A 72,089-nucleotide genomic window follows, 5' to 3' on the forward strand; every position below is an offset into this window, starting at 1 on the left:
CTAGACTATCGACTCAAGAATTCATTTTAATTTGTCATCCATTTTATTGATAAAAGTCTTACTAAAAATATTCAATAAACTTGTGCTGAATAAATCAATGAATGAATGGCTAAACATATAATAACTAATCAAAGTGTTTAGCATAAAAAAGAATGTATATATATATATATATACACATCTGAATCATTTTGCTGTACAGCAGAAATTAACACAACATTGTAAACTGACTATATCTCAATAAAAATGTTTTAATTAAAGAACTAACAGTTTTTAAAAATTAAATAAATTGAAAAGATTTATAATGTGTGTGCATACTCAGTCATCAAATCCTGTTCAACTTTTTGCCACCCCACGGACTGTAGCCCGTCATGATCTTCTGTCCCTGGGATTTCCCAGGCAAAAATACTGTACTGAATTGCCATTTCCTTCTTCAGGGACTCTTCCCTATCCAGAGATCAAACCTGTGTCTCCTTCACTGACAGGTGGATTCTTTACCACTGAGCCACCTGAGAAGCATTATAAAAAGCTAAATATAATACTGTAACTTTTTAGTTTATTTTCTATTGAAGTATAGTTGAATGACAATGTTGTTTCAATTGCTGATGTACCCAAAAGTGACTCAGTTATACACATATATACATTCTTTTTCATATTCTTTTCCATTATGGTTTACCATAGATAAATATTGTTCCCTGTGCTATACAGTAGGACTTTCTTGTTAATCCTTTCCATATACAATAGCTTGCACCTGCTAAATCCAGCCTCCCAATCCAACCCTCTCCCAACCCCTTGATCCTTGGCAACCATTAGATAACACTTGATAGCTTACAAAAAACTTATGCTAAGTAAAACATAAGTATGCATCCTGCATATTGAAGATAATTTCAAATTATAAACAGAAACACACGTTTGTATAGGGGAGTCATGAAGGTATGAAATAAAATTGATATTTTATGGCAGAAATTTAAATATGAAAAATTCTTCTGTATCCTTTGCATCCCTCTCTCCTCACTGTGGGTTGTGGGTCTGCATTATACGTATCCCGGACCTCTTCCATCAATGTGAGGACATGCTCAACCATAGAGAGTCACATTTCTCCCAGCATCAATAAGATAGCTCCTTAAAAGATAAATTTCTTCTTGATCTTATAAGGGGTCACATGACTCAACATGATGACACTTAGATGTGTATTATATACACTGTCAATAGTATGTATTTTCATGTAGAGCCCTCTGTCTCCCAAACTTTCTTCCCTGTGCCTTGACTTTTAGAAGACAGAACAGCTATCAGAGTTTTCTGGGTTATAGTTCTCAAATTTGGCTCAAATACAATGTTCTATTTCTTTCTTAGATTGATTCATTTTCAACAAAGTAAAATGCACCAAATCTATTAAATGGGTTAATCGGGTTATCTTTATTTTCTGTCTTTTCCCCTTTATTTTTCAAATTATTTTGTTATCAGGAAAAACTAGTACCCATATTTGAAATCTTGATTAGTTCATAAAAGATTTTTAAAGAAAAACAAGCTTTCAAAAGTTCAGACACTTAAACACCTCCACCAAGTATAGAAATGCTCTTCACAGCCCTAGAAGCAAGACGTTCAGGTAGAAGGCATGATGGACACCTCACAGTCAATATTCTTCAGAAAATGGATACTCAGGGTGATCAATACCCCTGAAAGAGGAGGAGAATTGATTTATTAAATCTGTCTTGTTGTCATAGAGTGCATTACTCTGTTGATGCAGTCAGAATGGGCTCAAACTCAAAATCTACAAAACATTCCCTCCTTCTCCCCCAACAAGCACACATCAGGTGTCTGCTTCATATGCACACTGCACCTGCATGTCCAGTCCCAACATTCACGTGTAATAAGTACTCCATGGTGACTTATATGATATATAATTGCATACAATTTATATGGGAGCACAAGACCTAGGGCTGACTGTGGAGGTCATTTCAGACACAGGTGCAACCTTCAACCCTAAGTGATGAGAATAATCACAGTTAAGGAATACCTTGCTCTTTTTCATGTAAACATTCAACGAAAAAATGTTGAGCATACCCAAAATACAGGATGCCTCCACTGAGGAATTACTATTAAACTGAAGAAATACCACATATATCTAAATAATCATGTCTATAAATTGTGATTACTATTTTCTTATTTTATATGACAACACATTATTTATTCATTAGTCTTACTGCTGTTATCTTTACTTATGGCCTGATTTATCTTTCTAACATGGTCCTTTTCAATTCAATTCATTAAAGAGTGCATTCAGAGCAATTCCATGTGCCAAAAGTTGTGCTGTTGACATAAACCCACAAGGATGAGTAAGTCTAGGCACTCACATCATAATAAAGGAGAACACAGAACACACTTAAAAGTTTTTGAGAACAGAAAAGTAACTTTCATTTATCATTATGTTTTTTCTCAGAATCATGGTATACTTGTAAACACATGCATATGTACATATAAATATCTTCTTTAAGAGCAAGAAGGAGAGTTTTGAGATCTTTCATTTGAAACTAAATATTCATTTTATCACTAATTTGTATTTGCTTCTCTCTAAAATGTTCTCCGATATCTCTCTGGTTGATTAGCCCTCTTTCTCTTCAGTCCTGACATTCTCCTGCAGTAATTAGGCAGCTGGAATCCTAGGTTTGTGACTAAGTCAAAATCAAGGAGTTAGGGGCTCCCCAGGGGATGGACCCCTGTTGGACAAAGGCAGCACTAGATTCAGTCTGGACTCAAGAAACTAGAGACCTAGACGATCTTACCAGGGTGTGTCCTGCTAAGGACACAGCAGTCACTCTCTGGAGGGTCAGTTAAGCTCATGATCTACTAGCAATTCATTTGGTGATATTACAAGGATGAAGAAATGTGTTGTAACAGGGGGGAAAGGGATCGATTTGGATGAAATGGATGGTGTCTTGGTACCAGAAATGCCATTAGGGAGAAAAACCATCAGACACTAGGAGGAGGGGGTGCAAGCAGGCCCACTGTGGCTTACTCAGCAATAATGCTTGTTGGCCTTCGTGGGTCCCTCCTCCAAAAAACATCAGCAATATATTTACAATTGTGTTAGGATAAACATGTGGACTCCTGGGTGGCTCACTGTTAAAGAATCCACTTTCCAATGCAGGAGATGCTGAAAATGTGGGTTTGATCCCCGAGTTGGGAAGATCTCATCTCCAGATAAGAAAATGGCAACCCACTCCAGTATTCTTGCTGGGAAATCCCATGGACAGAGGAGCCTGGAGGGCTACAGTTCCTGGGCCACAAGGAGTCAGACACAACTGACCATACACATACGTTAGGATAAACATGAACGTAATCCAAGATGGATTCTTTATTACACAGTCCTTATTTATCATTTCCTCCTGATTCTACAATGATTTAAAGGTGAAATATTCATGTAGGTGCCTGAAAGAACAGTGGGCTACAGGCACTGTGCTCTCGGTGTCTGCTGGGTCCCTCAGCCCTGAGAGGAGGTACACCAGGCACAGGATTACAGGCACAACGTTGTGAATTCACCACAATGTCAAATCTGGGGATCTTACTTGATGGGCTGTCCTGAGCCCCAATCACATTTCTGTTGGTAAGAAATGGAGCCCTGGAGGAAACCTCTGGTCTGAGGTCTGCAGGAAGCCCCTGGTTTACTCCTATGCTGGAAATCAGGACATCCTCCCTAAAACTAAGTTTTAAGAAAGCTTATTCCTCTGCTGAGCTATATGCTAGAGAAAACAGTGTGTGTGTAACATATACAAGTCACTTACTGTTGAAAATCATAGTATCTTATATTACGATTGAGGCCATCGATTGCTTTCATATCTTCTGGAGTCAGTTCAAAGTCAAACACCTGGAAGGAAGGAAGAATCACATTAACCTCTTCCCCAAGGAGCTGGCCTCCCCCTGGGGACTGGAGAATTTCCAGCTGGATGGAGACAAGATGGGACAGGGGAGCCATGTCTGTCATCAGCTTCCGGGTGAACGAGCCTGGGACCCTCTGCTGAGTTCTCACCTCTCATTCCTACACCTTCTCCTTTTCTGTCCACTTTAAACAGATTATAGTGCATCAGTCTCTTGTCTTTCTAAGTGAATTATTTGAGACAGAAAATTAAAAAACACATATCTTCTTTCAAAAACAGAGGGGCAGTTGGACAATTCAGACAAAATACCTGCATTTCACCATGCATTAAACTGTTTTTCTTCTTCCCAATACCCCCTAAATATGATATAACTTTGAACTTAATAAGGATTGTAAGGAGGATCCCTCCCTCTGAAAACCTACCCAATAATCTCATATCAAACTTATTCATTATCTATGAGTAAATCTAACCAAAAAGGATTACATAAGGCCTTTAAGGAGATAAGTTGTGAAATGTGCTTAAAATATTAAAGCACACCTAAATAATTAGAAATTCATCTCATAACCATAGCATGGAAATCTCAATTTTGAAAAGAAATCAGTTTTCTCCAAAGCATTTTAGTGTTTCAATGCACCATGAACCTAAGACTTAAACATGCATTCTTTTGTGAGAGTTGGGAAAGTGATACTAAATTTATATCAAGGAACAACTAGTGAAAAGTAGCAAAGATCTCTTTAAGGAAGGAGAATATACCATTCTGAAAAGCAAGACTTATTTTCCACTATAATAAGTACAGAAAACTGAGTAGTTAAGTAGAAGAGAGGTCAGAAATGTACTTATGGACACTTGATATATTACAGAATTGACAACAAAAATCTGTAGAAAAATATGGACCTTTAGTTTTCCATTTAAATATACATAAATATATATATATATATCCCTTTCCATGTCTTATTAGAAAATCAGTTCCAGCCATATTACAGAATCAAATTTTAAAGGAAACAGTTTTTCAGGGGACAATTTCCCTTCCCCTTGACTTGACCTGAGCTGTAACCTGCCTTGGACAGTGATATTTGTGTTGGACTGTTATATTTCCCAGAAGTGGTGAGTCAGTTCTGAGTCCAGACATGAAGAGGGTTTTTCCCCACTCACTGACTGCGGATCATAGCACTGTGCTGAGATGAAGACTAGGTTAGCTGACCACAGTCTAGCCAAACATATATGAAAAACTAGATGGAAAAGCATGCAGGCTCCTGTGACAAGAGCCACATCCACCTGCTAAAGCAGAATTACCAAGCTGCTCTGCACTGAACTGCAAATGCACGAGAGAACCCAGACAAGAGGACAACAGCTGGGCTGAGTTCAGGCTGATCGTCAAACTATGGAAACAGGAGAAGCATAACTAATCTCTGCATTAAATCCTGAAGCTGGGGAGAGTTTCCTTACAGCTATGGCTAAGAGTACGATAATGGTCTCCTAAATACAAATCAAAAGACAACTCGCAAAAATGGGCACAGCCTTGAATAGGAAATTTGCAACAACAAAAACTCATGGAGATTAAATGTATAAAAATGAAGCTACATTACTATTCAGGGGAATGTAAAATAAAATCATGATAATTTAGAGGTTCAAGATCACTGCTGTAACTTGTGTGTCCCCCAGATTTACTTGTTGGAAACCTCACCCCACTGTGGTGGTGTTAGAAATGGGCCCTTGAAGAGTGATTAATTAGGTTATCATCCATGGTGGGGCCCTCATGAATGAGATTTAAACAATATCATATTCATATAAGAGACTTAGGAGAGCTCTGTTGCCCCCTCCACCAAGTTAAGATACAAGGAGAAGCCTGTGACGTGGAGGAGGACCCTCACCTGACCACATGGGCACCCTGATCTTGGATCTCCACCTCTAGAACTGCAAGACTACCAAGTTCAATTGTTTCTATGCCACACAATGTGGTTAGAGCAGCCTAAACGATCTATGAAAATCACATAACGCAATTTTGTCAATTGAGAACAAAGAAAATGAGATGTCATTTGCACAAGGTGATAGAATAAATGGTTGATGTAATGCTGAAACAAAAATCTGTTTTCTGTCCAACCTGAACCCTCTCCAGCCATACCACTTCTCCTGTTGCCACACAATACATTCATGCATTGAGAAGAATAGGTAACTTGTCTTGACTCAAGAAAAGTCTTGAGAGATGGACATAGAATGACCCTCGTGAAGGATATTCCCTAGGAGTCCTCTGCCCACAGCCCCACCCATCATCACCTGCATGTTCTCCTTGATACGCTTCTTGTTGAAACTCTTGGCCAGAACCACAACCCCACGTTGTATCTGGTAGCGAAGGGCAACCAGAGCTGGGGTTTGCTTGTGCTTTTTGGCAATGGCAGAGAGAACTGGGTCCTCCAAGAGAACAGGATTGTTTGAGTTCACCCTGGAAGGAAATTCAGAAATTCTGAGGAGCTGAGACTAAGTACTCAGTTTCTAAGGAGGCTTCTCAAACAGACTAAGTATGTTCACTCTAGATCGATGCTTCTCAAAGTGTGATCCCTGAGCCAGCAGCATCAGCAGCACCTGGGATCTTGCTAGAAATGCAAATTCCATGGCTTAACTGCAGACAAACTGAATCAGGAACTCAACTGTGGCACCTGGCAGTCTGTGTTTACAAAGCTCTCCCAGGCATTTGATGCATGCTTGTGAAACCAGTACTGCCAATCTTGTGGAATTTTTTTTTCTGTTTTCACTTCTCAGTAGTTGTTTTTCTCTTATAATCACAGCTCTAAAGTAAGTACAAGGGCATGAAAAGAAAATGACATGGAGAAGACCAGGAAAATTTTAAATTTTTGCTGTTCTCAAGTGTTGATAAAAATTGAGTTGTCCAAAAATGAGAACTATTCATTTCATTGTTGTTTGCATTATGCAATACTCCTACAAATAAATGTTTACTAAAATGATTCAGCTTGTTATTTTTTGATCATCATAGACCTGGGAGGTATTTAATATTATCCTGATTTTAGACATAAGGTAAGGAAAGCTTGAAAAGTTTATTATTCATTAGTAATGTATTCATTGGTTAATAAATAAGTAAATCATGACTTAAGTTTATGTCTTAGTTCTCAACTATGGAATTATATATAAATTTCTTTCAGACTTGCATTTTAACATTTTACAAGATACATGATATGTAAAAATTGGCTGGGTGATGGATGGGAAGACAAAAGAGAAGGGTTTCTCCCATCTCTCTTCTCTTCCCCTGCCAAATGAGAGTTATCTCCAGAGCACTGTTATATTGTGATAAAGATAGTTCTTCAAAAATTGAGTTTTAGAGAATCTCTTTGTTGTCTAGAGTGATGTTCATACCATTCTGATAATAGTTGGGATCCCAGAGCAGCATAAGCAACTAGGACAATATCATGTGACTTGCAGAACTCTAACAGTTTGCTCTGGTTGAGGTAAGGGTGACATTCCACCTGTAGAATGGAAGATAGATGAGTGTTAGTTTATATGAAAAGAATATATTAATATTACAAAGATTAAAAGTTTAAAAAACTCTAAAGAAAAAAACTGTGTCACATCAAATTACAACTTAAAACATCAACCTGAAGTCATGATATTTTTTAAAAAAGAAATTTTATTGCTGTTTCCTGAAAAGATAAAAAGAAAAATAATGACATTCTTGAGAAAAAGCAGCTCTAGGAACCAGATCTCAGTTGCTGGACACCACCAGGACACATGCCTAATTCCAGATCTGGGACAGGAGAAGAGCTCTCAGAATCGTGGACATCAGACTGTGCCAGACAGCAAGAAATTGCACAAAGACTTATGGACAAATGACTTGAAGACAAAAGAACTGGTGACATTTGGGTAGACTTGAGCATCAGAAGGAATCATGAGTGAAAACAAGTATAGTACACAGAGTAAATAAAAATCCCTGAAGCCTTAGTGATGAGACAGGTGGAAAGAACAAAAATATTTTCCTCCAGGGCTGATGATTATTACAATAAATCCTTTCTCAGAAACTGACAATTAGTGACAAGGAGTTAAGTTTTACCCTGTCTTGTAGGAATAAGTGTGGAGGCTTCCCAGGTGGTGCTAGTTGTAAAGAACCCACCTGCCAACATGAGAGATGCAGGTTTGATCCCTGGGTCAGGAAGATCCCCTGGAGGAGGGCATGGCAACCCACTCCAGTATACTTGTCTGGAGAATCCCGTGAACAGAGGAGCCTGACAGGCTACAGTCCACAGGGTCGCAAAGAGCCAGACATGGCTGAGCACATGCACATGCATACTAATTAATGTCACAAAACAATGAGAAATACAGTGTATCTGTCAAAAACTTGTCTAGATATTTTGGTAACAGAATGCTTCGATGGTCATTCTAGGTGAAAAGACCTTGAGAAACGTGGCTCAGTGTGACATGGGAACCACATAAGATATAGTCAAAAAAGTGTTATAGATCTTTATTTACTAAATATACAATACATAATAAATACATAAAATTAAATATATTTATATTCCCTGTTGTAATCTTAGCTCTTCTAATATCTTACATTTATCATAATAAAAAATATGGACAAAATTGATGTTAGAATCACATTAATATTTTAATTTCTAAAATTGAAAAATATATATAATTGATATATGTATATTTCTTGAATTTTATAAGTTACACTCAGCTTGCAAAGAATTCTGCTATAGGAGATTCTTTATCCTTGACTTCAAGTTGTACATTAAAGACATTATGGTACATTTGAAGTAAGACCATTTCACCAGGATAAAGATTACATGATATATATATCACATCTCAGTTATATATGTAGATAGGTCAAACTTAGAATTAAACATTAGAGAGATGGTCACCAGGGGTTGGGAGGAAGGAGGAATCCAGATTTGTTAATCATGCATGTGAAGTCTCAATTATACAAGATGAATAAATTCTAGATCTGATGTACACCACTGTCTGTATAGTAAACACTGTATTGTACTGAATACTTAAACATTTTTTATGAGGTTAGATCTCATGTTTTGTCACTACAATAAAGTAAAAATAGAGCCAAAAAAGGAAGAGTGCAGAAACAGACATAGAAAAGGTGTCCTTAACCAGTTTATTTTATGATGGACATTGATGGGAGAACCAGTCCAAGACTGAGTAAATGATAAGATGTACTCTAAGCTAAGTAAATGTTCCTGAGTGAATATCTATGGATAGTATCAGATTAAGCCTTTAACTTCATCCATCTGACTTGACATACCTTCATCATCTCCAGCAAACTTTTCTGTACTATGCTCCATGATGAAGACCAATGAATGTAGACAGACCAAGACTAAGTTTTCAGGCATCCTATGGACATAGACCCCACACAAACACTTAACACCTATCTCCGCTGACTTTTCCCTTTGTTATTTACTTCTCATTCCGTGTTTTCATAGTCTTCCATCCTATACACAGTTCCCTCTGAGGCACTTTCCCATCTGATTAGTGATCAGCCTTTCAACTCAGGGAAAGACCTCCTTCCTCTAAGTTCTGGAGGACTAGTCTAACCCCCTTCCCCTCACCTCCATTACCTTCCCTCAATTCCTACCACAACTTAGCGGGAGGTCCTCCACATAAGTTCCACCCAGATTTTATCAAAGATACTGTTATGGATTATATTCACACCATCCAGACAGAGGCTCAGCTGTGTAGAATCTTCTGTCCACAAAGGTCAGATGAACAGGAGGGGAGGACAGACAGACATCACGCTCCAATGCAAGAAGGAGGTTCTGAAGAGCAAGAGGGAGAGGAGCTGAGCTGCTCACCTGGTTGCAGACAGGCTTGTACTTGAGCCCCGGCTTGCTCAGGATCTTCTCCAACTGCTTGTGGTTGAAGTTGGACACCCCGATGGACTTGGTCAGCCCTGCATCCTTACACTTCTCCAGGGCCTGGGAGGGAGGGGTGGTGAACAGTCACTTGGAGTGAGTAAATCAAGAATAAATGTTGGGGAAAATCTGTAAAAAGTGTCTCATGTCAAGAATTAACATTGATTTTAAGAAAGAAAAAAGGAGAAGAGGGTCATGACACAAGAAGAATTACCATCTCCTCGTTAGAAAAACCCCAGAGAAGACATATTACAAGGAAGGAAAGAGATGCCTGTCTTCACTGTCCCATATTCTCCTCCACTGTTCTTCTCTGTGAACATTTCAGCAATGGTTCCTCCCCACAACCCCAGCATCCCAGCCCTTAAGTGCCTGAACTGCTAAGTCTGATGGTCCACAGCCCATTCCTACAGGTGGAAGAAATGAAAGAATTTCCCCCCACTTAGCTCCTCATCTGGGCTTTCTTCTCCCCAGACTCACCTCCCACGTGTGACAGAAATCCACCGAGTCAAATATCAGTTTTCCACTTTCATCTTTTGGAACAAATTCATTCCCTGGCTGGAATAGAAGCAATCATTGCAGAGCTGTTACCAAATTATGTCTCCACATTTAGCTAGGCTGCAGGGCGTGTCTAGACCAGGCACTAAACCTCTATGAGATAAGTAAAGCAATATTCTAGATACCAATATTAGAAAAGTGATTTGCAAATGGAGTTATGAGAAATGTCTTCAGGAGGCAGGCTCCCACTAATCTCTTACACCTAATATATGTTTTAATGAATATAATTTTCATACATTGTAACGGGGACTCTCAGTGACTTATGTGAATTTTTTTCTGCTCCTCATACTTTGCTCTTGCAAAATGCCTCTCATGCTGGGAATGGAAGTAAATTACAATGCTTTATTTCCAGATTAAAGATTGCAAACTTGACCTGGGCTAGATAATCAGACTTCCTTTTCCCTCTGAGCATCTGATGCACTAGAACAGGCACATGAAACAGCAAGGCTCTGTTTAGGTGGATACAGAATGTAGAAGATCCAGACATGTTCTCAAATTTCATGAGTATGAACCTTGAGTTGCCCCAAGGCTATATTTGCCACTAATGGAAAGTGTTCAGTGAAAATAAAGCAAAGCAAGAGTAATGACAGGATAACAGATTTTTTTTTAAAGGGTTACATTACTGAAGAGTATTGCAAATCCTTAAATCTATCCATGGCTGGGATGTGCCATCTACATAGTCAAATAGACTCTTCTGCATAGGATGGCTTGAGTAGATTTCTATAACTTAAAATCAAGAGTTCTACGTAATACATTTATTTTGTTGTTGCTGTTGTTTTGTTTTTGGATACAGCCTGCCAGATCTTAGTTCCCAGAACTCCTTCCCTCAACTTGACTTGCCTCAGCAGTGAAAGCATGGAATCCTAACCACTGGACTGCCAGGAAATTCCTGTTGCAGTTCTTAATGGCTAAGTACAGTCTATAATCCTCATCGTGAAGTCAGGCAACAGTAGGCAATGTCTCTCAAGTCGCTCTAAAGGCTGGGAAGTTTAGAACCACCCAGAGGGAGCACCACCAAATCTGCTCCCCTTGAAAGAGTGAAAGGGGGAACAACTCAGACTGTGCAAGTGTGAGGCAGTGTCATTGCTCACCACTCTGTACCAAACTGTCTTCATGAAATCCCCAAGAGATTCAGAAGTCATAATCAGGGATGTGTGCTAAAAAATGTCCATTTATATTTTCTCAAGTTTTTGAGCAAAGCATATGAGATTATTATTGAATGCCTTTCTCTGGGAGGCATGTAACAGAATTAAATATTCAAGGAAGCTCAGTAAAAAGGTGATCAGAAATGATTATTTGGGGGATTCTACTCTAGTGCAATAATCTCTTCAACCTACTAAGAAAATCTTAAGTCAACCATCCATCCAAGTTAATAAGCACTCTGAGGCAAGAAAAAAAAATATGATTGAATACAAAAGCAGATTGCTAACCTTCAGGGACACTGGAGAATGAATAATATAGAGATCAACATAGTCCAGTTGAAGATTTTTCAGTGACTTTTCCAAGGCTGGTCGGACAAATTCTGGTCGAAGGGAAGTGCACCAAAGCTGCAGAGGTTAAACAAAGGAAGCTGCATGAAATGAGTGCAGTAGCTAATTTTATTTGTCTCATTTCACTTAATAATTAGACATTTTTTATTGGTTAGAAATGGATGACCACTAAAAAATTGCCCCCTTTCTTCTAGAGTTCAATTTTAAGTCTAACCTACCCATGTAAACTTCATTATTTGAATTTATCATCACTCCACTATTCACAAAAGAATGAAATGAATCAAGATATAAATAACCTTATCAAATAATTACCAAGCCCATCATCTGAATTATGTTTGAAAGATATTCAGAAGACAAACAGTCTAATTTGATAAAATAGTCAATCTTCTCAGAATTAATTAGTATTACATAACCTAGGGGAAAGTGCTTTGAACATATTAACATGTGCAGAACATAATTCTACACACTTTGGCTAAATCTTGTGTAATATACAAAGTGAAGCCCTAATGCTCTCTTAATGATGGAGCTGAGGTCTGAGATTCAGAATGTGAAGAAATTGAGAAAGTCTCCCAGATGATAAGGAAACTATAATCTAATCGTACTTCTTTCTGTTTGATTCATTAGCTCATACTAAATCACACTGCTCTGGTAGGTTCAGAGAAGTAAAGTGATTTTTAAATTAAAATTAAAATTTGAACACAGCAATGATGAAATAGTTATATTCACTCTCTCTTTTAGGAGGGGGAAGAGAAGAGGATACTAGATTTAAGATGTAAATATGTGGAAAAAAACAACATTCACCTAACTACTGATCCTATTACCCGTCACCTTCACACAATCACTGCACATATGTGCACACACACACGACACACAGAACCTTTGAAGTGTAGAATATGTCTTCTCTCTTCACAGTGCCATCTGCAATCTTGCTTCGAATGGCCTGGCCAACCTGTTCTTCATTTTGATACAAGTGAGCACTGTCTATATGGCGGAACCCAATCTCTATAGCAAATCTGGTGGCCTCCAGAGCTTCACTCTTAGGAACCTACATGAGTAACAAAGGTAGAAGTTGAATATCCACATGATTAAGAGATTGCTAAGGCATGAGACTGATCATCCCAAGAACCAACTTCTCTTCATGCATTTGGTTCATTCTGCAAGTGTGTGGTGATGAACCCATGACAGTTTCTGTGAATGTTCCTGGTCAGTGTTTAAATGGACACCCAGGAACCCTTCGAACCCAGGTGACCAGTGGTTGATCTCAGGCATCAGAGGACCCAAGACCACCTCCAGTTTCAGTCATTTGCTGATACAATCCAAAGGACTCAAAATAAAGTTGTAGTCATGTATACAACTTACACTGTGAGATGTCTGGGGCAAAATCAACTAAAGTATGGGGGCATGGTAAAAGCATCAAAGGGCTTCCCTTGTGGTTCAGCTGGTAAAGATCTGCCTGCAATGCAGGAGACCTGGGTTTGATCCCTGGGTTGGTAAGATCTCCTGGAGAAGGGGAATGCTACCCACTCCAGTATTCTGGCCTAGAGAATTCCATGGACTGTACAGTGCATAGGGTCACAAAGAGTCGAACACAACTGAGAGACTTTCACTTCAATTCACTTCAAAAGCGTCAAGAAACCAGGTGAAAGCTTTTGAGACCTCTGTCTATGAGTGCAGCCACACAGAATACATCTAAAACTATCTATTCAAGCTGTAAAAAGTGATGCTCTCATATAATTGCCTATTGCAAATGATTACCACAATTAAGCTACCAGAAGATCCATAACCCCGCATACGTTACTTTTGTGTGTGGTGAGAACATTTAAGATTTACGCTCTTAGCAAATCTTGAACAGAATCTATTATTATTAACTAGAGTCACCACGCTGTATATCCGGTCTCCAGCCTTATGTATCTTATCAGTGAAGGTCTGTACCTTTGACAAACATCTTTCCATTCTTGAGAGCCTTGCCCTCAGTTTCTGAGCACTATGTCTATGCTTCTATGAGTCAAATTTTAGATTCCACCTATAAAAAGATCATGAAATATTTGTTCTCTATGCCTGGCTTATTTCATTTAATGTTCTCCAGGTTCATCTGTGTGGTTGCAAATGGTGAGATTAACTTTCCTTTTAAGGCTGACTAATATTGTATTTATGTTTCTATAATTCAGAATCTTTTATTTTCAAGGAGGTAGATGTTTGGTCTAACTTTCCTCTGTTGGGTCTCAGTCCTGGTTTTCCTTAAGATCATTTGCCTTGTGGGATGTACTAAGGAATGAACAAATGAGCTTCAGTAATGACCTGGGCCCTTCCCTCTCCTCATCACACTTTGCACTACAAGTAAACAAGCCCTGTATTCTGTCTGAAAAATGTCTCTGAATATTGTCTTCTGTTTTAGAAATTAGAAAAGTGAGACTCAAAGTTTCAGGACCAGTCCCTTGTCACAACTACATACTCTAAAGACAAGATGGACAGCAAACTTTCTGGTGTCAGGTCTAGAGATGTGTTCACTAGCACCTCTTATGCCTGAGTATTGCAGACTATAATAAAAAGACACTGAAAATCCCAATAACTCAAAATTGGATGTAAGATAGTAGCTTATCCCCTCAAATGATACTAAAGCTTCCATTAGGAGACGTTTCTAAGCAGGAACAGAAGTACAAGGCTAAATATCCTGAAATGGAGCATGCACCCCGCAGTAGAAAAGCAGTTCTTCCCATTAGTTTTCTGCCACCTCCTCTTCAGGAAATTTTACCTCAATACTTCTCTGGGTCATGTCTTTTTGGAAAGAGGAAAGAGTTCTGGAATTAATGAAATATATAGAGAAACCTGGCCATTGCAATCTCTCTCAAAGCAAAGTAGCTGACAGTCAGTGTTCTTGGCAGCCGAGTCTCACCTCTTCTGCCAAGCTGGGAAAGAGACAGAAACTGGAGGGGAACCCAGAGTAATCTGCAGGTGAGCACAGCCTCAGACCCTGATGCAGAGTGGAACCTGGATCTTCTCTCCTGGTTAGTGGAACCATGTGATCCTCCCAGGGTCACACAGGAACTCAGCGCTTGACAACCCAAGTCCCTTTCCACTCATGTCACATCCACTACTATTTATATTATATCTCAACCCCAAACCACTACTCTTACCTCCTCAGGTGCATAGGTTCCAAATCCCAGGACAGGAATGAAATGGCCATCATTAAGCTTCACCTTCTGGCTTTTGGGATCCATTGCCTGTTGCTCCTCTGAGTAAGCAGACTCTGATTTTTTTCTTCGGCCTTCAGAGGTTATAAATAACAGGAAGTTAACACACCAGCTGCACTGTCCAGTGTTAGCAGATACATTGTAGGAGGAGGAGCATGATTAAACCAATAGCTTTGGAGATAGAAGATTGAAGTCAGTTAACTTGTTTGATTTTTTTTTTATCAGTATAACCTTATGTATCATATAATGATGAGATGGGCTAACAATTATTGACCATATGTTATATGGAAACTTCCACATAATAATAATTTCATTTTTCTGATTATGAAGCCCAATCTTGATTCAACATCAACTGAAACAATTACCTTACAGTGTTAACACCCACACATATACAAATCACACATTTTCAAAGTGTTTCATATTAATAAGCATGTTTCAAAATGTAATCCCTTAATGAAGAATCAAAACATCAAATGAAAAGAAATTTTCCTTTTTATATTTCCTAACAGAAAGTTATTTTTCTTTACAGACCTGAGAAGAGTGAAACCCTGAAAAGGATACTAAAGGCAGGCATTTTTGCAAAGTCCTTACTGACGTGTGCTGTGCCTAGTTGCTAAGTCATCTCTGACTCTTTGCCAGCCCATGGACTATAGTTGGCCAGGCTCCTCTGTCCATAGGATTCTCCAAGAAAGAATACCAGAGTGGGTTGCCATTCTCTTCTCCAGAGGATCTTCCTGACCCAGGGATCAAACCAGGGTCTCCTGTGGTGCAGGCAGATTCTCTACTGTCTGAGTTACAAGGAAGTCCCCTGCAGGAAAGGCTATGTATTATAGGTATATTTACATATGGGGCCAGGGACAAAGGAGTAAGGGTGAAGACATAGACTAAACCATGTATAAGTAAAACGCTGAGTAGAACTGGGGTGTGGTTTTGGGGATAGTAAGGCATTCACAAACAGTCACAAATTCAGGAGAATCAGAAAGCTACCCATAGGCCGGGCAAGATGTTGACTCAGGAATGAACTGAGTTGCTCTTAATTTTCCTGTTGGGCTGATCCCAGGACTAGGAGCATGGGAAACCAACTAGCTAAGTTCAGTCAGGACAAGGAATCAATCTGCCAAGAGCAAGTATTTGCCTCGTATTTCAAGTAGCCAATATGAACACAAACAGACACACAAGACCATTCACACTCGGCATAGAAGAAAGGAAGGAAAGGAAGAAAGAAGGGAGGAAGAAAAACAGAAAGGGAAAAAGAAATAAAGAAAGGAAACCATGATCCAGGAAAGGAAGAAAATAAATCAGCACTGACTCTTCCTGAACAATCACAGGAGCCACACTTAGTGAACAGTGAGTGTCACACACTGTCCTGGGGAGGAGCTCCTGGTGGGCAAGAGGACGCTGAGCTCAGCTCCCCGAGGAGCTGAGGAACAGAGGCTCGGAGGTTCTCCCTGGAGAAACCCATGAACACCACGCACTGGGCACTGCAGCCCTGGGACGACCTCAGGAGGTCACAGCCCCGCAGCTGCTGTGAACCCAGGGGGACCCGCAGGAGGCCCAGGAGCCTGACTCCTCTCCTGAGACACACACCCACTCCTGCTCCTGGAACAGGCTGAGGGGGCGGCAGGACTCTTCCCAGGACTCGGCCAGTTTACTGGGCAGCCTGTGTGCCCCCTGGCCCACAGATGCCCCCTCAGCGCCTCTGGATCCAGTTCACCCCCCTGGGGCGAGGGGCCACCCATGCTGGGCAGAGTGGGCAGTGGGAGCTACAGAGCCGGCTGACACCAGCAGGATATCTGGATGCGGCAGGGCCGCCATCAGAGAGGGGCCCAAGGAGCAGGATCTGGGGCTCTGACGGTGTGCCAGGTCTGCACCACAAGCACGGCCGCCCGCACCAGGGGTTGCTTCAGCACACCTTGCTCCATCTCTGCCACCCTCTGGGGCAAAGGTGCTAGAGTGGGGGAGGGGGGTGTACACTTAGAAAGTGGAACCAAGTTAACGCCATTGTCAGGGCTTCTGCTTCAGCGCCTTGGGACACGCCTGGTCCAGTAGGATGTGGACAGCCACAGAGCACAAGAAAAGCCTCTGCTCACACTTGGCCCTGGATCTAGCCTCCCTCTCAACCTCCCACCAAATTGCCAGCTGCCAGTACACCCTGGGAAAGGCATGACCTTGGCCCACTTCTGCTCCAACTCTGTCCCAAAGCCTCCAGGCACACAGACTGCAGACTGCACAGGGACATGTCCACACAAGGACACCCCTGCAAGACTGGTATAGGTAACTTTTTCACCTAACTTCATACAGTTGGAGGAAGTTAAGCAAATTGAGGAGACAGAGGAATTTGTTCAAGTTAAAGAATAAGAAAAAAAAAAAAAAAAGCCCTGCAAAAATACTTAATAAGACAGGTAACTCACCAAAATAATTTACCATATTTCAAAGAATTAGTAATAAGAATTCTAACTTCACAAGGGAAAAGAATAGATGAATACAATGAAGAGTGTTAAGAAGTAATTAGAAAATATTAAAAACAATAACCAGTCTGAACTGAAGATTATGATAACTCAGAGAGAAAAACACACTAGGAGGAAATAATAGCAGGCTAGGGGATACAGAATTCAGAAGTGATCTGAAAGATACCATTATTAAAATCATGCAATAAAAACAGCAAAAAGAAAAGCAAATTTTAAAGAAGAGAATGGTTTAATGGGAGGGAGGCTCCAAAGGGAGGGGACCTATGTATACAAGTGGCTGATTCATTTTGTTGTACAGCAGAAACTAACACACCCTTGTAAAGCAATTATCCTCCAATTTAAAAAAAGAGAACCATTTAAGGGACCACAGGGACAACATCAGGTATACTAACATCCACATTCTAGGAGTCCCAGAAGGAGGAGAGAGAGAAAGGGGCAGAAAAGACATTGGATGAAATTATGACCCCAAATAACCAGAACCCAAAGAAGGGAAAATGTATCCAGGTGCGGAAGCACAGAGTCTCAAATAACATAAAACCAAAGCTGCCCACACCAAGATATATCGCAGTCAAAATGACAAAAGTTACAGATAAAAGAATTCTCAAGGCAGCAAGAAAAAAACAACATGTCACAGACAAGGAAAACCACATCAGATTATTGGCTGATTTTCCTGCAGAAACTATGTAGGCAGAAGACTATGCCATGATCTTTCTGAAGTACCAAAAGGAAAAAATTAAACACAAGATAACCTACAAGATTATCATTCAGAATTGAAGGAGACCTAAAAAGCTTCTCAGACAAGCAAAAACTAAAAGAATTCATCAATAATAAAATAATCAGAAAAGAAATGTTAAAGGATCTTCTCTAAGTGGAAAAAATGATGCCACCAAGAAGTAGGAGTTTATAGGAAAGGAAGAACATGACATCAAGAACACAAAATGTGCGAGAGGAGAGTAAAAAACGCAGATCCTTTAGAATGTGTTTGAACCTAAATGGTTATCAAATTAAAATGAGGACATACAGCTTGAATTTAACATATATGGACCCCACAGTAATCACCAGTCAAAAGTCTACAATCAATTCACAAAAACGAGAGAGAAATGAGCACAAGCAAACAACTAAAGAAAATCATTAAACCACAAGTATCTGTTGTTCAGTTGCTCAGTCAAGTCTGACTCTGTGACACCATGGACTGAAGCATGCCAGGCTTCCTTGACCTTCACCATCTCCTGGAGTTTGCTCAAACTCAAGTGATGTCACCCAGCCGCCTCATCCTCTGTCAGCCCCTTCTCCTCCCGCCTTCAATCTTTCCCAGCATCAGGGTCTTTTCCAATGAGTTGGCTCTTCATATCAAGTGGCCAAAGTATTGGAGCTTCAGCTTCAGCATCAGTCCTTCAAAAGAATATTCAGGGTTGATTTCCTTTAGGATTGACTGCTTTGAACTCCTTGTAGTCCAAAGGACTCTCAAGAGCCTTCCCCATCACCACAGTTGGAAAGCATCAATTCTTCAGGGCTCAGGGTTCTTTGGGTCCAACTCTCACATCTGTACTTGACTACTGGAAAAACCATAGCTTTGACTATATGGATGGACCTTTTCTGACAAAGTGATGTCTCTGCTTTTTAATCCAATGTCTAGTTTTGTTAGTTTTTCTTCTAAGGAGCAAGTGTCTTTTGATTTTATGGCTACAGTCATTCTCCACAGTGATTTTGGAGCCCAAGAAAAATCCAAGTGATTTTTGTCACTATTTTCATTTCTCCCCATCTATTTGCCATGAACTGATGGGACTGGATGCCATAAACTGTTTTTGAATGTTGAGTTTTAAGCCAGATTTTCCTTTCTCCTCTTTTACCTTCATCAAGAGGCCAGGCAAAGGAGAATAAAAGAACAACATAAAAGTAGAGGAAAGAAAACAGAAAACAAGTAACAAAAGTGGCAATTAGTACAATCCTATCAATAATCACCTTAAAAGTTAATGAAATGAACTATCTGATCAAAAGATGGATTGCCTGATTGATTGAATAATAATAATAATAAAACACAAGTTCATCTATATGCTGCTTACAAGAGACTCACTGCAGAGCTATGTGTCTTTAGATACAGAGACTGTCAGCAAAGGGATGAAAAAGACATTTCATGAAAATGAAAATGATGAGACAGTGAGGGGTGGAAATACTCATATCAGACAAAATAAACTCTAAAATACAGTCTATAACAAAGGACACAGAAGAGCATTACAGAGTGTTGAAGGGGTCAATACAGAAAGAGGATATACCATTGGTTAACATATATGCACCAGGATGTTGTGGAGTATAATTGATGCTATTGCTCCATCAGCATGGCATTTTGCGTCAAGTGTGTCTGTGATTAAGATCATTTTTATTTTTACCTCTACTCCTTCACAGACCTCAGCCTTGAGCAGTTTTCCTTGCTTTGGAAAGGACAGTGGATATTGTTTTAATTAATTTCTGAAAACCAGGAGATCACAGACTCTTTTTTCACCTTATTTTCTGCAGGGCATACAGTTTCTGTGGCAAATAAATGCTGAGGTACAGAAAACGCCTTGCCTTTTTATTGTTACATACATGTGACAGTAAATCTGGTGTTTGCTGGATGGCGAGTAATGAGTGAGCTGTCTTCCGTGGATCCACCAGACCTGTTGTGTACATTAGATGTGTCATGTATCACAAGGTCAGGGTTCTTCCCCAAAAGGGAAAACTAAAGAAGTTTTAGAGACGAAGACCACAGTCTTTATTGAAAGCAACTTCAAGAGTTTGTGAACAAATAATAAGATAAATGACTTGAATTTCTGTATATTTTAACAATAGTCCTTGATATCTGTTTCTACTGTGCTTGCCAAAATTCACAAGAAACCTTCCAGATACTGTCTAAGAGAGACTCTTTGTGGTCTGGAGAATCAGAAAATGGTCTTCTGATGGGGAGGTCTTTTCTCCCAGCATGGTCCCAAGCTGTCCTCCATTCACACACTCGTATAGGCCATTATGTTAAAACTTTTTCATTTGTTTCTCTTTTATATCAACAATTAGATGCTGAGACCTTAAAGCAGTAACCTTCTTTTTCCTCTGGAGCTGAGCTGGCCACCATTCAGGCAGCTAGACTTGAATGCACAAAGGACTTGGGACAATGGGTGTCTCTATGGAGCTAATCCCTGATGATGGGGGTGCTCCCAAGTCTTGGTTCTGTGTCTAGAATAGAGTATGTTCTTCATCTACCATTTCCATGAAAGATCATGTTTGAAATAGCCACAAAGATAACAATTCCAAGCAAAACGAAAAACTGTGATTCCTTCCCACTCATTTGAATTTGTGGGTGGAAATCATGAACACCATAGTGAGAAGACTTTTCTAGTTACCAGATCAAGAACAATAGATGTACTTGCTTCAAACATGAAGACTGTGTTTTCAATGAAGATGGATTGGATGAGCACCCAGCAGATATTGAAATGCACATTACCTAAAAAGAGCTCCTTGAATGCTTGTTTGAGAATCTGAGCATTTCTTATACATTATTATCAACTCCTTCTATAAAAAGATGATGTTTATTGCACAACAAAGGAAACTATAAGCAAGGTGAAAAGACAGCCCTCAGATTGGGAGAAAATAATAGCAAACGAAGCAACAGACAAAGGATTAATCTCAAAAATATACAAGCAACTCCTGCAGCTCAACTCCAGAAAAATAAATGACCCAATCAAAAAATGGGCCAAAGAACTCAACAGACATTTCTCCAAGGAAGACATACAGATGGCTAACAAACACATGAAAAGATGCTCAACATCACTCATTATCAGAGAAATGCAAATCAAAACCAGAATGAGGTACCATTACACGCCAGTCAGGATGGCTGCTATCCAAAAGTCTACAAGCAATAAATGCTGGAGAGAGTGTGGAGAAAAGGGAACCCTCTTACACTGTTGGTGGGAATGCAAATTAGCACAGCCACTATGGAAAACAGTGTGGAGATTTCTTAAAAAGCTGGAAATAGAACTGCCATATGACCCAGCAATCCCACTTCTGGGCATACACACCAACGAAACCAGATCTGAAAGAGACACGTGCACCACAATGTTCATCGCAGCACTGTTTATAATGGCCAGGACATGGAAGCAACCTAGATGCCCATCAGCAGACGAATGGATGAGGAAGCTGTGGTACATATACACCATGGAATATTACTCAGCCATTAAAAAGAATTCATTTGAATCAGTTCTAATGAGATGGATGAAACTGGAGCCCATTATACAGAGCGAAGTAAACCAGAAAGATAAAGACCATTACAGTATACTAACACATATATATGGAATTTAGAAAGATGGTAACAATAACCCTATATGCAAAACAGAAAAAGAGACTCAGATGTATAGAACAGACTTGTGGACTCTGGGAGAAGGCGAGGGTGGGATGTTTCAAGAGAACAGCATTGAAACATGTATATTATCTAGGGTGAAACAGATCACAGCCCAGGTTGGGTGCATGAGACAAGTGCTCGGGCCTGGTGCACTGGGAAGACCCAGAGGGATGGGGTGCAGAGGAAGGTGGGAGGGGGGACCGGGATGGGGAATACATGTAAATCCATGGCTAATTCATTTCAGTGTATGACAAAAACTACTGTAATGATGTAAAGTAATTATCCTCCAACTAATAAAAATAAATGGAAAAAAAAAGATGATGTTTATTGATGTAGCACTTTATTCCTGTTGTGATCTGATCACACTTATCCTCTGATTGTGACAGGACTTCAAGTTCCCTCAAACTCTGAGATCTGGTAAGTGCAAGAATACAAAGATGAAGAATAGGTGGTGGTTCTGAGACATGGAGGGGTGGGAACAGAAGCAGGAATTGGTGAATGTGACCAAAGCACCTGGGCCACTGTTACTTGGAGCTTACCATCATCCTGTTCACACAGTTACTATGGTTTAGGATGCACTGTGTAGAAAACTGAAGTCAAAGAGAAATAGAAGTTGGTACTGGAGGGTGTGGAGAGAATACACAACAGTATTTTGTGTGATATTTGTGGAAGAATGTGTTTCCTTTCCTGTGTGTTGGCTGTTCACACAGAGACTGCAACAGTTTCTACCATGTCCATGTCTGCTGGTTGGGAAACCCTAGGCCTAGTTCAAAGTATAAATCCAAATGTGCTTAGAAAATGATTTGAATTCAGTAGGGAAGAGAAATGGTGGTAGCCAAGACAAACTCAGAAAGAGTGAGGAAATAAAAACACTTTACATTTTGCATCACTAGGCAGAGATAATCAAAAGTTTAATTATGGACATATTAAGGATTAAAAAGTAAAGATCACCAAGAGACCTTGGTGAACCAAGCAATTTGAAATAAGGTTTTTAGGGTGTTTCCAGGAATTTCCGCGCTACTCAGCTTTATCAGAAATACTATTTGCAAAGTTTTTTTCCCTTTCTGTGGATTGTCTTTTCAGTCTCTTGATAGTTTCTTTGGTACAGAAGTATTCTGAATTTTGACAAAACTTATTTATCTGTCTTTTGCCTGTGCTTATTAAGAAACATTAAATCTAATGTCCTGAAGCCTTCCATCTAGCTTTTCTCCTAAGAGTTTCATATTTGTGTCTTGTATGCTTAGGTCTTTGATGCATTTTGGTGTGTGTGCGTGTGTGTGTGTGTGTGTGTGTGTGTGTGTGTGTGTGTGGTTTTGTGTGTGATGAAAGTTAATGGGTAGCTTCTTTATTTTGAATATAGATATGAAGTTTATTCAACACTGTTTGTTAAAAAGACTGACTTTTCCCTGTAAATGATCTTTGCAACCTTGTCAATTATCATATATTATGTTTGTGTTTATTTCTGTATGAGTTCTATTTCATTAGTCTTTATATCTGTCTTTATGCCATTACCCACAGTTTTGATTATAGTAGCTTTGTAGTTAATGATGAAAGCTCAAATTGTGAGAAACCAAATTCTGTTCTCTGTTGTTTCTTTACTTTCTACTTTACAAGATTTATTTCTTCCTTTTCAAAATTGTTTTGTCTATTCAGGGTCCTTTGTAATTCCAGATGCATTTTAAGGTTAGTTTTTCTACTTCCCCTTCCTCCAAATATTGTTGGCATATATAAAGTTCAATTAAATGTGCAGATCACTTTGATTAGTTTTGTCACCTTAAGTCTTTCATTCGTGAAACATGATTGATGTTTCATTTTTTTTTCTCTTTACTTCCTTCAAACAAATTTTATATTGCTAATTATTCATTTCTTTTGCCTTTTTGGTTATTTCCAAATGCATTATTTTTTCATGTTTTTTTTTTTCCAGTGAATTGCTTTACAGTTTTTCTTTTAAGATTTACATACAAATTTACATTCTTAGTGTATAGAAATGGAACTGACTTTTCTGTTTTGATATTGCATCCTACACGTCTGCTAAAAATATTTATTAGCTGTAACAGTTTTTTGTTTTAACTTTATGGTTTTCTATATAAATGATCATGCCATCTCAGAACAGAGATAATTTTATTACTTTTGAATGCATATTATTTTTTGTTTCTTTTATTACTGTAGCTGAAACTGATGATGGTATGTTTACCATGAGTGGTAAAAACTGGTAAAACTTTTATATTATTGATCTTAACCAGAAATGCTTTCAGTCTTTTATCACTGAATCTGATATGAGTTGTGGTTTCTCATGTATAGGCTTCATTTTTTAAAATTAATTAATTTATTTATTTTACCTTACAACATTGTATTGGTTTTGCCATACATTGACTTGAATCTGCCATGGGTATACATGTGTTCCCCATCCTGAACCCCCCTCCCAGCTCCTTCCCCATCACATCCCTCTGGGTCATCCCAGTGCACCAGCCCTGAGCACCCTGTCTCATGCATCAAATCTGGACTGGCGATTTGTTTCACATATGATAATTTGCATGTTTCAATGCCATTCTCCCATATCATCCCTCCCTCGCCCTCTCCCACAGAGTCCAAAAGACTGTTCAATACATCTGTGTCTCTCTTGCTATCTTGTATACAGGGTTTTCATTACCATCTTTCTAAATTCCATATGTATGCATTAGTATACTGTATTGATGTTTTTCTTTCTGGCCTACTTTACTCTGTATAATAGGCTCCAGTTTCATCCACCTCATTAGAACTGATTCAAATGTATTCTTTTTAATGGCTGAGTGATATTCCATTGTGTATATGTACCACAGCTTTCTTATCAACTCGTCTGCTGATGGACATCTAGGTTTTTTCCATGCCCTGGCTATTATAAACAGTGCTGCGATGAACATTGGGGTACATGTGTCTCTTTCAATTCTGGTTTCCTCAGTGTGTATGCCCAGCAGTGGGATTGCTGGGTCATATGGCAGTTCTATTTCCAGTTTTTTAAGGAATCTCCACACTGTTCTCCATAGAGGCTGTACTAGATTGCATTCCCACCAACAGTGTAAGAGGGTTTCATTTTCTCTACACCCTCTCCAGCATTTATTACTTCTAGACTTTTGGATAGCAGCCATTCTGACTGGTGTGTAATGGAACCTTATTATGGTTTTGATTTGCATTTCTCTGATAATGAGTGATGTTGAGCACCTTTTCACCTGTTTGTTAGCCATCTGTATGTCTTATTTGGAGAAAGGTCTGTTTAGTTTTTTGGCCCACTTTTTGATTGGGTCTTTTATTTTTCTGGAATTGAGCTGCAGGTGTTGCTTGTATATTTTTGAGATTAATTCTTTGTCTGTTGCTTCATTTGCTATTATTTTCTCTCATTCTGAAGTCTGTCTTTTCGCCTTGCTTATAGTTTCCTTTGTTGTGCAAAAGCCTTTAAGTTTACTTAGGTCCCATTTGTTTATTTTTGCTTTTATTTCCATTACTCTAGGAGGTGGGTCATAGAGGATCCTGCTGTGATTTATGTCAGAGAGTGTTTTGCCCTTGTTTTCCTTTAGGAGCTTTCTAGTTTCTGGTCTTACATTTAGATCTATAATCCATTTTAAGTTTGTTTTTGTGTATGGTGTTAGAAAGTGTTCTAGTTCCATTCTTTTACAAGTGGTTGACCAGTTTTCCCAGCACCACTTGTTAAAGAGATTGTCTTTTTTCCATTGTATATCCTTGCCTCCTTTGTCGAAGATAAGGTGTCCATAGGTTCGTGGATTTATCTCTGGGCTTTCTATTCTAGTCTATTCATCTATATTTCTGTCTTTGTGCCAGTACCACCCTGTCTTGATGACTGTGGCTTTGTAGTAGAGACTGAAGTCAGGCAGGTTGATTCCTCCAGTTCCATTCTTCTTTCTCAAGATTGCTTTGGCTATTCAAGATTTTTTGTATTTCCATACAAATTGTGAAATTATTTGTTCTAGTTCTGTGAAAAATACCGTTGGTAGCTTGATAGGGATTGCATTGAATCTATAGATTGCTTTGGGTAGTATACTCATTTTCACAATATTAATTCTTCTGATCAATGAACACAGTATATTTCTCCATCTATTTGTGTCCTCTTCGATTTCTTTCATCAATGTTTTATGGATTTCTATATATAGGTCTTTTGTTTCTTTAGGTAGATATACTCCTAAGTATTTTATTCTTTCTGTTGTAATGGTGAATGGTATTGTTTCCTTAATTTCTCTTTCTGTTTTCTATTTTTTAGTGTATAGGAATGCAAGGGATTTCTGTGTGTTAATTTTATATCTTGCAACTTTACTATACTCACTGATTAGCTCTAGCAATTTTCTGGTGGTGTCTTTAGGGTTTTCTATGTAGAGGATCATGCCATCTGCGAACAGTGAGAGTTTTCTTCTTCTTTTCAAATCTGGATTCCTTTTATTTCTTTTTCTGCTCTGATTGCTGTGGCCAAAACTTCCAAAACTATATTGAATAGTAGTAGTGAGAGTGGGCACCCTTGTCTTGTTCCTGACTTTAGGGGAAATGCTTTCAATTTTGCACCACTGAGGATAATGTTTGCAGAGGGTTTGTCATATATAGCTTTTATTATGTTGAGGTATGTTCCTTCTATTCCTGCTTTCTGGAGAGTTTTTATCATAAATGAATGTTGAATTTTGCCAGAAGCTTTCTCTGCATCTATTGAGATAATCATATGGTTTTTATTTTTCAGTTTGTTAAAGTAGTGTATTACATTGTTTGATTTGTGGATATTGAAGAATCCTTGCATCCCTGGGATAAAGCCCACTTGGTCATGATGCATGATCTTTTAAATATGTTGTTGGATTCTGTTTGCTAGAATTTTGTTAAAGATTTTTGCATCTATGTTCATCAGTGATATTGGCTTATGGTTTTCTTTTTTTGTGGCATCTTTGCCAGGTTTAGGTATTAAGGTGATGGCGGCCTCACAGAATGAGTTTGTAAGTTTACCTTCCTCTGCAGTTTTCTGGAAGAGTTTGAGTAGGATAGGTATTAGTTCTTCTCTAACTTTTTGGTAGAATTCAGCTGTGAAGCCGTCTGGTCCTGGGCTTTTGTTTGTTGGAAGATTTCTGATTACAGTTTCAATTTCCATGCTTGTGATGGGTCTGTTGAGATTTTCTATTTCTTCCTGGTTCAATTTTCGGAAGTTGTACTTTTCTAAGAATTTGTCCATTTCTTCCAAGTTGTCAATTTTATTTGCATATAGTTGCTGATAATAATCACTTATGATCCTTTGTATTTCTGTGTTGTCTGTTGTGATCTCTCCATTTTCATTTCTAATTTTGCAGATTTGATTTTTTTTTCTCCCTTTGTTTCTTGATGAGTCTGACTAATGGTTCATCAAGTTTATTTACCTTCTCAAAGAACCAGCTTTCGGTTTTGTTGATTTTTGCTATGGTCTCTTTGGCTTCTTTTGCATTTATTTCTGCCCTAATTTTTAAGATTTCTTTCCTTCTACTAACTCTCGGGTTCATAATTTCTTTCTCTTCAAGTTGCTTTAGGTGTAGAGTAAGGTTATTTATTTGACTTTTTTCTTGTCTCTTGACGTAAGCCTGTATTGCTGTGAACCTTCCCCTTAGCACTGCTTTTACAGTGTTCCATAGTTTTTGGATTATTGTTTTTCATTTTCATTTGTTTCTATGCATATTTTTATTTCTTCTGTGATTTGTTGGTTATTCAGCAGCATGTTGTTCAGCCTCCATATGTTGGAATTTTTAATAGTTTTTCTCCTGTAATTATCATATAATCTTACTGCATTGTGGTCAGAAAAGATGCTTGGAATGATCAGTTTTTTTGAATTTACCAAGGCTAGATTTATGGCCCAGGATGTGATCTATCCTGGAGAAGGTTCTGTGTGTGCTTGAGAAAAAGGTGAAATTCATTGTTTGGGGTGAAATGTCCTATAGATATCAATTAGGCCTAAGTGGTCTATTGTATCATTTAAAGTTTCTGTTTCCTTGTAAATTTTCTGTTTAGTTGATCTATCCATAGGTGTGAGTGGAGTATTAAAGTCTCCCACTATTACTGTATTATTGTTAATTTTCCCTTTCATACTTGTTAGCATTTGTCTTACATATTGTGGTGCTCCTATGTTGGGTGCATATATATTTATGACTGTTATATCTTCTTCTTGGATTGATCCTTTGATCATTATGTACCGTCCATCTTGATCTCTTTTCACAGCCTTTGTTTTAAAATCTACTTTATCTGATATAAATTTTGCTACTCCTGCTTTATTTTGGTCTCTATTTGCATGGAATATCTTTTTCCAGCCCTTCACTTTCAGTCTGTATGTGTCCCTTGTTTCGAGGTGGGTCTCTTGTAGACAACATATATAGGTGTCTTGTTTTTTGGTTGGGGCATTCAACCCATTTACACTTAAGGTAATTATTGATAAGAATGGTCCTATTGCCGTTTACTTTATTGTTTTGGGTTCGAGTTTATACACCGTTTCTGTGTTTCCTGTCTAGAGAAGATCCTTTAGCATTTGTTGAAAAGCTGATTTGGTGGTGCTGAATTCTCTCAACTTTTGTTTGTCTGTAAAGCTTTTTATTTCTCCTTCATATTTGAATGAGATCCTTGCTGGGTACAGTAATCTGGGTTGTAGGTTATTTTCTTTCTTTCTTTTTTTTTTTTTGTAGGTTATTTTCTTTCATGACTTTAAGTATGTCCTGCCATTCCCTTCTGGCCTGAAGAGTTGCTATTGAAAGATCAATTATTATCCTTATGGGAACCCCCTTGTGTGTTATTTATTGTTTTTCCCTTGCTGCTTTTAATATTTGTTCTTTGTGTTTGATCTTTGTTAATTTGATTAATATGTGTCTTGGGGTGTTTCACCTTGGGTTTATTCTGTTTGGGACTCTCTGGGTTTCTTGGACTTGGGTGATTATTTCCTTCCCCATTTTACGGAAGTTTTCAACTATTATCTCCTCAAGTATTTTCTCATGGTCTTTCTTTTGTCCTCTTCTTCTGGGACTCCTATGATTCGAATGTTGGAGCATTTAACATTGTCCCAGAGGTCTCTGAGGTTGTCCTCACTTCTTTTAATTCTTTTTTTCTTTTTTCCTCTCTGATCCATTTATTTCTACCATTCTATCTTCTACCTCACTTGTCCTATCTTCTCCCTCCATTATTCTACTGTTGGTTGCCTCCAGAGTGCTTTTGATCTCATTTATTGCAATGTTCATTATATATTGACTTTTTTATTTCTTCTCGGACTTTGTTAAACCTTTCTTGCATCTTCTCAATCCTTGTCTCCAGGCTATTTATCTGTAACTCCAATTTGATTTCAAGATTTTGGATAATTTTCACTATCATTATTTGGAATTCTTTATCAGGTAGATTTCCTATCTCTTCCTCTTCTGTTTGGTTTGGTGGGCATTTATCCTGTTCCTTTACCTGCTGGGTATTTCTTTGCCTTTTCACCTTGTTTATATTGCTGTGTTTCCGGTGCCCTTTCTGTATTCTGGCAGTTGGTGTTTCCTCTTTATAGTGGAGGTTCCTCGCTGTGGTTGGGGTTGGATGGGTGGCTTCTCAAGGTTTTCCGGTTAGGGAAGATTGTGTCCACATTCTGGTGGGTGGAGCTGGATTTCTTCTCTCTGGAGTGCAATGAAGTGTCCAGTAATAAGTTTTGAGATGTCAGTGGGTTTGGTGTGACTTTGGTCAGCCTGTATATTGAGGCTCAGGGTTATGTTCCTGTGTTGCTGGAGAATTTGCATGGTACATCTTGCTCTGGACCCTGTTGGCCCTTGGGTGGTGCTAGGTTTCAGTGTAGGTATGGAGGCGTTTGATGAGCTCCTATCGTTTAATGTTCCCTGGACTCAGGAGTTCTCTGGTATTCTCAGGATTTGGACTTAAGCCTCCTGCCTCTGGTTTTCAGTCTTATTCTTACAGTATCCTCAAGACTTCTGCATCTATACAGCACCAATGATAAAACATCTAGGTTAGTGATGAAAAGTTTCTCCACAGTGAGGGACACCCAGCGAGGTACACAGAGTTACATGCAGAAGAGAAGAGGGGAGAGGGAGTTAGAGGTGACCAGGAGGATCAGAGGGGATATCAAATGGGGAGAGAGCAAGCTAGCCAGTAATCACTTCCCTATGTGCTCTCCACAGTCTGGACCCCTCAGAGATGGTCATGGAGTTACACAGAGAGAGGAGGGAGTAAGGAGACAGAGGTGGCCAGGAAGATAAAAGGGGGAATCAAAAGGAGAGAGACAGGTCCAGCCAGTAATCAATTCCCTAAGTGTTCTCCACAGCCCAGAACACACACAGAGATTCACCGAGTTGGGTAGAGAAGAAAGGGGAGCTGGGGGAGATAGAGGTGACCTGGTGGAGAAAAAGGAGAGTCAAAAGAGAGAGAGAACAATCAGGCCAGTGATCCCGCTCCCAAGTGAAAATGGGTACTGAAGACTGGGTTCTTAAAGGTGCAAAGTTGATAACAAATACCAGAAAGCAAAGATCAAAAATCTTGGGTAGAGGTTAGATTCCCAAAAATACAATATTAAAAAAAGAAAAAAAATTAAGAACAAACAAAAAACAAAGTCACAGGAATTATAAAATAAATGTATATGAAGTTTGTTTTAGAAATACGGTCTTTCTTTTTGTTTATTTTGCAAGGTAATAGTAGGTTATAAAAATGAAAATTAAAGGAGTAATGGGGACTAAAAATAATAAATAAAATAAAAAAATTTTTAATGTTTTTTAAATTTAAAAAATGATAGTAGTAAAAGTATATCCAAGACTTTCTCTGGAGCTGTTGCAGACAGTGTGGGGTCAGTTCATCTTCAGATAGTTCCTTGGTCTGGCTTGTACTTCTCAAGGTCTATAGGCCCCTTCCTATGTAGTCTGTGCTAACTACAGGGCTTTAATATACTGCACCTGTCACTTCCAAAGAGGTTCCCTCTGTTTATTTTAGCTTCTGTTTGCTGGTTTCTTCGGAGTCTAATTTCCGCCCTGCCCCATGGGGCTCAGTGGTGGACATTTTTTTTTTTTTTTAGGCTAGCTTTTTCAGTCCTGCTTTGGGAAGGGAGGAACACTGCAGACAAATATCACTGGCATGTGCTCACAGTGATTCAGCCACACTGGGTTTGCCCCCGCTAACGGCATGTGTGCTTTCCCAGTCTACAGTGCTCAGACTCTAGGTTGCTCTGCCAAGGACTGTGTGATGCGGGCCCTGGTTCACATGCACTTCCCAGGTCTAAGCCACTCAGATTCAGGTTCTCGGTTACTCCACAAAGGTGCAGATTTGGTTTGGCCTGCGTTTTGCACCCATCCCAGGTCTGAGCAGCTCAGGTGACCAGGTTCTTGGCGTGTGTAGTCGCCCCCAGTTGAAGGCTGCGGCTTATGCCCTCCCCCATTTCAGCCACTCAGTTTTCTGGGTGTACAACGGGCACACCTTCTTAGGTGTGCCATGTGTCTATTCTGGGGAGCTGGTCTCTGGCTGCAACCCTCCCTGCGGATGTCGATCATCTGGGATCCCAAGAAGTCTTGGTTAGCAGAGAAGCCTGCCTGCAGTTTGGTATAGGATGCCTCTCTGGGGCCGCAACTGCCCCCTTCTGGCCTGCCTGTCTCCAGTGGGGCATGGGCCGGTCCGCAGCCAGCTAGCTCTGCTCATTCCTTTGTTCTGTGAGCGTGCCTGGCGGTGTCTTAGGTTAGGGCTTTTAACGGGATCATGGTATAGCTATCCCACAGTCTGGATTGCTATCTCAAGCTAGTTCCCTCAAATTTCCCTTAGGGCATTCAGGCCCTGTCCCAAAGCCATACAGCCTGCTCCTCGCTGTCCCTCTCCCGCTTGCTAGTGGGGGATGTGAGCGTCTGGGCAGCTGCTCCACTGGGAGTTGCTGTTAGGCAGGTAATCTGTGGGTTATAATTATTTATTTATTCCCCTCCCCCCCCTCCCCCCCGGTTATTTGCCCTCTGAGATTCCAAGGCTTGTCACAGACCCGCCGGAGAGAGTTGGTGTTTGGAAACTTCTCTCTTTTTTAAGACTGCTTCCCTGGTGGCTCAGAGGGTGAAGCGTCTGCCTGCAATGCGGGAGACCAGGGTTCAATCCCGGGATTGGGAAGATCCCCTGGAGAAGGAAATGGCAACCCACTCCAGTACTCTTGCCTGGAAAATCCTATGGACGGAGGAGACTGGTAGGCTACAGTCCATGGGGCCGTAAAGAGTCGGACAGTACTGAGCGACTTCACTTTCACTTTCCCAGGATGGATCTCTGTCTCTACCTCTTTTGTCTCTCTTTTTATCTTTTATATTTTGTCCTACCGCCTTTCGAAAACAATAGGCTGCCTTTCTGGATGCCTGATGTCCTCTGCCAGCATTCAGAAGTTGTTCTGTGGAATTTGCTTGGTGTTCAAATGGTCTTTTGGTGAATTTGTGGTGGAGAAAGTGGTCTCCCTGTCCTATTCCTCTGCCATCTATGTATAGGCTTCATTATGTTGAGAAAGCTTCTTTCTATTTCTGGTTTATTGAATTTTTTTTATCATGAAAGGATATTGAATTGTGTCACAGTCTTTGTTCCACATCACTTGTTATTATCATGTTATTTTCCCCCTGCTTTTTGTTAATGTGGTGTATTGCCTTTACTAAAATAAATATGTACACATTTGTTGCCCAAGAAAGAGTCTCATTTGGTCATGATGTGTAATTTTTAGTATGCTCCTGAATTCAATTTTCCCATATTTTATTGAGAAATTTTGTAGCAATCATCATCTGAAACATCTGTCTGTAGTTGATTTTTCTGTAGTATCTTTGTCAGGGACTGATCTCTGGCTAATGCTGGCCTTGATAGAATGTGTTGGAAAGTATTCCTTCCTCTTGAATATTTTTTGGAGAATTTAAGAATGATTGCTGTTAATTCTGCTATAAATGCTTGGCAGAATTTACTAGTGTGGTCATCTGGCCCTGGGTTTCTCTTCCTGGAGAGTTTCCTATTTACTGGTTCAATCCGCTTGGTAGGAATAAGTCTACTCAGGCTTTCTGTTCCTTCAGGATTTTGTCTTCATAGATTGTGTGTCTCTAGAAAAGTTCCATTTCAGCTGGATTATTCAGTGTGTTGGCATACAGTTGTGTAGAGCATCTCTTTCTATTTCCGCATTGGTCTTCTGTCTAGTTGTTTTATTGATTATTGAAAGTAGATATTAATGTCTCCAACTAGTGCTATAGTGGTGTTTGTTTTTCCCTTCAACTCTATCTATCTTGGCTTCATCTATTTTGGAATTCTGATGTTTGGCCCATCTATGTTTGTAATTTCTCTATATTCTTGGTGGATTGACCATTTATCAGTATAGAATATCCTTCTTTGTCTTGTCACAATTTTTATTTTAAAACCTTTAAATTTTCTGTTATACACAGAAGAATTATAGAAAGATCTTCATGGCCCAGATAACCTCGATGGTGTGATCCCTCACCTAGAACCAGACAACCTGAAATGTGAAGTCAAGTAGACCTTAGGAAGCATCACTATGAACAAAGCTAGTGGAGGTGATGGAATTCCGCTTGAGCTATTTCAAATCCTAAAAGACAATGTTGTTAAAGTGCTTCACTCAATATGCCAGCAAATTTGGAAAACTCAGCAGTGGCCACAGGACTGGAAAAAGTCAGTTTTCATTCCAATCCCAAAGAAGGGCAATGCCAAAGAACATTCAAACTACCACACATGCACTGATCTCACATGCTAGCAAAGTAACACTCATAATTCTCCAAGCCAAGCTTCAATAGTATGTGAAACATGAACTTCTAGGTCTTCAAATTGGATTTAGAAAAGGCAGAGGAACCAGAGATCAAATTGCCAACATCCAATTTGATCATCAAAAAAGCAGGAGAATTCCAGAAAAACATCTACTTCTGCTTTACTGATAACGCCAAAACCTTTGACTGTGAACATAACAACAAACTGTGGAAAATTCTTCAAGAGATGGGGATACAAGACCACCTTACCTGCCACCTGAAAAATCAGTATGAAGATCTATATGCAGGTCAAGAAACAAGTTAGAACTGGACATGGAACAAAGGACTGGTTCCAAATTGGGAAAGGAGTACGTCAACACTGTATAATGTCACCCTGCTTATTTAACTTATATGCAGAGTATATCATGTGAAATGCCAGGCTGGATGAAACACAAGCTGGAAATAAGACTGCCAGTAGAAATATCAATAATCTCAGATTCGCAGATGACACCAGCCTTATGGCAGAAAGTGAAGAAGACCTAAAGAACCTCTTGATGAAAGTGAAAGAGGAGAGTGAAAAAGCTGGCTTAACACTCAATATTCAAAAGGGTGAGATCATGGCATCCAGTCCCATCACTTCACAGTAAATGGATTGGAAACAATGGAAACAGTGAGAGACTTTATTTTCTTGGACTCCAAAATCACCAAAGATGGTGACTGCAGCCATGAAATTAAAAGACACTTGCTCCTTGGAAGAAAAACTACGGCCAACCTAAGTAGCATATTACAAAGCAGAGACATTACTTTGCCAACAAAGGTCTGTCTAATCAAAGCTCTGATTTTTCCAGTAGTCATGTATAGATGTGAGATACTATAAGGAAAGCTGAGTGCCAAAGAATTGATGCTGTTGAGCTGTGATGTTAGAGAAGACTCTTGAGAGTCCCTTGGACTGCAAGGAGATCCAACCAGTCAATCCTAAAGGAGATCAGTCCTGAATATTCATTGGAAGGATTGATGCTGAAGCTGAAACTCCAATACTTTGGCCACCTGATGCAAAGAATTGACTCTTTGGAAAAGACCCTGATGCTTGAAAAGATTGAAGGCAGGAGGAGAAGGGGACTACAGAGGAAGAGATCATTGTTGGATGGCATCATCAACTCAATGGACTTGAGTTTGAGAAAGCTTTGGGAGTTGGTGGTGGACAGAGAAGCCTGGCATGTTGCAGTTCGTGGGGTCGCAGAGTCAGACACGACTGAGCAACTGAACTGAACTGAGTGTGGTCACACCAGCTCTCTTTTAGTTACTGTGTACATAGAATGTCTTTTGTCACTTTTTCCTTTCAAAGAATTTGTGTCCTTAGATTTACAGTAAATCACTTATAGTGACAGAAATGCAATATATTTTTTAAAAATCTATTCTGACAAAATATACTATTTGAACATGGAGTTTAATTTATTTACATTAAAAGTAATAACTGATAGGAAAATACTTTGTCTTTTTATATTTTTTGGTGTGACTTAGTTCCTTATTTCCTCCATTACCACTTTCCTTTATGTTCAGATGATTTTTCATAGTGACATCTTTGATTCTCATCTCTTTTATATTTATGTTCCATATACTCTATTTTATTTTCTTTGTTGTTACCATAGGAATTACATATAACATCGTTAAGTTACAATAATATATTTTGAAAAGACTAGGGAAACACAGTGAGAACGTCAACAAAGAGCTAGAAAATATAAAAAAGACTCAATGAGAGCTGAATAACACAATAAATGAAATAAAAGTACTTTTGAAAGAGTTAACAAGTTAGCTGATACAGAATAATGTGTAAGCAACCTAGAAGACAGAATAATGGAAATCACTCAATCAGAACATTAAGAAGAAAATCAACTTTTCACAAGCGTGGTCTCCTGGGACAACATCAAGTGTAGTAACATTCACATAGCAGTAGTCCTAGGAGAAGAGTGAGAGAAAGGCACATAAAAATGCATTTGATGAAGTTATGACAGAGAATTTCCCAAACCTAAAGAAAGGAAAAGACATCGAGGTGCCAGAAATACAGAGAGTCACAAACAAATGAAACCGAGGAGACCCACACCAAGACTTAAAGCTGCCAAATATTTTTTTTTTCTTTTCATTTATTTTTATTAGTTGGAAGCTAATTACTTCACAACATTTCAGTGGGTTTTGTCATACATTGACATGAATCAGCCATGGAGTTACATGTATTCCCCATCGCGATACCCCCTCCCACCTCCCTCTCCACCCGATTCCTCTGGTCTTCCCAGTGCACCAGGCCCGAGCACTTGCCTCATGCATCCCACCTGGGCTGGTGATCTGTTTCACTATAGATAATATACATGCTGTTCTTATGAAACATCCCACCCTCGCCTTCTCCCACAGAGTCCACAAGTCTATTCTGTACATCTGTGTCTCTTTTTCTGTTTTGCAAATAGGGTTATCATTACCATCTTTATAAATTCCTTATATATGTGTTAGTATGCTGTAATGTTCTTTACCTTTCTGGCTTACTTCACTCTGTATAATGGGCTCCAGTTTCATCCATCTCATTAGAACTGATTCAAATGAATTCTTTTTAACGGCTGAGTAATATTCCATTGTGTATATGTACCACAGCTTCCTTATCCATTCATGTGCTGATGCGCATCTAGGTTGCTTCCATGTCCTGGCTATTATAAACAGTGCTACGATGAACATTGGGGTGCACGTGTCTCTTTCAGATCTGGTTTCCTCAGTGTGTATGCCCAGAAGTGGTATTGCTGGGTCATATGGCAGTTCTATTTCCAGTTTTTTAAGGAATCTCCACACTGTTCTCCATAGTGGCTGTACTAGTTTGCATTCCCACCAACAGTGTAAGAGGGTTTCGTTTTCTCCACACCCTCTCCAGCATTTATTGCTTGTAGACTTTTGGATAGCAGCCATTCTGACTGGCGTGTAATGGTACCTCATTGCGGTTTTGATTTGCATTTCTCTGATAATGAGTGGTGTTGAGCATCTTTTCATGTGTTTGTTAGCCATCTGTATGTCTTATTTGGAGAAATGTCTGTTTAGTTCTTTGGCCCATTTTTGGATTGGGTCATTTATTTTTCTGGAATTGAGCTTCAGGAGTTGCTTGTATATTTTTGAGATTAATTCTTTGTCTGTTGCTTCATTTGCTATTATTTCCTCCCAATCTGAGGGCTGTCTTTTCACCTTACTTACAGTTTCCTTTGTTGTGCAAAAGCTTTTAAGTTTACTTAGGTCCCATTTGTTTATTTTTGCTTTTATTTCCAATATTCTGGGAGGTGGGTCATAGAGGATCCTGCTGTGATTTATGTCAGAGAGTGTTTTGCCTATGTTCTCCTCTAGGAGTTTTACAGTTTCTGGTCTTACATTTAGATCTTTAATCCATTTTGAGTTTATTTTTGTGTATGGTGTTAGAAAGTGTTCTAGTTCCATTCTTTTACAAGTGGTTGACCAGTTTTCCCAGCACCACTTGTTAAAGAGATTGTCTTTTTTCCATTGTATATCCTTGCCTCCTTTGTCGAAGATAAGGTGTCCATAGGTTCGTGGATTAATCTCTGGACTTTATATTCTGTTCCATTGATCTATATTTCTGTCTTTGTGCCAGTACCATACTGTCTTGATGACTGTGGCTTTGTAGTATAGTCTTAAGTCAGGCTGGTTGATTCCTCCAGTTCCATTCTTCTTTCTCAAGATTACTTTAGCTATTTGAGGTTTTTTGTATTTCCATACAAATTGTGAAATTATTTGTTCTAGTTCTGTGAAAAATACTGTTGGTAGCTTGATAGGGATTGCGTTGAATCTATAGATTGCTTTGGGTAGAATAGCCATTTTGACAATATTGATTCTTCCAATCCATGAACACGGTATATTTCTCTATCTGTTTGTGCCCTCTTTGATTTCTTTCATCAGTGTTTTATAGTTTTCTATGTATAGGTCTTTTGTTTCTTTAGGTAGATATACTCCTAAGTATTTTATTCTTTTTGTTGCAATGGTGAATGGTATTGTTTCCTTAATTTCTCTTTCTGTTTTTTCATTGCTAGTGTATAGGAATGCAAGGGATTTCTGTGTGTTAATTTTATATCCTGCCACTTTACTATATTCATTGATTAGCTCTAGTAATTTTCTGGTAGAGTTTTTAGGGTTTTCTATGTAGAGGATCATGTCATCTGCAAACAGCGAGAGTTTCACTTCGTCTTTTCCTATCTGGATTCCTTTTACTTCTTTTTTTGCTCTGATTTAAGCTGCCAAATATTAAAGAGAAAATTTCAAAGGGAGCAAGAGAAAAACTGAGTCTCATGTAAAGGAATCCCCTCAAGGCTCTCAATTGATTTGCAGCTGAAATATTGTAGGCCAGAATGGAGTTACATAATATATTTAAAATACTGAAAGGATAAAAATATCTACAACCAAGGACTTTCAACCCAGTAATATTGTCATGCAGAATTGAAGAAGAGACAGAGTTTCCTAGAGAAGCACAGCTGAGATCCTCACTAAACTGACCCTACAGTAAATGGTGAGTGTCAGCCTCTCAGTCATGTCAGACTCTTTACAACCCACCCCATGGACTGTAGCCCGCTAGGCTCCTCTGTCCATGGGATTTCCCAGGCAAGAATACTGGAGTGGGTTGCCATTTGCTTTTCCAGGGGATTTTCCCAACTCAGGTATCCAACCTGGGCCTCCTTCATTGCAGGCAGATTCTTTACCAACTGAGCTACAAGGAAAACCCAGATCTTTCAGAGTGTGCATGAACTTAAATGACATCTGTTTTAAATGGATAGATACAGTTATGAAGGACAGTCTTTTCAACTGCCAGTGATGGGAAAACTAGATATCCACATGCAAAAAGAAGTTGGGAGTTGACCTTATAGAAAAAGCAACTCCAAATGCTTCTGAGATCTAGACATACAATATACAAGTATGAAACTTGCAGAAGAAAACCTCTGGAAAAACTTTCTCATCATTGGATATGGTCACAATTTGGGGGATTTGACACCAACGTACAGGCAATAAAAGAAAAAATTATTATTAGTCTTTATCCAATTTTCAAAACTGTTTCGCACTGAAACAAATTACCAGGGGTGGGGGGGGAGACAAACCACAGGATGGAAAAAAAGAATCATTGCAAATCATATTTGTGATAAAGCTTAATAGAATAACATTTTCTGTCAACACTTTACCACACATTGTCTTTGCTCAACTGACAGACATTGCATGGTATCCCTTAGTCATTTTTGTTTACTATTTCCATAATATTATTCCTGGTTATGCCTCCCTACTGATACAACATTGAGATTTTTTATATTTAATCACTATAATTGAGTTTATCTTGAATACCACCTCTTCTCTCCTAAACTCAGAATGTTTTCTATAGTGTTTGGATTTATGCCTTGAACTAATCTTCAGCCATCTAGGGTTTGGAGTTGAGGTTCTTGCAGATCTCCTTTGGGTCCCCCTGGGTTCACAGAAGCTATGGGGCCGTGACCTCCTGGGGTTGTCCTAGGGCTGTGGTGCCCAGTGCGTGGTGTGCACGGGTCTCTCCAGGGAGGACCTCTGAGCCCCTGTCCCCCCTTCTCATCTGGGGCCCTCCTGGGGGCTCAGTCCTGACCTGACGGCTTCTCTCAGCTTCCCACCCAGCTCTGTGAGGACAGTCCTGTACAGCCTTGGAGTGGATGAGGCTTCCTGCTGGTGTCGTGTGTTTTCAGGAGATGTGACCCTGATGTGCTTCTGGGGGCGCTGAGCTCAGCGTCCTCTTGCCCACCTGGAGCTCCTCCCCAGGACAGCTTGTGACACTCACTGTTCGCTAACTGTGGCTCCTGTGACTGTTCAGGAGGAGTCGGGGCCAATTTATTTTCTTCCTTTCCTGGACCATGGTTTCCTTTTTCTTTTTTCCTTTCTTTCTCCTTCTTTCCTTTTCTTTCTGTCGTGTGTGTTTGTGTTCCTGTCTGTGTGTGTGCATTCATCATTGGGTACTGAAACAACAGGCAACTACTCACTCTTGGTTGATTTCCTCCACGTCATGACTGGACTTCACTAGTTAACCTGGCAGGCTCCTTGCCTGGGATCAGCCCAAAGGAAAGCCAAGGGCTGCTCAGTTTATTTCTGAGTCAACATCTTGCCTGGCCCATGGGTGGCTCTTTTATTCCCATGAATATATGGCTGTTTTTGAATGCCCTATGTCTCCCAAATCCACATGCCAGTTCTACTCAGGGTTTTACATAGTCTACTCTAGGTCTCCACCCTTAATCTTTTGTCCCTGGTCCCACATATGTATAGTCCCCCTGCAGCTTTAATGAGACGCTCCAGTTGCTCTTCAGTTTAAGCTTGTTTAGGTAAAGGGGACATTCATCTTCAGGCTGTCCCCAAGTAGGTTGGAACATTGCATTAAGGTTTTCTGTAATCACTCTGGTTTGAGGGAGCTGAGCCGCTGCTCTTTACAGATCAAGATTGCACTGCCCCAGGCAGGAGGAGGGTACAGGTGAGTAAAACCACCGTAAAATGTCCTTTTATCCTCTTCTGGATTTTTCGTAATTGTGTGTTCACTTTGTTGCCATAGATTTTGTTTGACTATTCTCTAGTGCTCATATGACATTTTTCATCTGGGTTCTGATTGTTTTCTCATGTTTCTAAGGGAGAATTCAATACATCCTAGCCCACCATTTTGCTCATGTCACTCTGTTAAATTTTATTTGGTTTCACAACATTTCACCATATCAGTGCCCCACAATTTCCCTTACTCATCCCAAAGCTGTTACAATTTAACTTGCTTACAAGTTTTTCTTTCATGGGTAAGGTTGAGCAAAATAGCAAAGTATATAAAATATGTATAATTTACACTATGATAGCTTTCTAAAAGTTATATAACTAAGTTCAAGGTATAAACCCTCTAAGAATCTGTTTGCACACTGTACATGGTATACAAAAACTGGCCAGAATGTATGGTTTTGGTGTCCTTTTCAGGATTTCACCACCATCAGGTCTGTAAAGCAAAATAATTTTGCTGGTGGGAAAAATAAAAGGCAAATTTATTTTCATTTGAAGTTTTCATTCTTTATGAAGGGATAAGATTTTTTTAAATGCTTATTAATCATTCCTTTAAATTGTGTGACTCTCTGTGCATATTTGTACTGTAAGATTCAGCTTCATAATTAGAAAAATGAAAAAAGATTGCTATGTGGAAGTTTCTAGTCTAATATACAGTTAATGCTTGTTCAGCCAACCTCATCGAAATGTATCTTAAGATTATACTGATAGAAAAGCCCAAGCAAGTTAACTGGCTTTAATTCTCTTCTTACTCCGTGGGAACTGTTTTAATCATGCTCCTCCTACAATGTATCTGCTAGCATTGGACAGTGCAGCTGGGGCGTTACCTTCCTATTATTTATAACCTGTGAAGGCAGAAGAAAAAAATCAGAGTCTGCTTACTCAGAGGAGCAACAGGCAATGGAAACCCAATGTCAGAGGGTGAAGCTTAATGATGGCCACTTCATTCCTATCCTGGGATTTGGAACCTATGCACCTAAGGAGGTAAGAGTAGTGGTTTGGGGTTGAGATATAAATAGTAGTGGATGTGACATGAGCAGAAGGGACTTGGGTTGTCAAGCACTGAGCTCCTGTGTGACTCTGGGAGGATCACATGGTTCCACTAACCAGACTAGAACCATGCCCTGTGAAACAGGAGAGAGCATCCAGTCTCCACTCTGCATCAGGGTCTGAGGCTGTGCTCACCTGCAGATTTCTCTGGGTTCCCCTCCAGTTTCTGTCTCTTTCCCAGCTTGGCAGAAGAGGTGAGACTCGGCTGTCAAGAACACTGACTGTCAGCTGCTTTGCTTTGAAGAGCATTGTAATGGTGGGGTTTATCTGTATGTTTCATTAATTCCAGAACCCTTTCCTTCTTCCAAAAAACATGATCCAGAGAAGTATTTGAGGTGGAAGGTCCTGAAGATGAGGTGACTGAAAACTAATTGGAGAGATTGCTTTTCTACTGTGAGATACCTGCTCAGTGCCAGGCAAGAAACACTCCAGTGTTTTGCCCTGTACTTCTGTTTCTGCTTGGAAACTTCTTCTAATGGAAAGTATAGCTTCATTAGAGGGGATAAGCCACATTCTTTCAGGCAAGGTTTCAATTGTAGGGTTTATATTTGATTCTTACTATACTCTTCAGTCCTTGTGCATAAGAGGACCTAGTGGACAAGACTCTAGACTGGAAGCCAGAAAATTGGCTGTCCATCTTGTCCTTGAGAGTATGTGGTTGTGACAAGGAACTGGTCCTTAAACTTTGAGTCCCGCTGTTTTCATCTACAAACAGAAGGAAATATTCAGAAATACTTTGGAGATAGAAGACAGTGCTTGTTTACTTTGTAGAGCAATGTGGAGTGAGGGTAGGGAAAGGTTCAGGCTGTTATTGAAGCTCACCGGTTCATTACTCAATACATCCCTGAGTGCCCCTGCATTTAAGGAAAACCGGGACTAGAGCCAAAAGAGGGCAATTAGACCAAGGGTCTACTTCCTTGAAAAAGGAAAGATTCTAAGTCACATAAAAACAAATGGAATAGTATTCAGCATTTATAAAAGAAGTTATCCTTTTTGCCTTTTGCAACAACGTGGAGGAACCTGGAGAATATTAAACTAAGTAAAGTATGCCAGAAGTAGGAAGACAAATACTGCCTGATCTCTTTGTTGGTGGAATCTAAAAAAGTGAAACTCAGAAGCAGAGAGTAGAGGAATGGTGACCAGAAACTGAGTACATGCTGGGGCAAATGGCAAGATAATGGTCAAGGATACAGACCTCCAGTTATAAGTTGTGAGATGTAATGTAGAGCATGGTAAATATAGTTTAAAAAATGGATTCTATTCATGAGATTTGCTAAGATACTAGATACTAAGTATTCTCCCCACAGCCAAAAGTTATCTATGTGAGGTGACAGATCTGTTATTAGCATGATTGTGTTAATCATTAACAATAGATACTTATATGAGAACATCGCTTTGTACAACTTGAATAGATACAGATTTTATTTGGTGTATTCTATGTGGCTTCACTAGTAGACAGAGGTCCCAGAAGCTTTCACCTGGTCTCTTGATGCTTTTCAGCTCAGTTCAGTCACTCAGTAGTATCCAACTATTTGCGACCCCGTGGACTGCAGCTTGCCAGGCTTCCCTCTCCATCACCAACTCCTGGAGCTTGCTCAAACTCATGTCCACCAAGTCAGTGATGCCATCCAACCATCTCATCCTCTGTTGTCCCCTTCTCCTCCTACCTTCAATCTTTTCCAGCATCAGGAGCTTTTCCAATGAGTCGGTTCTTCACAGCAGGTGGCCAAAATATTGGAGTTTCAGCTTCAACATCAGTCCTTCCAATGAATATTCAGAACTGATTTTCTTTAGGATGGACTGGTTTGATCTCCTTGCAATCCAAGGGTCTCAAGAGTCTTCTCCAATACCACAGTTCAAAAGCATCAATTCTTTGGCACTCAGCTTTATTTATAGTCCAACTCTCACATCCATACATGACTACCGGAAAAACTGGAACTTTGATTAGACAGACCTTTGCTGGCAAAGTAATATCTCTGCTTTTTATTATGCTACTTAGGTTAGCTTCTTCTTCCAAGAAGCAAGCGTTTTTTAATTTCATGGCTGCAGTCACCATCTGCAGTGATTTTGAAGCCCAAGAAAATAAAGTCGTCACTGTTTCCATTATTTCTCCATCTATTTGCCATGCAGTGATGGAATTGGATGCCATGATCTTAGTTTTTTGAATGTTGAGTTTTAAGCCAGCTTTTTCACTCTCCTCTTTTACTTTCCTCAAGAGGCTCTTTAGTTCCCCTTGCTTTCTGCCATAAGGGTGGTATCATCTGCATGTCTGAAGTTACTGATATTTCTCCAGGCAATCTTGATTCTAGCTTGTGCTTCATGCAGGCCAGCATTTTGCATGATGTACTGTGCATATGTTACATAAGCAGGGTGACAATATACAGCCTGACGTACTCCTTTCTTTATGCTTTTACCAGGTACTTTATACCTTTGTGGATTTTGCTTCAAGCATCTCATGGTATAAATTGTATCCATGACTACAACTTTATGCTAAGTCTTACAATTTTTTCCAGAAAATCACTGAATCTGGAGTTTTTCCTGGGGTCGTCTGATACCTGTGATCAACCACTGATCCCCTGGGATTGAAGGGTTCCTGGTTGTCCATTTAATCACTGACCAGGAACATTGAGGAAAACTGTCATGGATTCATCACCACACATTTAGAATGAACCAGAAGCACAAAGAAAAGTTGACTCTTGGGAAGATCGAATCTTGTGGCTCAGCAATTTCTTAATCATGTGGATGTTCAATTCCTACCTTTGTTGCTTATGTAGGTTCCTAAGAGAGAAGCTCTGGAGGTCACCAAATTTGCTATAGAGGTTGGGTTCCGCCACATTGACTGTGCTCATGCGTACAATAATGAAGAGTATGTTGGCCAGGCCATTCGAAGCAAGATTGCCGATGGCACTGTGAAGAGAGAAGACATATTCTACACTTCAAAGGTGCTTTGTGTGTTGTGTGTGTGCACATGTGCACAACTAGTTGTATGCAGGTGACAATTATGTAATAAGATCAGTAATTAGGTGAATGTTGTTTATTGATACAGCTTTCTTTCCACACATATTTATATATTAAATGTAGTTTCCTCCTCCCCTGCCCAAAAATAGAAAGTGATAACAACTTTCTTCACTGCCATGTTCAAATTTTGAAGTCACTTTCCTTCTCTGAGCCTAGATCAGAGAAATATGATTTAGTATGGTCTAAGGATTCATACAGAAGTGTGAATAGATTATAGCTTTCCTTATCATCTGTGCGAGTTTCTCAAATTTCTTCACATTCTGAATTTCAGTTCTCAACTCCAAGAGTAAGAGAGAACATTAGGAGAGGCACTTTGTATATTACACAAGATCTAGCCAAAGTGTCTTTAATTATGTTCTGCTCATGTTAATATTCTCAAAATACTTTTTTCCTACAGTTGTGTAAACAAAATGCCAATTAATTCTGAGAGGACTGATTGATTGAATTAGACTAAGTTTGTGCTTTTACGCTCTATCAAACACAATTCAGATGATAGGCATGGTAGTTATTTTATAACGTTATTTATCTTGATTAATTTCATTCTATTATGAATTATATACTGATGATATGTTCAGTCAAATAATAAAGTTTGCATGGGTGGGTTAGATAAAAAATGGAACTCTAAAAAAGGAGCATTTTTTCCCAGTGGTCATCCATGTCTAACCAATAAAAATGTTTAATCATTAAATGAAACAAGACAAACAAAATTACCTACTGCCTTCATTTAATGTAACATCTATTACTTAATCTTTGCAGCTTTGGTCCACATCCCTTCAACCAGAGTTGGTCCAATTAGCCTTGGAAAAGTCACTGAAAAGCCTTCAACTGGACTATGTTGATCTCTATCTTATTCATACTCCAGTGGCTCTGAAGGTTGGCAATTTGTGTGATCACCTCTATCTTATTTCATGTGTCACAATGTCTATCAGCTTCCATGGATGGTTGGGTTAAGATTTCTCATAGTACTTTTTTTCATAATGCTTCAGTACTTGAGTACTTAAGATTTTTCATAGTACATTTTTTTCATGGTACTTAACCACTTAAGATTTTTCATAGTACTCTTTTTCATAGTAGTTAAGTATTTTTCATAGTACAGTGTATGATGTACTCTACACTGAGGAAAGTTGAGTTGCAGGACTTTTAGAAATGGCTCCATTTTTCTATTTCTTATCATGACATTGCTCTTTGTTTACTTTATTTTCACTGAACATTTTCTGTTGATGGCAAATATGGCCTTGGGGCCTCAAAGCTCATGGTCATGAACATTTGAGAGCATGTCTGGATCTTCCACATTCCTTATCAACCTAAGGAGAGCCTTACTGGTTCCTATGCCTGCCCTAGGGCACCTGATGCTCAAAGGGAAAAGGAAGTCTAATATTTAGCCCAGATCAAGTTTGCAATTTTAATGCCAGAAGTAAGGCATAACTTACAGTCACTCCCAGCACAACAGAGGTATTTTGCAAGAGGAAAGTAAAAGAGGCAGAAAAAAAAATTCAAATAAATCATTGATAGTCCCCATTAGAATGTAGGAAAATTGTATTTATCAAAACGTAAGTGAAAGAGATTAGTGGAAAATTGCCTTCTAAACACATTCCTTAAAACTCCATTTGTAAAGCAGTTTGCAAATGTTAGTATCTAGAATGCTGTAAACCTACATCATAGAGGTTTGATGCCCAGGTCTTAGTCATGCCTGGCTGTCTGGCTAAGTGTGGGAAACTCTTTTGTAACATCTCTAAAATGACTGCTTCTATTCCAGCCAGGGGAGCAAATTTTGCCAACTGATGAAGATGGAAAACTGATACTTGACTCAGTGGATCTCTGTCACACGTGGGAAGTGAGTTCAAGGAGGAGAGAACCAGGGGAGGAGCCAGGAGAGAGGGAACCTCCTTCATTTCTTCCACTTGTGAGAATGGGCTGTGGACCATCAGATCCAGCAGTTCATGAATCTAAGGGCTGGGATGCTAGGGTTGTGGAGAGGAAACTATTGCTGAAATGTTCACAGAGAACAGTGGAGGAGAATTTGGGATGGTAACATGGGCATCTATTTCTTTCCATGTATTATGTCTTCTGCAGGGTTTTTCTAACTGCAATTCTTCTTGGGTCATGAACTTCTTCCACCTTTTTCTTCCTTTTAATCAATGCTAATTTTTGACAAGAGACGCTTTTAATAATTTTTTTCAGCCATTAATCTTGTTTTATTGCCCATTCCAAGTGACTGTTCATGACTGTTCACCACCCCTCCCTCCCAGGCCCTGGAGAAGTGTAAAGACGCAGGGCTGACCAAGTCCATCGGGGTGTCCAACTTCAACCACAAGCAGCTGGAGAAGATCCTGAACAAGCCGGGGCTCAAGTACAAACCCGTCTGCAACCAGGTGAGCAGCCTGGCTCCTCTCCCTCATGCTCTTCAGAACCTCCTTCTTGCACTGGAGCCAGATGTCTGTCTGTCGTTCCCTCCTGTTCATCTGACCTTTGGGGAGAGAGGATTCTAGAGAGCAGAGCCTCTGTCTGGACAGTGTGAATAGAATCCATAACAGTATCTCCGAATGATAAAGTCTGGGTGGAGAAGGCAGGGAGGGCTTCCTGCTAAATTGTGGGTAGGAACTGAAGGAAGTGAAAGGGAGTTAGACTCAACACCCAGAACTTAGAGGAAGGGGTTTTCCCCTGAGCTTAAAGCATGACCAGAAATCAGATGTTAAAATGTCTTGGAGGGAACTATGTACATTAAGGAAACATGGAACAGGAAGTAAAGAGAAAAATCAGCTGAGATGGGTGTTAAGAGTTTTTGTGGAGTTTGAATGCCTGAATCCTTTGTCTTGATTTCTCTTCATTTATGGGTCTTCAGCAAAGTTTGCTGGAGGCTATGAAAGCTCATCAAGTTTGATGGATGAAGTTAAAGGATTATGGTGATACTAACCACTGATGAAATATTCATTCAGGAATACTTACTCAATCCTAGAGCACACCTTGTGATTTACTCAAGCTTGGACAGGTTCTCCCATCAATGTCCATCACAAAATTAACTGATTAAACTCATTTCTCTATTACTGTTTCTGTACTTGTACTTTTTTTGGTTCTATTTTTTACCTTACTGTGGTAAAAGAAGACCATGAGACCTAACCTCATAGCAAGTTTTTAAGTATCCATATAATATAACACAGTGTTGTTTATTATAGAGACAGTGTTGGAAGCAGATCTAAAATTCATTCATCTTGTATAATTGAGACTTCACATCATGCTTATTGATTCTGGATTCCCCTCTCATCCCAGCCTCTGGCGACCATCTCTCTGCTGTTTAATTCTAAGTTTGACAGATCAAGATATGCCATATAACTGAGATGTGATACATGTGTTATGTAATCTTCACCCTTCTGCAATGGTCTTATTTTGTATGCACCATAATATCTTTAATTTACAGTTTAGAGTCAAGGAAAAAGAATGTTATATGGAAAGTGCAGTTTACACAATTCAAGAAATATATATATATATATTTAGTAATAAAAGTTAAGAGTTTTTAATAAAAGTTTTTTTTAGTTATATAAGTTAATGTCATTCTGGTATCAGTTTTACTTCCATATTTTCATTGTGAAAAATTTCAGATATTAGAACAGTTAAAGATATATAAGAGTGTGTGTGTGTGTGTATATATGTGTATAAAATATATATATTTAATTCTATGCATTTATATAATAAATATATATATATATTATGTTTTGATGATCTGGACCTGATGTGGTTCGCATGTCACTTTGAGTCATATTTTTCATGGTTTTTAACCTAGACTAGTCACTCAATCATTATGTCGTGAAGACAGCGAGACAAGTTCTCGACAACACACTGTATTTATCATCATTACTTTGTGACATTAATTAACTTGTTTGTTTCTAGTTTATGTAAATTAGTAGTTAAATCTGAACTTCTTACTACATTAAGGTTAAACATTTGACAAGAAAATGTCCTTTCCCCCCCCACCCTTGTTCTGATGGGCAGGGACATTCTCCATAAATCTTTACTTTTTTAAAATTTATTTTAATTGGAGGCTAATTACTTTACAATATTGTGGTGGTTTTTGCCATAAGTTTACGTGAATCAGCCATGGGTGTCCTTTGAGTGCTGTGCCTCTCACATACACCTGAGTAGGAAGCATGTGATGACAAGTTGTCCTTTTGTGAGTAGTGATATTTTTTTCTCCTGGTAAAGCTACTGGTAGCTAGATTTTTTTGTTTGAAAGTGTGTATTTTCCTGTTGAAATTATCGAGTCATCTGTTGGATAATAACTTTGATCAGGGGAATTTTGATTTCCCCCAAATTTTCACAAAATGGTTGAGTATCCTTCAATGACTTCCACCTGCATTAATTATTTCATTGGGATGTTTTTCAATATTTTCAATTTTAAGCAATATTTTTAATCTCCTGACCTGACATTTTACTGTAAAGACAAAATTCCCTCATTAAATAACATAAAATGTACTTATTCCTGTAAGACAGGATAAAAACTTAACTCCTTCCCATTAACTGTCACTTTCTGAGAAAGGATTTATTGTAATATCACCCATGGAGGAAAATAGTTTTGTTCTTTCTCCCACTCTCATCACTAGAGCCTCGGGGATTTTTATTGACTCTCTGTGCTACATTTGTTTTCACTAATGATTCTTTTTGATGCTCAAGCTTACTCAAATGCCACCAGTGGGACCTCCCCCTCCCATCACACTAGATCCCCTCCCATTACATTAGATCCTATAGTCCCAAGATTCTAACAGCTCTTTTTCTGTCCCCAGTCTGGAATTAGGCATATGTCTTGGTGGGGTTCAGTGGTATTTAGTAACCAAGATCTGGTTCCTAGAGATGCTTGTTCTCAGGAATTATTATTATTTTTTTAGTCTTTTCAGGGAACAGAGATGATAAAATTTGTTTTTTTTAAAAAAAATCATTACTTGAGGTTGACATTTCCAGTTGTAATTTGATTTGCAGAGTTATTTTTCTTTAGCATATGTAATTTTTGCTTTTAGGCTTCCTCTGGCATATTACCTTTTCATACAACTTGACACTCTTGTCTGTTGGCATTCTACAGGTGGAATGTCACCCTTATCTCAACCAGAGCAAACTGCTGGAGTTCTGCAAGTCACACGATATTGTCCTAGTTGCCTATGGTGCTCTGGGATCCCAACGGTTATCACAATGGTATGAACATTACTGAAGGTCACAGGAAGTTACTCTGAAACTCAATTTTTTAAGTCTTTACTGAATTTGTTACAATACTGTTTCTGTTTTCTGTTTTGGTTTTTGTTCTTTAAAGCATGTGGAATCTTAGCTCCCTGACCAGGGATCAAACCCCCAACTCCTGGATTGGAAGATGGTCTTAACCATTGGACAACCAGGGAAGTCCATAAAACTCAAATTTTGGTGAAATATTTTTATAATAATGTACACAGTGCTTTTTTCATACTGTTCATGGGGTTCCACAAGACTGGAAAAGGTCAGTTTTCATTCCAATCCCAAAGAAAGGCAATATGAAAGAATGCTCAAATTACCACATAATTGCCTCATTGCATGTGCTAGCAAAGTAATGTTCAAAATTCTCCAAGCTAAGCTTAAACAGTACATGAACTTCCAGATCTTCAAGCTGGATTTAGAAAAGGCAGAGGAACCAGAGATCAAATTAACAACATCCATTGGTCATTGAAAAAGCAAGAGAGTTCCAGAAAAACATCTACTTCTCCTTTATTGACTATACCAAAGCCTTTGACTGTATGGATCACAACACTGTGGAAAATTCTTAAAGAGACAGGAATACCAGACCATATGAGCTGCCTACTGAGAAATCTGTAGGAAGGTCAAGAAGCAACAGTTAGAGCTGTACATGGAACAAAAGAATGGTTCCAAATCAGTAAGGAGTACATCAAACCTGTATATTGTCACCCTGCTTATTTAATTTATATGCAGAGAACATCATGCAGAATGTTGGATTGGATGAAGCACAAACTGGAATCAAGATTTCTGGCAGAAATATCAATAACCTCAGATATGCATTTGACACCACCATTATGGCAGAAAGTGAAGAAGAGCTAAAGGGCCTCTTGATGAAAGTGAAAGAGGAGAGTGAAAAAGCTGGCTTAAAACTCAACATTAAGAAAACTAATATCATGGCACCCAGTCCAATCACATCATGGCAAATAGATGGGGAAACAATGAAAACACTAAAAGTCTTTATTTGGGGGGGTGCTCCAAAATCACTGCTGATGATTACTGCTGCCACAAAATTAAAAGACCCTTGCTCCTTGGAAGAAAAGTTATGACATACCTAGACAGAATATTAAAAAGCAGAGACCTTACTTTGCCAACAAAGGTCCATCTAGTCAAAGCTCTGGTTTTTCCAGTAGTTATGTAAAGATGTGAAAGTTTGACTATAAATAAAGCTGAGAGAAGAAGAATTGATGTTTTTGAACTGTGGTGTTGGAAAAGACTCTTGAGGGTCCCTTGGACTGCAAGGAGATCAAAATAGTCCATTCTAAAGGAAATCAGTCCTGAATATTCATTGGAAAGACTGATGCTGAAGCTGACACTCCAATACTTTGGCCACCTGATGCGAAGAGCTGACTCATTTGAAAAGACCCTGATGCTGGGAAAGATTGAAGACAAAAGGAGAAGGGGATGACAGAAGATGAGATGGTTGGATGGCATCACAAACTCAATAGACATGAGTTTGAGTAAACTCCGGGAGTTGGTGATGGACAGGGAGGACTAGCGTGCTGCAGTCCAAGGGGTTGCAGAGTCAAACATGACTGAGTGACTGAACTGAACTGAACTGAACACAGTGCTCTGCAGATAACTTTTAACTGATAGGGAAAGAAGAGAGATGGGACAAAATCCTTCTGTTTGGTCTTACCATCACAAACCAAATTGATTTTTTTACATTTCATGTGTCTTGTTGTATGTAGATTTTAAAGCAAGTGTCTCTGCATTGAACACTTAAGAGATAAACTTAAGTCATGACTTACTTGTTTTTTTAACAAATGAACACAGTGCTAGTAATAAACGTTTCAAGTCTCCCTCACCTTATATCTAAAATCAGGATAAGAAATGTACCTCCCAGGGACTGCGAGGAGATCAAACCAGTCAATCCTAAAGGAAATCAGTCCCGAATATTCATTAGAAGGACTGATGTTGACTGAAGCTCCAATACATTGGCCATATGATGCAAAGAACCAACTCATTAGAAAAGACCTTGATTTGGGAAAGATTGAAAGCAGGAGAAGAATGGGATGACAGAGGACAAGATGGTGGGATGGATAACTGACTCAATGGACATGAGTTTGAACAAGCTCCAGGATATGGTGAAGGACAGATAAGCCTGGCATGCTGCAGTCCACAGGGTCACAAATAGTCAGACATGACTGAGTGACTAAACAACAACCCAGATCTACAATGATAGAAAAAAATAGCAAATTGAATCATTTTAGTGAAAATTTATTTGTTGAAGTATTGCACAATGCAAATAATGATGAAATAAAGAGTTCTCATTTTTGGACTACTCAATTTTTATCAACACTTGAGAAAAGTGAAATTTGAAAACAAAAACATTTCCCTGGCTCCATCTCTTTTTATTTTATTGCCCTTGTACTTATTTTAGAGCTATGATTGTTAAAGAAAAAAAGCCACTGAGAGGTAAAACAGAAAAAAGAAAAAAAAATCCACAAGTTTGGCAGTACTGATCTCAGCTCAAGCATGCATCCAAATGACTGTGAGAACTTTGTAAATGCAGATTGGGAAATGACACAGTTGAGGTTCTGATTCAGTTTGTCTTCTGCTAAGCCATGGAATTTTATTTCTAACAAGATCCCAGGTGATACTGGTGCTTCTGGTCCCTGGACCACCCTTTGAGAAGCACTGGTCTAGAGTAGACCTATTTTGTCTATTTGAGAAGCCTCCTTAGAAACTGAGTATTCAGTCTCAACTCCTCAGCATTTTTTGATTTCCTTCCAGGGTGAACCCGAACCACCCTAATCTTTTGGAGGACCCGGTTCTTTGTGCCATTGCCAAAAAGCACAAGCAAACCCCAGCTCTGGTTGCCCTTCGCTACCAGATACAACGTGGGGTTGTGGTTCTGGCCAAGAGTTTCAATAAGAAGAGGATCAAAGAGAACATACAGGTGATGATGAGTGGGGCTGTGGGCAGAGGGCTCCTAAGGAATATACTTCACGAGGGTCATTCTTTGTCCAGCTCTTGGACTATCCTTGAGTCTAGACAAGTTACCTGTTTTTCCCAGTGCATGAATGCCTTGTGTGTGTTTCTGATGGTTTTCTCCCCCTGCATGGGAACAGGAGAGGCAGCATGGCTGGAGAGGGTTCGGGTTGGACAGAAAATAGAGATTTTAGTTCCAGCACTGTGTCTCTAATTTATTCTGTCACCTTGTACAAATGACATCTTATTTTCTTCATTCTTAATTGAAAAAATTACATTATTTGATTAGAGCAGACCATTTAGGCTGCTCTAACAAAATACTTAAGATCGGGTGGCTTAGAAAAAAATGATATTTGTTTCTCACAGTTCTAAAGCTGGAGGTCTGAGGTCAGAGTGCCTGTGTGGTCAGGTGAGGGCCCTCCTCCAGGTAACAGGCTTTCCCTTGTATTTAACATGGTGGAGGGGGCAGCAGAGCTCTCCCAAGTCTGTTATATGAATATGATATTGTTTAAATCTCATTCTTGAGGGCTCCACCATCATGACCTAATCACCCTCAAAGGCTCCAAGTCGTAATACCATCTCAGTGGGGTGAGGTCCCATCATGTGAATTTGGGGCCATACAAATTATAGCAGTGATCCTGAACTTAACAAATCATTGTGGTATTGTTTTGCATTTCCCCAAATACTAATGTTTCACTTTCATGCATTTAATCTCCTTGAGTTTCTGCTGTTGCAAAGTTCCTATTCAAGACTGTCCATTTTTGCTGAGTTGTCTTTTGATTTGTGTGTAGGAGACCATTGTTGTATCCTTAGCCATAGCTGTACAGGAAAATCTCCCCATTTTCAAGATTTAATGCAGAGATCAGTTATGTTTGTCTCTTGATTGTGTGGTTTGGCAAACAGCCTGCACTCAGCTTAGCTGTAGTCTTCTTGGCTGGGCTCTCTTGTGCATTTGCAGTTCAGTGCAGAGCAACTCAGCAATTCTGCTTTAGCAGATGGGTGTGGCTTTTGTCAGGGGAGCCTGAAAACTTCTCTGTATATATTTTCATATATATTTGACTCAACTGTGGCAACTAACCGATTCTTCACAGGTTAGCATGCTTCAGCACAGCACTATGTCCCCTCATCAGTGAATGGGGGAAAATCTTCAGCTGGGCTCAGAGATGACTCACCACTTTTTCTGGGAGTAGATTCTCAGTCTGGAGTGTCCAAAGGCTGTGTGTTTGGAAAAAGAGGAGTTTAGTTTTTTTCTGTCTCAAGTGATTCACTTAGAAAGGCTGAAGCACTGTAATGTTTGTGAGGTGGACAGAGAAAGAGAAGGTGTGGGAAGAAGAGGTGAGAACTCAGCAGAGGGTCGCAGGCTTGTTCACCTGGAAGCTGAGGATAGACTCGGCTTCCCTGTTCCCTCTTCTTGTCTCCTCCGTGGAAACTCCTCCAGTCCTCAGGGGGAGTCCGGCTGCTTGGAGGAGAGGTTGATGTTATTCTTCTTTCCTTCCAGGTGTTTGACTTTGAACTGACTCCAGAAGACATGAAAGCAATCGATGGCATCAATGGAAATATGAGATATTATGAATTTCTACCGTAAGTGACTTGCAGATGTTTCACACATACACTGTTTACTATAACAGGCAGGTCAGCAGGGGAACGAGGATTTTTAAAAGCTTAATTCTAGGAAGACTGTTCTAATTTCCAGTGTAAGAGTAAACCAGATGCTTCCTGTAGACCTCAGAGCAGAGGTTCCCTCCAGGGTTCTGTCTCTGACCAACAGAAATGTGACTGAGGCCCAGGACAGCCCATCAGCAAAATCCCCAGAGTTGACATCATGGTGAATTCACTACTTTGTGCCCCTAATTGCTGTGCCTGGTGTACCACCTCGCAGGGCTGAGGGACCCAGTAGACACATGGAGCACAGTGCCTAGTACTTTAAAGCTCTATGAAAAAATGTTCATATTTAATTCTTTTTAAAATTGGGTGAAATGATCAGATTAATAGTGACTGTGTAATAATGACTCTGCCCTGGATTATATTCCTGTTTGAAATTGAAAATGAAAGTGTTAGTTGCTCAGTTATATCTGACTCTTTTGTGACCCCATGGACTGTAGCCCCACCAGGTTCCTCTGTTCATGGAATTCTCCAAGCAAGAATATTGGAGTGGGTTGCCATTCCCTCCTCCAGGGGACCTTCCCAACCTAGGGATTGAACCCTGGTGTCCCATATAGCAGGCAGATTATTTACAGTCTGAGATACCAGAGAAGCCCATATTCATTTTTATCCTAACACAGTTTTAAAATGTCATATCAATGTTTTTATGGAGGAGAGCCCATGAAGGGCAACATGCATCAGTGCTGAGAGTTCACAGTGGACCTGCCTCCACCCTTCCTTCTAGTGTCTGGTGGATTTTCTCCCTAAAGGGCATTTCTTTTCCAAAACACCATCCATTTATGTCATGTTTATCTCTTCACTGGGCCTTTACCCCTATTACAACTCCCATATCCTCATCCTTGTTATCTCACAAAGCTGAATTACCCATAGAGCATGAGCTTAACTGACTTCTAGTCAGTGACTGCTGTGTCCTTAGCAGGACACACCCGGGTAAGATCATCCAGGTCTCTGGTTTCCTGAGTCAAGACTCATCCCAGTGTAACCTTTGTCCATCACTAGTCCATCCCCTGAGGAGCCTCCACCTCTTGGACTTTGACTTATTTACTAATGCAGAATTCCAGCTAATTACTGCAGAAGGATGCCAGGACTGAAGTGATAGAAGACTAATCAGAGAGAAGCTGGAAGGGAGTTTAGAGAGAAGGGAACACAAATTAGTGATAAAACGAAGACAGTTTCAAATGAAAGATCTCAAAACTCCCTTCTTGTTTGTAAAGCTATATCATAATTCTAAGAAAACACATGATAAATGAATAAAATGTGTAAAGCTACTTTTCTGTACTCAAAAGATTTTAAGTATAAATCTATGTTCTCCCTCATTAGTCTTGAATGCCTAGACTTATTTATCTTTGTGACTTTATGTCAACAGCACAGCTCCTGGCACATGGATTTGCTCAGAATACACTTTTTAATGAATTGAACTGAAAAGGACAAATTTAGAAAGAAAAATAAGAACATGAGAAAAAACAGAAAATAGCAGTAATACTAACAAATGAATAAGAAGTGTTCCATAAATTATAAATTAAGAAAGCAGTAATCATATTTGGTAGTTATGATTATTTAGGTGTACTTGGTATCTCTTCAATAAATTGGAAATTCTTTAATGGACGCACCCTGTATTTTTGGGTGATGCTTGATATTTTTTTTGATGGATGTATGAAAAAGAGCAACTAATTCTTTAACTGTGATTATTCTCATCATTTTGGGTCAAAAGTTACACCCAGGACTGAAATGACCTCCACAGTTAGCCATAGGTCTTTTGCTATCATACAAATTATAACCTGAGTCAAACTACCCATCACTGTGAAGTGAATATTACACGTGAGTGTTGGGACTGGATGTGCAGGTGCCGTGTGCACCTGGAGCAGACACCTGCATGTGTGCTTGCTGGGGGAGAAGGAGGGACGTGTTTCATAGATTTCAAGTTTTAGCCCATCGTGACCACATCACAGAGTAATACTCGCTATGAAAACATGAACTGATTTAATAAATTAGTACTCCTCTTTCTCTTCCAGTGTTATCGATCACCCTGAGTATCCATATTCTGAAGAATATTAGCTATGAGATATCTACCATGTATTCTACTAGAATTTCTGGCTTCTAGGGCTGTGAAGAGCATTTCTGTACTTGGTGGAGGTGTTTAAAAGAAGTGTCTTAACTTCTGAAAGCTTGCTTTTATTAAAAAAAAAAAGTTGTGAAATAATAAAGACTTCAAATAAGGATATTAGTTTTTCCTGATAACAAAATATTTGGAAAATAAAAGGGAAATGATAGAAAATAAAGATAACCTCTGATTAACCCATTTAATAAGTTTGGTGTGTTTTCCTGTGTGGAAAAATGCATCAGTCGACCTAAGAAAGAAATGGAAAATTTTATTTGAGTCAAATTTGAGAACTGTAACCCAGGAAGCTCTGAGACCTGTTCTGTCCTCTAGAAGTCAGGCACAGGTATGGAAGGTTTTGAGACAGAGGGCTCTGCATGAAAATACATTATTAACAGTATACATAATCCAGCTCTAAGCATCATTATGGTGGATCATGTGAGCCCTTACAAGGTCAAAAAGGAATTTACCTTTTAAGGAGCTGTCTTACTGATGCTGGGAGAAAGTTGCTTTTCATGGTTGAGCAGGTGTTTCCACGGATGGGGGAGGTCTGGCCCATGCATAATGCAGACATACAACTCACAGTGAGGGAGAGATGAAGTCAAAAGGCAGAGAAGAATTTTTTATGCTTAAAATTTTTTGTCATGAAATAAATACATTTCATTTCATACTTTCATGACTTACCTATACAAATGTGTGTGTTTACTTATTTACAATTTGAAATCATCTTCAATATACAGGTTGTATACTTATTTTTTACTTAACATAAGTATTTTTGTAAGCTGTCAAGTATTGCCTGGTGGTTTCCAAGGGGGAAGGGGGTATGAGAGGGTTGGATTGGGAGTTTGGGGTGAGCGGATGCAAATTGGTATATATAGAATGGATAAACAACAAAGTTCTACTGTTGTAGGAGCTATTATAATCACAGATAGCTATTGCATTATTCAATATCCTATGATAAATATAAAGGAAAAGAATATATATATATTTTCATGTATAACTGAATCACTTTGCTGCACAGCAGAAATTAACAAAACATTGTAATTCAACTCTCTCACAAGCTGCAACTGAAGATCCTGTGTGCCCCAATGAAGACCCAGTGCAGCCAAATAAATATTAAAAAACAAAACCCCAAAACTATTAGAAGTTATTTATTATTAAAAAAAAAGCTTATTGAAGTATAGTTGACTTAAAATGTTGTGTTAATTTATGCTGTACAGCAATATGATTCAGACATATGTATACATATATATTTTATTTTTTGCTCAGTATTTTAGTTAGTTCTTACATGTTTTGTCATTCATTTATTTAGTCAGCAAACTTTATTGAACATTCTTTAGTTGGACATCGTTTTATCAATAAATATCAATAATTAAAATAAGAAATGTCTTTAGTTGATAGTCTAGTGGAGGATGAGACTATGAATGAAATCAGGAGTACTTAGCTGTTAGAGATGGGTAAGTGTTTCTTGGAGATAATTCTGCATAATCTCTCACATTTCTGTACATCTGTTAGGCACCAACTACCCTTTATCCCACACAACTTTTCATTTGTACAAGAAACAGCCTTGAAACAGAGATACTGGCTCCCTTCATTTCCCTGGAACAGAAAATGCTAAATTCAGGAAGAAAGAGTGTTATGTAACATTTAAGGGCCAGAAAATCAGCTGATGTGGGTGGAGTTCAGTGAGGTGGAGAGATAGCAATTGAAGATAAGGCCAGAGGACCAGTGGGGCCAGTGGGCCTGTGTCATTAGGCTTTAGAAAGGAGTTTAAGCTCAGAGAAATGGAAAATAATACAGGTGTTGAGCAGAATAGCTACAAGAACTGACAGGTTAGAAGGACTTTAAGATAAAGATTCATGTCAAAGTATGACAAAACCCACTACAATATTGTAAAGTAATTAGCCTCCAACTAATAAAAATAAATGAAAAATAAATAAATTAATTAATTAAAAAGAGTTAATTATCTTTATCTTATATAGATAAAAAATTATCTGTAAAGATAATTAAGATAAAGGAATTGGAATGTTCCTGGATTACCTGGGTAAGCCTAGTGTCATCATGAATCTCTCATACATGGGGCCTGGGAGAGTTATAGTCACAGAGGAGGTGGGAATATAGGAGCTTCAGATAAGAGACTCAAAGAGGCTATCAGTTCAGTTCAGTTCATGCGCTCAGTCATGTCCGACTCTTTTCGACCCCATACACTGCAGCACACCAGGCTTCCCTGTCCATCACCAACTTCCAGAGTTTACCTGAACTCATGTCCATTGAGTTGGTAATGCCATCGAAAAATCTCATCCTCTGTCGACACCTTCTCCTCCCACCATCAATCTTTCCCAGCATCAGGGTCTTTTCAAATGAGTCAGCTCTTTGCATCAGGTGGCCAAAGGATTGGAGTTTCAGCTTCAGCATCAGTCCTTACAATGAACACTCAGGACTGATCTCCTTTAGGATGGACTGGTTGGATCTCCTTGCAGTCCAAGGGACTCTCAAGAGTCTTCTCCAACACCACAGTTCAAAGGCATCAATTGTTCCGCGCTCAGCTTTCTTTATAGTCCAACTGTCACATCCTTACATGACTACTGGAAAAACCATAGCCTTAACTAGATGGACCTTTGTTGGCAAAGTGATGTCTCTGCTTTTTAATATGTTGTCGAGGTTGGTCACAACTTTCCTTCCAAGGAGCAAGTGTCTTTTAATTTCATGGCTGCAGTCACCATCTGCAATGATTTTGGAGCCCTCCCAAAAAAGTCTGACAATGTTTCCACTGTTTCCCCATCTATTTGCCATGAAGTGATGGGACTGGATACCATGATCTTAGTTTTCTGAATGTTGAGCTTTAAGCCAACTTAGCCAAAGAAGCTATGCAGATGGCTTTGAAAATGGTGAAATAGTCCCCAAGGCAATGGATGATGGAGTTCTCTAGGAACTGGAAAAGGCAACCAAGTAGGTTTTCCCCTAAGAATTCAAGAAGAAATGCAGACCTGCTAGCCCATTGAACAAGATGTTGAATTTCTGAACTCCAGAAATGTAACACTATTGTTGTTTCAGGCCACAAAGTTTTTGGTCATTTGTTGGAGCAGCAACAGTAGCTAATGTGGGTGTGGTTCAAATCAGCCCTCCTCCATCTGCTGCACCATAGGTTTTCCCTTCTCTGGGGACTGTTTCTCTGATCTCAGAGGCAGGCAGTCATCTGCCCTAACAAGGAACCTCACCTCTTGATTCCACTTTCTTCTTCAACAACTGCCAACAGAGTATCAGCCCACTCACACCACTGAAAACCACTAAACGAGACCATCTCTTAGAGACAAATAATGCTGGCCTCAAAATTTTATTTCTTAAAAAAATCCACATCAAAATACCATTTGATGAGCAAATATTTGCTGTTCTATGTACACTGATGTACACTGATGTACACTCCCTCTTCAAGGGCGTGATTGAGGAGAAATAAAAGTAATTGCTTATGTGTGGCACAAGAGAATGCTTGTGTATAATTCAAGACTCCTCTTTCCTCCCTGACTTCCTCTTGTCCTCTTTCCTCACTCTGAAAAGTATTTCTTGTTAAGATGAATAATATGAAATTTTACTTGCATGTGCCTCTTCTAGTCAACTTAGAATTCGTAGTTTCAACTAAAATAAGAAGACAAACAAAAAAGAAATACTATACTTCAAAATAACTAAAATTATCTCTGTTCTGAGATGACATATTCATGTGTGTAGAAATCCATAAAGATAAAATTTTTTTAAAAAACTGCTTAGAGCTAAAGAACAATTACAGCAAAAGTGTAGGATAAAATGTCAACACAGAAAAATTACTTCCATTCTATATACGAATGATGAACAGTTTGGAAAGAAAATTTAAAGACCAATTTCATTGAAAATATTATCAAAAATACTCAGAGATAACCAAAAGAGAAAAAAATGTGTCATTTTAAAATTTTGTTTGAAGAAAATAAAGACACAAATATTAGCAAGTTAACCATGTTCATGAATATTAAAATGACAATACTAACCAAAGTGATCTATACATTTGATAGAACTTTTATATATACCCCAGCAAGTCTTGGAAAAGAAAAAATAAAAAGAGCACATTTAGATCTCACAATTACAGATTTCATAACTTACAACAAAGCTATTATCATCAAAATAACATGAATAATGGGGTAAAGTCAGATAGAAAGACCAGTGAAATAGAACAGAATACAAAAATTAACACAAATTAATGTTGTTTGACAAGGTTGTCTAAGACCATTTATGGGAAAAGTGCAGTTTTTTCAACAAACAATGCTGATAAAACTATGCATCAATCTACAAAAGAATAAAGTTAGACCTCTCTACCTTAAACCACACAGACACACGTACACATAGAAACCTCAAAACGCGTCCAAGACCCAAACTTGCAAAATACAGGTATGAAGCCCTTAGAAGAAAACATTGAGGAATGGTTTCATGACATTGGATTTGGCTATGATTTCTTGGGTATGTCACCAAAGGAAAAACTAGATAAATTAGCGTTTGTCAAATTCAAATATTTTTCATATCAAAGGAAATTATGAAGAAAGTGAGAAGTCAAGCCACAGAATGAGGTGAAAAATCTTTACAAATTATATTTCTGATAGAGTTGGATGGAGTGGTACTTTCTGGAAACACCCTAAAACTTTCACTCAAATTGATTGGCTCAGTTGCCAAGGTCACCTGGTGATCTTTGCTCATCAAAGCTTAATATTTCCAAAATTAATCTTTTTATTATCCCTCCTGGTGGTGCAAAATTTAAAGTTTTCTCTATTTCCTCACTCTGAGTTTGTCTCGACTACCACCATTTCCCCTACTGAATTTGAAGTGTTTCCAAAGAGCATTTGGATTTATATCTTGAACTGGCAGACTTAGACATGGTAGAAACTTGAACAGCTGACACACAAGACTGGTAACACATTGTTCCACAAACAGCACACCAAGCACTCTGGTATATTCTCTCCACACCCTCCAGTAGCCACTTCTGTTTCTCTTTGACTCCAGTTTTATACACAGTGCATCCCAAACCATAGTAACTGTGGGGAGAGAATGATGGCAAGCTCCAGGTGATGGTAGTCCAGGTGCTTTGGTCACATTCCCCCAATCCTGCTTCCATTCCCTCCAATCCATGGCTCAGAACCACCACCTGTTCTTCTTCATCTTTGTATTCTTGCACTTATGGGATCTCAGTGTTTGAGGGAACTTCAAGGCCAGTCACAGTCACAGAATAATTGTGATCAGACTGCAACAGGAATAAAGTGTTACATCAATAAACATCATATTTGTTATAGAAAGTGAAAGTTAAAGTTGCTCAGTTGTGTCTGACTCTTTGTGTCCCCATAGACTATACAGTCCATGAAATTCTCCAGGCCAGAATACTGGAGTGGGTAGCCTTTCCCTTCTCCAGGGGATATTCCCAACCCAGGGATCAAACTGGGGTCTCTTGCCTTGCAGGATGATTCTTTACCAACTGAGCTAGAAGGGGTTGATAATAAGGTATAAGAAATGCTCAGATTTGCAAGCCAGCATTCAAGGAGCTCTTCTCAGGTAACATGCATTCTAACATCTGCTGGGTGTTCATCCACTCCATCTTCAATCAGAACAATTTCTTCAAGTCCTGGAGCAAGGACACCTATTGTTCTGATAACTAGGAAAGTCTTCTCAGAATAGTGTCCATGGTTTCCACCTACAAATTCAGGTGAATAAAAAGAAAACACAGTTATTCATTCTGCTTCGAATTGATCTTTCTTTGAAAATTGTAGCTGAAGACCATACTCTAGTCTACATACAGAACCAAGACTTGGGAGTACCCGCATCATCAGGGACTAGCTCCACAGAGACAGCCATTGTCACAAGTCCTTTGTGCATTCAGATCTAGCTGCCTGCATGGAGGTCAGCTCGGCTCAAGAGGGAAAAGAGAGGGTTACTGCTTTGAGGTCTCAATGTTTAATTGTTGATACAATACAGAAACAAGAAAAAAGCTTACCATATTGGCCTATTGTGAATGGAGGACAGCTTGGATCTGTGCTGGGAGAAAAGACCTCCACATCAGAAGATCTTTTTCTGATTCTCCAGACCACAGAGACTCTCTCAAACAGTCTCTGGAAAATTTCACATGTGAATTTTGGCATTCACAGTAGAAACAAATATCAAGGACCATTGCTCAAATGTACAGACATTCAGGGTCATTTATCTTATTATTTGGTCACAAACTTTTGACATTGCTTCTAATCAAGTCTATGTTCCTTATCTCTAAAACATCTTTAGTTCTCTCTTACAGGGAAGAACCCTGACCTCATGGTTACACAACATGTCTAAGGTACCCAACACAACTGGTGGATCCAAGGGAGATGGCTCATTCTTTACTCGACACCCAGCAAACACAAGATTTACTGTCACACATATGCAACATAATAAAAAAGAGATGCCCCAAGGACTTGGGACAATGGTTGTCTCTGTGGAGCTAATCCCTGATGATGGGGTACTCCCAAGTCTTGGTTCTGTATCAAGAATAGAGTATGTTCTTCAGCTACCATTTTCCAAGAAGAATCAATTCCAAGAAGTACGAACAACTGTGTTTTCTTTTCTATACCTCAGCATTTATTTGCCATAGAAACTGTATATTCTACAGAAGATGAGAAACAGATATTTTGGTTTTCTGTATCTTCAGAAATTAATTAAAATTACAACTACTGTCCCTTCATAAAGCATGGAAAACTGCTCTGCTCATGCCTTAGATCTGTGAAGCAGGGGAAAAAAATAAAAGAAACAAGAATAATTTTAATCACAGCTACACTGGAGCAGAAATGTTGTGTTGATGGAGCAACAGCATCAATTATATTACCCAATAGTTTGAGTGATTGCTGTTTTCCAGGCAGCAGTCTCAAGGACTCAAACACCCTATGAAGTAAGTTCAACTATTACCTCATTTTATAGATAAAGAAACCACAGAGGTTATTGACTTGTTCAAGGCCACATGGAAGGTGATTGTTTCTGTTGTTTTTGTAAACCTGAAGAGGCACTGTATTATATAGATGGTTACAGATTTCCCCTCCTTTTCTACTTCTTGCTCCCCCCCTTATCTGATAACAGTGTGGATAAGGTAGATAATTTTGAGAAGGGGCAAGGGGAACATTGGCAGAAATCTTCTTGCCTTCCATGTCAACTTTATGGAAAATGGGCAGCTACTTGGAAGAAGGGAGATGGCTCGAGCTCTGATTTTCCAACTTTTCCCAAGGGCACCTCATGATTAAGGTGTGGACACCTGTTCTAGCAGCATACCTGGACTGACACTGCAAGTTGAGCAAGATGGGCTTGGTGTTTGACACATATGTGCCTCATGCCAGGTACAACTCCAATCTTCTCCCAACGGACCATCTGCACCAGCATTTAATGACCCTATGGAGAGTCACCATGTCTGGTGAGGAAGTTACACAGAACTAGGTGGTCCTAGTGTCTCCCTCCTATGGAGGACAGTCAGAATTTGTCCCATGATCTCAATTATAGAGGCCACAAATGGATGTGAGTAGGGTGAAGAATGCACTAGTTGGTGTCCCACAGTCTTGTGTTCTCTGATCCTGGATGTTGTTTGGATTTCAGCTGATGACTTTCCTTTTCTGGTCAGTCCTCTGAGTATTTGACTCCCCTGCCTCTGTATCACTGAAGTCACTCATTCAAATGGCAGGTGTCTGGTCAGAATGTTGTGGAATTTTAATATCCAGACACACTCAAGAGCCATTATAGCGTTGCTGGTAGCAGTTTGGAGCTGCCCAATTCTCTCTTTGTAAGGAAGTTAACATTCCCCAATGTAATGCTATTTTCTAAACTTTGTCCTGTTCTAACCTTTGGCTCAGTCATATTGTGTTCTCTCAAGAAACATGAAGAATATAAGATTTCAACCTAATTTGTGAGCTAACAAATCAGCTTGCCCTCATTTCACAGATGCTGGTAAAGGAAAGAATGTTTTTTACTCATAACAAATGCTGTAGCCAAATAAGAGTATCATTTTCCAGCTTTGTTGAGCCATAATTGGCATAGAACATTGTATAGGATTAAGGTTTACAAGGTAATGAGTTCATGTACAGAGTATATTATGGAAATGTTCTCCACAAAAAGGTGTGTCGTGCTAGTTCTTTGGGTTCCCATTTCTAAAGTTGAAGTGAAAGTCCCAGGTGATGCCTGAATATTCAGTGAGTTGAGTGACAGGAAAAAAACCTTGAGTCTAGGGATCCTGGGTCAATGACAGTATGCTCTCAGCATCCCTCCTTTTCTCAGGAGGGATAGGTTTTCTTTACATGATTGCACAGCAAACATCCCCTCCATGTCTCTGCAGGGAACCACTGTCTCTATATTGCAAGGATGTTCACTGTACAAATGTCTTGAAAACTTAGTGTGAGATGAAGCATGGTCAGAGCCTCCACTTATCAGGTGCACGGAAATGTGAGAAACTGCAGGGTTATCTCTCAAGGGGAACTCTGTCACTCCTAACAGCTACATACTTCTGATTTTATCCATAGTATTTATCCTCCACTAGACTATCGACTCAAGTCATTTAAAAATTTTATTTTCTGTTTTCATTACTTGTGGATAAAAGTGTCTGGCACATAAAATATTTTCAATAAAGTTTTGCTGTATGAATCTATGAATGAGTGGCAAAATATGCAAGAACTAATCTAAATGTTAAAGCAAACTTAAATCATGAAGGAATGAAGTAAATTAAGACCATACACTACTCAAAACAAGCAAAATATAATACTGAATTTTGAAAATAATATTTGATAGCTTCAGAAGATACTTAAGTCAAAAGGAAAGCATACAATTTGCATGTTGGAGATTTTCTGATTTGTAAATAAAATACAAATTCACACATTTGTAAAGGAAAATCATGACCAAAAAATGTGTCAAATGTTAAAAATTTTCTAACAGGCTAATTGGGCTTACCTTGCGGCTCAGATGCTAAGGAATATGTCTGCAATGCAGGAGACCCAGGTTTTATCCCTGGGTTGGGAAGATACCCTGGAGAAGGGTATGGCAACCCACTCCAATATTCTTGCCTGGAGAATCCCAAAAACAGAGAAGCCTGGTGGGCTACTGTCCATGGGGTCGTAAAGAGCTAGACACAACTGAGTGACTAAGCACAAGCACAACAGGCTAATTGTTATATTTATTTATTAGGTTATATTTATTCTCTAACCTCTCCTTTCTGCCCCTAAATTCTGTAATTTGTATGTATGATTTTGGAGAAGGCAATGGCACCCCACTCCAGTACTCTTGCCTGGAAAATCCCATGGACTGAGGAGCCTTGTGGGCTGCAGTCCATGGGATCGCGAAGAGTTGGACATGACTGAGCAACTTCACTTTCCCTTTTCACTTTCATGCATTGGAGAAGGAAATGGCAGCCCACTCCATTGTTCTTGCCTGGAGAATCCCAGGGATGGGGGAGCCTGGTGGGCTGCAGGAGCCTGGTGGGCTGCCATCTATGGGGCCGCATAGAGTTGGACATGACTGAAGTGACTTAGCAGCATGTATGATTTTAATGATCAGGAAAGCAAACATTTTTGTCTTTTTCATTGGAATATAGTTGACAAAATATTATATTATTTCAGATATACAACTGAGTGATTCATTATTTTATAGATTATACTTCATTTAGGGTTATTATACATTATTGGATCTATTTCCTAGTATCCTAGGTTGTAGGTTTTTCCCTTTCAGCACTTTAGAAACATCATGCCACACTGTTGTGCCTAATTTCTGCAGAATAATCAACCAACAGCCTGATGTCTTTTTCCTTGTATGTGACTCATCATTTTCCCCTTGCTGTCTTTAGAATCCTCTCTTTATCTTTAACGTCTGCCTTTTTAATTTTGATGTGTCTTGGTCTGGGCCTCTTTGGTTTTATCTTACTTGGGGCTCTCTGTGCATCTTGCACCTGTATAGCTTTTCCCTTCTGCCGGTTCAGGATATTTTTAGCCATAATTTCATCAAATAGCTTTTCTGCCCCTTTCTCCCTCTCTCTCTCTCTCTCTCTCTCTCTCTCTCTCTCTCTCTCTCTCTCTTTCTTCTAGCACTCTTATCATGAGGATGTTAGTACACTTGATGTTGTCCAAGAGGCTTTTTAAATGGTTCTCTTTTTTAAAGTTTGTTTCCCTTTTTGCTGTTATTAATGCTAATGCTTGACTCACACAAATCTCTCTTCCAGGTCACTTATGAATTTTTCTGTAACACCTAATCTGCTATTAATTCCTTCTAGAGTGTTTTTTTAATCTGAGTTATTGCATTATTCAGTTTTGACTGGTTATTTTTAAAAATATTTTTTAGTTACTTGTTAACAGTCTCACTGTGTTCATTTACTCTTTTCCCTAGTTCAGCTAGCATTTGTATTACTTACACTTTGAATTCTGGTAAATTACTTTGGTAAGCAATATATCTGTTTTATTAGCTGATTTTGCAGGTGTTATTTTCTTATTCTTTCATTTGAAACAAATTCCTCTGTCTTTTCAATTTGTCTAACTTTCTCTATTTCTACAAAACTAGTTATCCATCCGTGTCTTGCAGGTGTGTCCTTGTATGGGCACTGCCCACTCTGCCCAGCATGGGCATCACGGGGAGATGAACTGGATCCAGAGGCACTGAGGGGGCATCTGTGGGCTTGGGGCACATGGGTTGCCCAGTAAACCAGCCCGATTCCTGGGCAGTGTCCTGTGCCCCCTCAGCCTATTCCAGGAGCAGGAGCGGGTATGTGTCTCAGGAGAGGAGTCAGGTCCCCGGGCCTCCTGTGGATCCCCCTGGACTCACAGCAGCTGCGGGGCTGAAACCTCCTGGGGTCATCCCAGGGCTGTGGTGCCCAGTGCGTGGTGTGCACGGGTCTCTCCAGGGAGGACCTCCAAGCCCGTGTCCCCAGTCCTCATCTGGGGCCCTCCCGGGGGCTCAGTCCTGATCTGACGGCTTCTCTTCCCTTCCCACCCAACTCCACGGGGACGGTTCTGTACAGCCTTGGAGTGGACGAGGCTTCCTGCTGGTGTTGTGTGTTTTCAGAAGATGTGACCCTGATGTGCTCCTGGGGGAGCTGAGCTCAGCACCCTCTTGCCCACCTGGAGCTCCTCCCCAGGACAATGTGTGACACTCACTGTGCACGCAGTGTGGCTCCTGTGATTGTTCAGGAAGAGTCAGTGCCAATTTATCTTCTTCCTTTCCTGGACCATGGTTTCCTCTTTCTTTTTTTCTTTCTTTCTCCTTCCTTCCTTTCTCTCTTTCTGTCCTGTGTGTGTGTGTTCCTGCATGTGTGTGTGTGTGTGTGTGTGTGTGTGTTCCTGCGTGTGTTCATAGTTGGGCACTTGAAACAACAGGCATGCACTCACTGCTGGTAGATTTGCTTCATGTCCTGACAGTCCTTCACTAGTTTGCTTGGCATACTCCTAGTCCTGGCATCAGCCCATAGGAAAACTGAGGACAACTAGGTTCATTTCTGAGTCATAATCTTGCCTGGCATATGTGAACCTTTTTTATTCTCCTGAATTTATGATTGTTTTTGAAGTGCCCTACTATCCCCCAAATGCACACTCCAGTTCTACTCAGAGTTTTACATGGTCTAGTCTATGTCTCCACTCTTATCCTTTGTCCCTGGCCCCACATATGTATAGTCTCCCTGCAGCTGTAATGAGATACTCTAGCTGCTCTTCAGTTTAAGCTTAGAATATTGAGTGAAACAGACACCAGTCTCCAGGCAGCCCCCAAGTAGGTTGGAACATTGCAGATAAGGTTTTCTGTGATCATTCTGGTTTGAGGGAGGCAACTGGGAGACTGCATTTCCCCAAGCAGAAGGAGGGTACAGGTGAGTAAACGTATGATGAAATTTCCTGCCATTCTGTCCTGAATTTTTCTTAATTGGGTGTTCATTTGTTGTTGTTGTTGTTTAGTCACTAAATTATGTCTGACTCTTTTGAGACCCTATGGACTAGCCCACCAGGTTCCACTGTCCATAGAATTCCCCAGGCAAGAATGCTGGAATGGGTTTTCATTTCCTTCTCCAGTATATCTTCCTGACCCAAGGATTGAACCTGTCTCTCCTGCATTGCAGGCAGATTCTTTACCACTCCATCACCTGGGAAGCTGGTTCATTTGTCACTCTAGGTGTTCCTCTGTTTCCCAGGGCTCCTATGAGGTTGTATAACTAGTTTATATCTAGTTTCTTTAATTTTCTTTATGCTTCCATGTGAAAATCCAGCAGTCATAGCTCACTCTTTAACTAACTTTACTTTCCATGTTAAATTTTAATTGGCTTCACAACATTCCATTGTAGCAATGTTTGATGATTTCCCTCACTCTTCCAGATATATTATAATTTAACTTGTTTACAGGTGTTCCTTTTATGAATAATGTTGAGCAATATAATAAATTATATAAAATATCATTTATGTCATGGCAATTTTAAAAGTTCTCTAACTAGCTGACTCATTAGAAAAGACCCTGATGCTGGGAAATATTGAAGGCAGGAAGAGAACAGGATGACAAAGGAAGAGATGGTTGAATGACATCGATAACTCAATGGACATGAATTTAAGCATGCTCCGGGAGATGGTGAAGGACAGAGAGGCCTGACGTGCTACAGTCCGTGGGGTTGGAGAGTCAGACATGACTGAGCAACTGAACAACAAAACTAGCTAAAAGATGTGAACAGAGAGTCTGTTAACATATTGCACACAGTAAAAACCATTAATAACTAACCTCTAATAAGACCTTTGCCAGAATGTATGATTTTCACATCATTTTCAGAATTTCACCCCCATCTATAAGCAAAATAATTTTGCTGGTAGGATATATAAAAAGGCAAATTTATATTCATTTGATGTTTTCATTCTTTATTAAGTGTTAGCATTTTGAGAAATCCTTAATAGTCATTACTTTAAATTCTGTGATTGTGTGTATAAGTATGTGTGTGTATGCACTGTAATATAGATAATTGTTTCAATTGATGTTTGCTCAAGATTGGGCTTCATAATCCAAAAATTTAAAAAATTGGTGTGTGTGATTTCTAGTCTACTGTGATTTATGTCAGAGAGTGTTTTGCCTATGTTCTCCTCTAGGAGTTTTATAGTTTCTGGTCTTACATTTAGATCTTTAATCCATTTTAAGTTTATTTTTGTGTATGGTGTTAGAAAGTGTTCTAGTTTCATTCGCTTACAAGTGGTTGACCAGTTTTCCCAGCACCACTTGTTAAAGAGGTTTTCTTTTTTCCATTGCATATTCTTGCCTCCTTTGTCGAAGATAAGGTGTCCATAGGTTCGTGGATTTATCTCTGGACTTTGTATTCTGTTCCATTAATCTATATTTCTGTCTTTGTGGTTAATAATTATTCAGCAAATCCCATGAAATAATTTACAATAATGTAAGTGGATCCAGAATTAAAAATTTATTTATAAAAAATAAAGTAATATTTTCCAAGAAATTAATGATTTATATCATTGTATAATGTGACTATTATTCTGATATAAAAGCAAACAAGTTAAATTAATACCCTTTGTTTATTTCTTACTCCATGGCTATTGGTTTAATCATACTCCTCCTACAGTGTATCTGCTAACACTGGACAGTGCAGCTGGGGCGTTACCTTCCTATTAATTATAACCTGTGAAGACAGAAGAAAATAATCAGAGTCTGCTTCCTCAGAGGAGCAATAGGCAATGAATCCCAAATACCAGAGGGTGAAGCTTAATGATGGCCACTTCATTCCTATCCTAGGATTTGGAACCTATGCACCTGAGGAGGTAAGAGTAGTGGTTGTGGGTTGACATAAATAGTAGTGGATGTGACATGAGTGTAAGGAACTTGGGTTGTCAAGCACTGAGCTCCTGTGTGACTCTGGGAGGATCACGTGGTTCCACTAACCAGGCTAGAACCAAGCCCTGTGAAAGGGGAGAGAGCATCCAGTCTCCACTCTCCATCAGGGTCTGAGGCTGTGCTCACCTGCAGATTTCTCTGGGTTCCCCTCCAGTTTCCTTCTCTTTTCCAGCTTGGCAGAAGAGGTGAGACTCAGCAGTCAAGAACACTGACTGTCAGCTGCTTTGCTTTGAGGGTGATTGTAATGGCCAGGTTTCTCTGTATATTTCATTAATTCCAGAACTGTTTCCTCCTTCCAAAAAGACATGACCCAGAGAAGTATTTGAGGTAAAAGTTCCTGAAGATGAAGTGACTGAAAACTAATGGGAGAAAATTGCTTTTCTACTGTGGAATACCTACTAGGTCACAGGGAAGAAACACTTCAACTGTGTTTTGCCCTGTACTTCTGTTTTTGTGTGGAAACTTCTAATGGAAAGTTCAGTGCCATTTGAGGAGACAAGCTATAGCCTTACAGGGAAAGGTTTCAAAGGCTTTTGTAATATATTTTTATCTAACTATGGTCTTCAGTGCTTGAGTGTAAGAGGGACAAAGAGGATAATTTACTAGACTGGAATCCAGAAAATTTGCTACCCATCTTGTCTTTAGAATATGTATTGAATAGTTGTATGACAAGGGGCTGGCCATTAAACTTTGAATATCACTTCTTTTATGTATGAAACAGAAGGAAATATTCAGAGAAATTTTGAAGACAGAAGTCAGGACTTTGTAGTGCAAACTAGGATGAGGAGAGGGAAGGGTTCAGCTATTACTGAAGCTCACTAATTCATTCCTCAGCACATCCCTGAATGACCCTGCATTTAAGGAAAGCCAGACCCAGACCCAACAGATGGAAGTTAGACAAGCACCTCCTTGAAAAAGAAAAGATTACAAGTCACATAAAAAGAAGCAAAATATTATTCAGGCTTATAAAAGAAATTATCCATCATTTGCAACCACATGGATGAACTTAGATAACATTAAGCTGAGTAAAATAAGTCAGACATAAAGAACAAACACTGCATGATCTCTCTCTGAGTACGATCTATAAAAAAAAGTTGAACTCATAGAAGCAGAGAGTAGAATCACAGTGACCAGGAGCTGGGGATAAAGTTGGGGAAAATGGAAAGATGCTGGTCAAATGGCAAAGGCCTTCAATTGTAAGATAAATAAGTCTGGAGACCTGATGTACAACACAGTGGCTACTGTTAATAATAATGGGTTGTATTCTTGAGATTTGCTAAGAGGGTAGACCTTAAAGGTCTCACAAACAAAAGTTAACTATGTGAGGTGATGGAACTGTTAACAAGCTTGGTTGTGATATTCATCATACAGGGAAAGAAATCAAAAGTGGTAGTCCATCAGTTGTGTCCAACTCTTTGTGAACCCAAGGACTATAACCTGCTAGGCTCCTCTCTCCATAGGATTTTCCAGACACAAATACTGGAGTGGGTTGCCATCCCCTTCTCTAAGGGATGTTCCTGACCCAGAGATCAAACCCACATCTCCTGCATTGCAGGCGAATTCTTTCCCATCTGAGCCACCAGGATAGGCATTTAAAAAAAATCACTTAGTACACTTTGAATAGATATAGTTTTTATTTTGTGTATTCTGCATGACTACATTGGTAGAGCACTCTTAGAAGATTTCACCTTGTTTCTTGTTGCTTTGTATCATGAACCTTTACCCTTATTGACTTTGCTTAAAATATCTCACTGTATAAATAATATGCATGGCTCAGATGGTAAAGAATCACTTGCAATTCAGGAGACACAGGTTTGATCCCTGTGTCAGGAAGATCCCCTGGAGAAGGGGATCTTCCTTGCCTGGAGAGTTCCATTGACAGAGGAGCCTAGTGGACTACAGTCCATGCATGAAGTCGCAAAGAGTTGGACACAACTGAACAACTAACACATTCACTTTTTTCACTTTTATGAGTTCCTCCAGCACATCACTGAACCTGGAGGTGGCCTTTGGGGTCCTCTGATGCCTTTGATCAACCACTGATCACCTGGGATTGAAGACTTCCTGGGTATTCATTTAATAACTTTACAGGAAATTTCAGGTAAACCATCATGGGTTCAACACCACACATGCAGAACTAACAAAAGCACAAAGAAACATTAA

General features: G+C 39.3%; 3 protein-coding genes across 3 annotated transcripts in view; 2 read left to right on the forward strand and 1 right to left on the reverse strand.

Moving 5' to 3' along the window:
• Nucleotides 1-1,389: 1,389 nt before the first annotated feature.
• Nucleotides 1,390-15,056, reverse strand: LOC110142559 (prostaglandin F synthase 1). Its single transcript, XM_020901804.2, has 9 exons — nt 14,916-15,056; nt 12,659-12,826; nt 11,722-11,838; nt 10,214-10,291; nt 9,677-9,799; nt 7,239-7,348; nt 6,147-6,312; nt 3,780-3,862; nt 1,390-1,673 (listed from the first exon to the last, which is right to left on the reverse strand). The coding sequence occupies exons 1-9, from the start codon at nt 14,997-14,999 to the stop codon at nt 1,631-1,633; spliced, it is 972 nt and encodes a 323-aa protein (XP_020757463.2). The 5' UTR covers nt 15,000-15,056; the 3' UTR covers nt 1,390-1,630.
• Nucleotides 15,057-40,951: 25,895 nt separating this feature from the next.
• On the forward strand, nt 40,952-56,044 carry LOC139029592 (prostaglandin F synthase 1-like). Its single transcript, XM_020901799.2, has 9 exons — nt 40,952-41,050; nt 43,891-44,058; nt 44,891-45,007; nt 45,891-45,968; nt 46,384-46,506; nt 49,203-49,312; nt 52,115-52,280; nt 53,811-53,893; nt 55,987-56,044. Exons 1-9 carry the CDS (start codon nt 40,967-40,969, stop codon nt 56,027-56,029), a joined length of 972 nt encoding a protein of 323 aa, XP_020757458.1. The 5' UTR covers nt 40,952-40,966; the 3' UTR covers nt 56,030-56,044.
• A 13,710-nt stretch (nt 56,045-69,754) lies between these two features.
• The window catches only part of LOC110142563 (dihydrodiol dehydrogenase 3-like), a 14,156-nt gene continuing 11,821 nt past the window's right edge, over nt 69,755-72,089 (forward strand). Inside the window, exon 1 of the mRNA XM_020901806.2 lies at nt 69,755-69,853. Within this exon, the coding sequence (XP_020757465.1) occupies nt 69,770-69,853 (84 nt within the window). The 5' untranslated portion in view covers nt 69,755-69,769. The remainder of the gene's footprint in view (nt 69,854-72,089) is intronic.

Source organism: Odocoileus virginianus, chromosome 9, assembly GCF_023699985.2.
Source record: "Odocoileus virginianus isolate 20LAN1187 ecotype Illinois chromosome 9, Ovbor_1.2, whole genome shotgun sequence".
Classification (NCBI taxonomy): domain Eukaryota; kingdom Metazoa; phylum Chordata; class Mammalia; order Artiodactyla; family Cervidae; genus Odocoileus; species Odocoileus virginianus.

Bases quoted from the DNA above. Each gene is read 5' to 3' on its own strand.
- LOC110142559 (XM_020901804.2), bottom strand. From the start codon at position 14,999: ATGGATCCCAAAAGCCAGAAGGTGAAGCTTAATGATGGCCATTTCATT. The intron at 9,800-10,213 runs GTGAGTCTGGGG...CCTCCCTCCCAG, and splicing joins ATTTCTGTCACACGTGGGAG to GCCCTGGAGAAGTGTAAGGA. The intron at 3,863-6,146 runs GTGATGATGGGT...CCTTCCTTCCAG, and splicing joins GTATCAAGGAGAACATGCAG to GTGTTTGACTTTGAACTGAC.
- LOC139029592 (XM_020901799.2), top strand. From the start codon at position 40,967: ATGGAAACCCAATGTCAGAGGGTGAAGCTTAATGATGGCCACTTCATT. The intron at 41,051-43,890 runs GTAAGAGTAGTG...TTGCTTATGTAG, and splicing joins GAACCTATGCACCTAAGGAG to GTTCCTAAGAGAGAAGCTCT. The intron at 44,059-44,890 runs GTGCTTTGTGTG...TAATCTTTGCAG, and splicing joins ACATATTCTACACTTCAAAG to CTTTGGTCCACATCCCTTCA.